This window comes from Zea mays, chromosome 6, assembly GCF_902167145.1.
Source record: "Zea mays cultivar B73 chromosome 6, Zm-B73-REFERENCE-NAM-5.0, whole genome shotgun sequence".
Classification (NCBI taxonomy): domain Eukaryota; kingdom Viridiplantae; phylum Streptophyta; class Magnoliopsida; order Poales; family Poaceae; genus Zea; species Zea mays.
Window position 1 is genome coordinate 40376699 of NC_050101.1, and position 72089 is coordinate 40448787.

General features: G+C 46.4%; 1 pseudogene across 1 annotated transcript; it reads left to right on the forward strand.

Annotated features, from left to right (window-relative positions):
* The first annotated feature begins 20874 nt into the window (after window positions 1-20874).
* On the forward strand, window positions 20875-37200 carry LOC103630979 (alpha mannosidase - lipase pseudogene; annotated as a pseudogene). Its single transcript, NR_156479.1, has 17 exons — window positions 20875-21248; window positions 21522-21586; window positions 21752-21966; window positions 29841-29987; window positions 30292-30410; window positions 30522-30608; window positions 30674-30745; window positions 30916-30962; window positions 31373-31543; window positions 31667-31768; window positions 31863-33216; window positions 34156-34587; window positions 34773-34875; window positions 36048-36209; window positions 36417-36593; window positions 36689-36777; window positions 36850-37200. The product of NR_156479.1 is annotated as an alpha mannosidase - lipase pseudogene (transcript).
* Window positions 37201-72089: the final 34889 nt, after the last annotated feature.

Genomic DNA, 72089 nt, shown 5'->3' on the forward strand with positions numbered 1-72089 from the left:
TTCGTCGTAGTAGTTATCGACGATATTCTTATCTATTCTAAGAGTGAAAGTGATCATGAGGAACACCTGAGATTGGTGCTACAGAAGCTAAGAGATAATCAACTCTACGCCAAGTTTAGCAAATGCGAGTTCTGGATTGACGAGATGCCAGTCCTTGAACATATCATGGAAGGATATCAGTGGATCGTGCTAAAGTCAAGGAGATAGTGGTGTGGAGCATACCCACTACAGTTACAGAGATTCGGAGTTTCTTGGGACTTGCAGGATATTATCCGAAATTTATTGAAGGATTCTATAAGATTACCAAGCCCATGACTTCACTTCTAGAGAAGGGAAGAGAGTTCAAGTGGGACGAGAAGTACCAAGATAGTTTTGATCAATTAAAGAAGAGGTTGATGTCACCACCAGTGTTGGTTATGCCAGATCTACAGAAGAGATTTGACATTTATTGTGATGCATGTGGCTAAGGCTTTGGTTGTGTGCTTATGCAAGAAGGACATATGATTGCCTACGTGTATTGTCAATTGCGGAAATATGAGTTGAACTACCCCACTCGTGACTTAGAACTGGCAGCCGTTGTGCATGCGCTTAAGATTTGGAGACATTATATTATGGGAACCAAGTGCCAAGTGTACATGGATCATAAGAGTTTGAAGTATATATATTCACTCAGAAGGATCTCAACCTTAGGCAACATCGTTGGTTGGAGCTTATTAAGGATTATGATTTGGAGACTCACTATCACCCGGGCAAGGCGAATTTGGTTGCAGATGCCTTGAGTCGAAAGGAGCATGTTCACTCCGCTTTCGTGGTCCAGCTACCCGATGGGTTGGCAAAAGATTTTGAGAGGCTCAACCTGGGAATTGTTACACATACGGAAGGAGTTACCATTGAGCTGGAACCTACCTTGGAGCATGAAATTCGTAAAGGTCAGGTTGGTGATGCTAAGATTTAGGAGATCAAGGATCTGATAACAGAGGGTAGAGGCCCAGAGTTCACAGAGGAGGAGCAAGGCACGATATGGTTCAAGAATCGGATCTGTGTTCCCGATATTGATAGTCTTCGGGAAACCATATTGAAGGAGGCACATGATTCAGTTTATTCTATTCACCCTGGGAGTACTAAGATGTATCAAGATTTGAAGCAAAAAAATATTGGTGGTATGGATTGAAGAGAGATGTGGCTGCACATGTGGCTATGTGCGATGTGTGCCAAAGAGTTAAGGTTGAACACCAGAGGCCAGCCGGACTACTGCACCCACTGAAGATACCTGAGTGGAAATGGGAAGAGATTGACATGGACTTCATTGTTGGATTACCCCGCACGTCTGCTGGATATGATTCTATATGGGTGATTGTGGACAGGCTAACTAAAGTAGCCCACTTTATTCCAGTGAAGACCACGTATTCAGGAGCCAAGTTGGCAGAGTTGTACATGGCACGGATTGTCTGCTTGCATGGTGTGCCAAAGAAGATTGTGTCAGACCGGGGGTCACAGTTTACCTCTCGGTATTGGAATAAGTTGCACAAGTCCTTGGATACAAGATTAAATTTTAGTTCGGCTTACCATCCCCAGACTGATGGACAGACTGAGAGGACCAACCAAGTACTGGAAGATATGTTAAGAGCTTGTGCTCTTAAACATGGTGGAAGTTGGGATAAGAGTTTGCCTTATGCGGAGTTCTCTTATAATAATAGCTATCAGGCCAGTTTGAAGATGTCACCGTTTGAAGCTTTGTATGGCAGAAAGTGCAGGACTCCATTGTATTGGGATCAAACTGGTGAAAGGCAGTTGTTTGGGCCTGAGATTATACAAGAAGCAGAAGATCAAGTCCGTCAAATAAGAGAGAATTTGAGAACTGCACAGTCAAGGCAGAAGAGCTATGCTGATACCTAGAGAAGGCTGCTTGAGTTTAAGGAGGGAGATTATGTCTATTTGAAGGTGTCACCACTCAGGGGTATGAGAAGATTCAAAGTCAAAGGAAAGTTGTCCCCTCGCTTTATTGGACCCTTCTTAATCTTAAAGCGAGTGGGAGAGGTGGCGTATCAATTGGAGTTACCGGATCATCTTGCGGATGTTCATGATGTCTTTCATGTATCTCAGCTGAAGAAATGTCTGAGGGTGCCTGAAGAACAGTTACCAATGGAAGACCTTAGTGTTCAAGGTGATCTGACTTATGCTGAGTACCTCATCAAGATTCTTGATACATTGACTCGAGTTACAAGAAATAAGGTGATAAAAATGTGCAAAGTGCAATGGAGTCACCATGGCGAAGTTGAAGCAACGTGGGAAAGAGAAGAAGAGCTTCACATAGATTTTCCTCACCTTTTCCCTAGAACTTCCTAATCTCGAGGACGAGATTATTTTTAAGGGGGGTAGGATTTGTAATACCCACTTTGTAAGGAAAAAATCTAAAAGGAGGAATTATATATATGTCTGTTGTCTCTAATTATCATTTCATGTGGACACCTCGCTTACACAAATAAATAATTAACAAAACACACTCAAGAAAATCATGCATCATGCTGAGGTTTCATTTTTGTTTGCATTTTGTGACCATATACAAATAATGTAAAAAGAAATATGTTAATCACCGAATTAGAATTTAAATTCTAAAGGAAATTCTAAGAGTTGAGGGAAGAGGATAAAACTACTACACAGAATAGAGAAATAAATTCATGAACACAAGAAGCCCTTTCCATAGTAGTATATTAAATTTGTACATTTAAAATGAGTATCAGTTCACAATTGGAATTGGATTCAAATTTGAATTCTAGAAATAAAAAAAAGAAGAAAACAGAAAAGGAAAAAGAAAAAGAAAAAGAAAAAAGGGAAACTATGCGCCTGGGCCAACTTCGTTCCTTTCGGCCCAGTAACCAAACCCTACTGCGCAGTCCGTCTATCAACTGTGAAATGGTGCCGCCAAGTGGGGCCCTTTCGTCAGTCGGACGGTGCTCATCTGTGATCGCCCTTCACCTCTTCACTGGCGCGTGGGCCCTAGGCGTCAGGCTCGTCTCCCACCCCGGAACAGAACACGCGAAGAAGGCGCGGCGGAAGACCAAATCAGGCGGGGGTTTCGGCGATCGTTCCCTGGGACTCAAGATATATGGATGGGATTGGGTTCTCGCCGAGCCCGCCTTGCGACTCGCCCTGCCACGCCTTCCACGATTTCTTCTTCCCCCAAAGCCACCCAAAGGTCTGCGCCACACCGCCATTGCCGCACAGCTCGGCCTCGCGAAAACGCTGGCCATTCCTGCACTGGGTCGCCGCTGGGAGCTCCGCGCTACCGTGAGGGATCATGCCTGAAGTTGGGAGCGCAGTGGTGTCACCGAGCCGGCGTCAATTCCTCACCGTCGCTGCGGATCCGCAGAGCAGCGTGGCCCGATCTCCTCGGCACCAGAATTGGGGTGAGCAGCACGTCATCGCATTCTCCATCCTTCCCTCTTCGCGTAGTACCTATCGGGATAGCCAATGCGGTCCTAGATCACCAGGGCGCGGTGCACCGGCGAAGTTCCGCCGCAAGAACGGGAGCGGCGCCGCCGTGCGCGGGGGTTGGCAGGAGAAGTGTCACGTGCAGCGTGGGATGGGGGATCGACGGCCGAGATATGATCTCCACTCTCCCCTTTGTGCTAGCTTGATCTGGTCCGTTGAATAGCAATCGGATGGCTCGGTGTGTTGTGAGGATACTTCATTAAACACCTACCGTAGATATGAAATCTGATGGTTACCTGCGGCGCTCTGATTTTGCCCGCACAAATCTAATCTGGGCCGTAGAATTAGATCTGGGCGGCCAGGATTGCTGCGTACCCCTTCGGCCCTGGAACCTTGCATAAGAGCCCCTGCGTTTAGTCGAATTAGAACCCTCTGTCCAGTGGGGAGTTTTCTGAGTCTAGAGTTTTCTTACGCCAGAACCCCCTGACTTTTCCAGAAATTGGCGCCCAGTCCAGAGTAGATTAAAAATAGTGAAATAACATTAGAAATTCGTTTTTAATACAAAAATAAATCTAGAAACTTGTAAAATGCATAGAAAATCCATTTTTATTCCAAATCACTTCATTCCAGTTTCTAAAATTTTGTAATATTGTTCTCTATCATTTAGTGTCTCTGTTTTGACATGAAAGCAGTAAGAAAATTAATTTATCATTTAATCCTATTTCAAGCACATTAAACCTTAGGAAATTCATAACTTGAAATCTATAACTCCAAATTTAGTGATTCCAGTTCCTATTATCTCATTTTAATGTGTAGATTTTTACTGTATATTTTATTTGCATGTTTGATGTGATGTTAATTTATGCTATACTATGTATGTATTGTGTTGATGCGAGTAGACGAGCAAGCCAGTGTGGATTCTCAGGTTCAGCAAGTAGAAGTAGCTGAGCAGGAGCTCATTGAAGGCAAGTTGTGCCCTTGATCACTTACTTTTTCCCAGCCATGTTCTTATTAATTATAATGATCTGCATAGGTTAATTTTGATGGGACCCAATAGGTTACCCTAGTTTTGATATCTTTATACCTTGTTTACCACTAAAATATTTTTTTGGATAGTACTTGCTATTGCTTATTGTGGTTTTGGGTATGAAGATAAACTATTCATGATTACATTTTTATTATCTCTTTATTACTGTTCATGTTAAGATCATTATATTAATGGGAACATGGAGCGACCACCCGGGAAAACAGTGCTACCACAAGGGTATAATGGGATGCCCTTGGCTGATTAACTAGGAAAGCTAGTGGAGGTCTTCCTTACCCGAAAGGGGCAAGGGCAGTAGGGGAGTGGTCAGTGTAGGGAGGTCCTTGGGTTGATTTTGCTGCGATGGCGGTCAGGCGAGGGATTCCTGCACTGGAGCTTTCTATAAACTGTAGCGGGATTTCTGAAGCTAGTGGAACTTTGTAAAGGCCTCGTAGTGTTACCCTGCCTCGCCTCCTCGGTAGAGGTGTATGGGATTGGCCATCTCTTGGCAGATGGGTAACATGACTTGTGGGTAAAGATGTGCAACCTCTGCAGAGTGTAAAACTGGTATACTAGCCGTGCTCACGGTCATGAGCGACTCGGACCCTCACATGATTAATTTATGGAACTTAAATTTAATTTGACATTTGCATCGCATTTGGGATTATTTTACTATTACTTTTCTTTATTATTATTAAGGTTTGGTATTTACTTACACTTAGTAACTGCTAATAAAATTTTGACCAACTTATAAAAGCAATGCTCAGCCTCAGCCCTTACTTTGTTGATCAGCCTTACACTTCACATGAATTCCCACCTTTGGTGAGTTCATGCACATTATTCCCCATGACTTGTTGAGCGATGAACGTATGTGAGCTCACTCTTGCTGTCTCACACCCCCCACAGGAGAAGAACAGGTGGTCGAAGAGGTGTCGCCTAACACTGAGGCATTCGACTTGATCTAGGTGGCGTCTCCCAGTCAGCTTTCTGGCGCCAAGGATAGATTTTAGATCCTGCGATATTTATCTCTTATTTTGTAAGACTCCCGCTATGTAATAAAGTACTCTGATTATTGTGACATTTATCTCTATACACTCTGTTATTATATATGTTGTCTTCTTTGGCGCATGTATGAGATGCACCCGGCTTTATTCTTTAAAACCGGGTGTGACACACCCCATCTGGAGGCCCAGAAGGCGGAAGGGTGCGATGGTAGCAAGAGGAGCGAGGCATGTCTACTGCCCGGGAGATCGACCCCTTTTTAAAGGCAGATCTCCCCACTCGCGCCCCCTGAAAGTCGCCTAGAGGGGGGGGGGAATAGGGCGAAACTGAAATTTACAAATATAAACACAACTACAAGCCGGGTTAGCGTTAGTAATAAAGAAACGAGTCCGCGAGAGAGGGTGCAAAACAAATCGCAAGCGAATAAGCAAGTGAGACACGCGGATTTGTTTTACCGAGGTTCGGTTCTCGCAAACCTACTCCCCGTTGAGGAGGCCACAAAGGCCGGGTCTCTTTCAACCCTTCCCTCTCTCAAACGGTCCCTCGGACCGAGTGAGCTTTTCTTCTTCTCAATCAAACGGGAACAAAACTTCCCCGCAAGGGCCACCACACAATTGGTGCCTCTTGCCTTGGTTACAATTGAGTTTTGATCACAAGAACAAGTGAGAAAGAAAGAAAGCGATCCAAGCGCAAGAGCTCAAAAGAACACGACAAATCTCTCTCGCTAGTCACTAAAGGCTTGAGTGGAATTGGAGAGGATTTGATCTCTTTGGTGTGTCTAGAATTGAATGCTAGAGCTCTTGTAGTAGTTGAGAGGTGGAAAACTTGGATGCAATGAATGGTGGGGTGGTTGGGGTATTTATAGCCCCAACCACCAAATGTGGACGTTGGGAGGCTGTCTGTTCGATGGCGCACCGGACAGTCCGGTGCACACCGGACAGTCCGGTGCCCCTGCCACGTCATCACTGCCGTTGGATTCTGACCGTTGGAGCTTCTGTCTTGTGGGCCCGCCTGGGTGTCCGGTGCACACCGGACAGCTACTGTTCCTTGTCCGGTGTGCCAGAATGGGCGTGCCTGTCACCTGCGCGCGCAGAGCGCGCATTAAATGCGCGGCAGAGAGCCGTTGGCGCGGAGGTAGCCGTTGCTCCGGAGTTGCACCGGACAGTCCGGTGCACACCGGACAGTCCGGTGAATTTTAGCGGACTAGCCGTTGGAGTTTCCCGAAGCTGGCGAGTTCCTGAGGCCGTTCTCCTTTGGCGCACCGGACACTGTCCGGTGTACACCGGACAGTCCGGTGAATTATAGCGCGAGGCCTCTGGAAATTCCCGAAGGTGACAAGTTTGAGCTGGAGTCCTCTGGTGCACCGAACACTGTCCGGTGGTGCACCGGACACTGTCCGGTGTACACCGGACAGTCCGTGATCCCAGACCAGAGGGCCTTCGGTTCCCACTTTGCTCTTTTGTTGAATCCAAAACTTGGTCTTTTTATTGGCTGAGTGTGAACCTTTTACACCTGTGTAATCTATACACTCGGGCAGACTTAGTTAGTCCAAATGTTTGTGTTGGGCAATTCAACCACCAAAATTAATTAGAGACTAGGTGTAAGCCTAATTCCCTTTCAATCTCCCCCTTTTTGGTGATTGATGCCAACACAAACCAAAGCAAATATAGAAGTGCATAATTGAACTAGTTTGCATAATGTAAGTGTAAAGGTTGCTTAGAATTGAGCCAATATTAATACTTACAAGATATGCATGGATTGTTTCTTTCTTATATAATATTTTGGACCACATTTGCACCACATGTTTTGTTTTTGCAAATTCTTTTGTAAATCCTTTTCAAAGTTCTTTTGCAAATAGTCAAGGGTAAATGAATAAGAGTTTGCAAAGCATTTTCAAGATTTGAAATTTTCTCCCCCTGTTTCAAATGCTTTTCCTTTGACTAAACAAAACTCCCCCTAAAAGAGATCCACCTCTTAGTGTTCAAGAGGTTTTTGATATACCATTTTTGAAATACTTCTTTCTCCCCCTTTTGAACACAATAAGATACCAATTGAAAATATTCAACACTCAAGTTTTTGAAAATAGGTGGCGGTGCGGTCCTTTTGCTTTGGGCTCATTCTCCCCCTTTTTGGCATGAATCGCCAAAAACGGAATCATTAGAGCCCTCGAAGTGCTTTCTTCCCCTTTGGTCATGAAATAAATGAGTTAAGATTATACCAAAGACGAAGTCCGGACCTTTTGCCTTGGGCTCCTACTCTCTCCCCCAAAGACAAAGTCCTTTTCTTGGTGCTCGTGTTTTCTCCCCCATGAATGGAGAGTTGCTTGGAGTGACGGCGAAGTATGAGTTACGTAGTGGAAGCCTTTGTCTTCGTCGAAGACTCCAATTCCCTTTCAATATACCTATGACTTGGTTTGAAATAGACTTGAAAGCACATTAGTCATAGCATATGAAAGAGATATGATCAAAGGTATATAAATGAGCTATGAGTGCAAGTTAACAAAAGAAATTCCTAGAATCAAGAATATTTAGCTCATGCCTAAGTTTGTTAAAAGATTGTTCATCAAGAGGCTTGGTAAAGATATCGGCTAATTGATCTTTAGTATTAATGTAAGAAATCTCGATATCTCCCTTTTGTTGGTGATCTCTAAGAAAGTGATACCGAATGGCTATGTGCTTAGTGCGGCTGTGCTCGACGGGATTGTCGGCCATTTTGATTGCACTCTCATTATCACATAGCAAAGGGACTTTGGTTAATTTGTAACCGTAGTCCCGCAGGGTTTGCCTCATCCAAAGCAATTGCGCGCAACAATGGCCTGCGGCAATATACTCGGCTTCGGCGGTGGAAAGAGCGACCGAATTTTGCTTCTTTGAAGCCCAAGACACCAAAGATCTTCCCAAGAACTGGCAAGTCCCCGATGTGCTCTTTCTATTAATCTTACACCCCGCCCAATCGGCATCCGAATAACCAATCAAATCAAATGTGGATCCCCGAGGGTACCAAAGCCCAAACTTAGGAGTATAAGCCAAATATCTCAAGATTCGTTTTACGGCCGTAAGGTGAGCTTCCTTAGGGTCGGCTTGGAATCTTGCACACATGCATACGGAAAGCATAATATCCGGTCGAGATGCACATAAATAGAGTAAAGAACCTATCATCGACCGGTATACCTTTTGATCCACGGACTTACCTCCCGTGTCGAGGTCGAGATGCCCATTAGTTCCCATGGGTGTCTTGATGGGTTTGGCATCCTTCATTCCAAACTTGCTTAGAATATCTTGAGTGTACTTCGTTTGGCTTAGGAAGGTGCCCTCTTGGAGTTGCTTGACTTGAAATCCTAGAAAATACTTCAACTCCCCCATCATAGACATCTCGAATTTCTGTGTCATGATCCTACTAAATTCCTCACAAGTAGATTCGTTAGTAGACCCAAATATAATATCATCAACATAAATTTGGCATACAAACAAATCATTCTTAAGTGTTTTAGTAAAGAGTGTAGGATCGGCCTTTTCGACTTTGAATCCATTTGCAATAAGAAAATCTCTAAGGCATTCATACCATGTTCTTGGGGCTTGCTTGAGCCCATAAAGCGCCTTAGAGAGCTTATAGACATGGTTAGGATACTCACTGTCTTCAAAGCCGGGAGGTTGCTCAACATAGACCTCTTCCTTGATTGGTCCATTGAGGAAGGCACTTTTCACGTCCATTTGATAAAGCTTAAAGCCATGGTAAGTAGCATAGGCTAATAATATGCGAATTGACTCAAGCCTAGCTACGGGTGCATAGGTTTCACCGAAATCCAAACCTTCAACTTGGGAGTATCCCTTGGCCACAAGTTGAGCTTTGTTCCTTGTCACCACACCATGCTCATCTTGTTTGTTGCGGAAGACCCATTTGGTTCCTACAACATTTTGGTTAGGACGTGGAACTAAATGCCATACCTCATTCCGCGTGAAGTTGTTGAGCTCCTCTTGCATCGCCACCACCCAATCCGAATCTTGAAGTGCTTCCTCTACCCTGTATGGCTCAATAGAGGAAACAAAAGAGTAATGTTCACAAAAATGAGCAACACGAGATCTAGTGGTTACCCCCTTATGAATATCGCCGAGGATGGTGTCGACGGGGTGATCTCGTTGGATTGCTTGGTGGACTCTTGGGTGTGGCGGCCTTTGCTCTTGCTCATCCTCCTTTTCTTGGACATTTGCATCTCCCCCTTGATCAATGCCATCATCTTGAGGTGTCTCATTTGCTTGATCTTCTACTTCATCAACTTGAGCTTCATCCTCATTTTGAGTCGGTGGAGATACTTGCGTGGAGGAGGACAGTTGATCTTGTGCATTTGGAGGCTCTTCGGATTCCTTAGGACACACATCCCCAATGGACATGTTCCTTAGAGCGATGCATGGAGCCTCTTCATCACCTATCTCATCAAGATCAACTTGCTCTACTTGAGAGCCGTTAGTTTCGTCAAACACAACGTCACATGAGACTTCAACTAGTCCAGTGGACTTGTTAAAGACCCTATATGCCCTTGTGTTTGAGTCATAACCAAGTAAAAAGCCTTCTACAGTTTTAGGAGCAAATTTAGATTTTCTACCTCTTTTAACAAGAATAAAGCATTTGCTACCAAAGACTCTAAAATATGAAATGTTGGGCTTTTTACCGGTGAGGAGTTCATATGATGTCTTCTTGAGGATTCGGTGAAGATATAACCGGTTGATGGCGTAGCAGGCAGTGTTGACCGCCTCGGCCCAAAACCGATCCGAAGTCTTGTATTCATCAAGCATGGTCCTTGCCATGTCCAATAGAGTTCTATTCTTCCTCTCCACTACACCATTTTGTTGTGGCGTGTAGGGAGAAGAGAACTCATGCTTGATGCCCTCCTCCTCAAGGAAGCTTTCGATTTGAGAGTTCTTGAACTCCGTTCCGTTGTCGCTTCTTATTTTCTTGATCCTTAAGCCGAACTCATTTTGAGCCCTTCTTAAGAATCCCTTTAAGATCTCTTGGGTTTGAGATTTTTCCTGCAAAAAGAATACCCAAGTGAAGCGAGAATAATCATCCACAATAACTAGACAGTACTTACTCCCGCCGATGCTTATGTAAGCAATCGGGCCGAATAGGTCCATGTGTAGGAGTTCCAGTGGCCTGTCGGTCGTCATTATGTTCTTATGCGGATGATGAGAGCCAACTTGCTTCCCTGCTTGACATGCGCTACAAATCCTGTCTTTCTCAAAATGAACATTTGTTAATCCTAAAATGTGTTCTCCCTTTAGAAGCTTGTGAAGATTCTTCATCCCAACATGGGCTAGTCGGCGATGCCAGAGCCAACCCATGTTAGTCTTAGCAATTAAGCAAGTGTCGAGTTCAGCTCTATCAAAATCTACCAAGTATAGCTGACCCTCTAACACTCCCTTAAATGCTATTGAATCATCACTTCTTCTAAAGACAGTGACACCTACATCAGTGAATAGACAGTTGTAGCCCATTTGACATAATTGAGATACGGAAAGCAAATTGTAATCTAAAGAATCAACAAGAAAAACATTGGAAATGGAATGGTCAGCAGATATAGCAATTTTTCCCAAACCTTTGACCAAACCTTGATTTCCATCCCCGAATGTGATCGCTCGTTGGGGATCTTGGTTTTTCTCATATGAGGAGAACATCCTTTTCTCCCCAGTCATGTGGTTTGTGCACCCGCTGTCGAGTATCCAACTTGAGCCCCCGGATGCATAAACCTACAAAACAAGTTTAGTTCTTGACTTTTGGTACCCAAATGGTTTTGGGTCCTTTGGCATTAGACACAAGAACTTTGGGTACCCAAACACAAGTCTTGGAGCCCTTGTGCTTGCCCCCAACATACTTGGCAACTATCTTGCCGGATTTGTTAGTTAAAACATAAGATGCATCAAAAGTTTTAAATGAAATGTCATGATCATTTGATGCACTAGGAGTTTTCTTTCTAGGCAACTTAGCACGGGTTGGTTGCCTAGAACTAGATGTCTCACCCTTATACATAAAAGCATGGTTAGGGCCAGAGTGAGACTTCCTAGAGTGAATTCTCCTAATTTTGCTCTCAGGATAACCGGCAGGGTATAAAATGTAACCCTCGTTATCCTGAGGCATGGTAGCCTTGCCCTTAACAAAGTTGGACAATCTCTTAGGAGGGGCACTAATTTTGACATTGTCTCCCCTTTGGAAGCCAATGCCATCCTTAATGCCCGGGCGTCTCCCATTATAAAGCATGCTACGAGCAAATTTAAATTTCTCATTTTCTAAGTTGTGCTCGGCAATTTTAGCATCTAATTTTGTTATATGATCATTTTGTTGTTTAATTAAAGCCATATGATCATGAATAGCATTAACATCAACATCTCTACATCTAGTACAAATAGATACATGCTCAACAATAGATGTAGAGGGTTTGCAAGAATTCAGTTCAACAATCTTAGCATGAAGAATATCATTTTTATCTCTAAGATCGGAAATTGTAACTTTGCAAACATCAAAATCTTTAGCCTTAGCAATTAAATTTTCATTTTCTATTCTAAGGCTAGCAAGAGAAATGTTTAATTCTTCAATCCTAGTAAGCAGATCATCATTATTATCTCTAGGATTGGGAATTGAAACATTACAAATATGTGAATCAACCTTAGCATTTAAACTAGTATTTTCATGTCTAAGGTTGTCAATCATCTCACGGCAAGTGCTTAGCTCACTAGATAATTTTTCACATTTCTCAATTTCTAGAGCATAAGCCTTTTTAACCTTAACATGTTTCTTGTTTTCTTTAATTAGACAATCCTCTTGGGAATCCAAAAGGTCATCCTTTTCATGAATAGCACTGACTAATTCATTTAATTTTTCCTTTTGAGCTATGTTAAGGTTGGCAAAAAGGGAATGCAAACTATCCTCCTCATCACTAGCATTATCATCACTAGAAGATTCATATTTAGTGGAGGAGTTAGATTTAACCTTTTTCTTTTTGCCGTCCTTTGCCATGAGGCACTTGTGGCCGACGTTGGGGAAAAGAAGTCCCTTGGTGACGGCGATGTTGGCGGCGTCCTCATCGTCGGAGGAGTCACTTGAGCTTTCGTCGGAGTCCCACTCCCGACAAACGTGGGCATCGCCGCCCTTCTTCTTGTAGTATCTCTTCTTCTCCTTTCTTCTCCCCTTCTTGTCGTCGCCTCGGTCACTGTCACTAGACACAGGACATTTAGCAATAAAATGACCGGGCTTACCACACTTGTAGCAAACCTTCTTGGAGCGGGATTTGTAGTCTTTCCCCCTCCTTTGCTTTAGGATTTGGCGGAAGCTCTTGATGACGAGCGCCATTTCCTCATTGTCGAGCTTGGAGGCGTCTATTGGTTGTCGACTTGGTGTAGCCTCCTCCTTCTTTTCTTCCGTCGCCTTAAATGCGACGGGTTGAGCTTCGGATGTGGTGGGTTCGTCAAGCTCGTTGATCTTTCTTGAGCCTTCGATCATGCACTCAAAACTTACAAAATGCCCGATAACTTCCTCGGGGGTCATTTTAGTATATCTAGAATTACCACGAATTAATTGAACTTGAGTAGGGTTAAGGAAAATAAGAGATCTTAAAATAACCTTAACCACTTCGTGGTCATCCCATTTTACGCTCCCGAGGTTGCGCACTTGGTTCACCAGGGTCTTGAGCCGGTTGTACATGTGTTGTGGCTCCTCCCCTTTGCGAAGCCGGAACCGACCGAGCTCTCCCTCGATCGTTTCCCGCTTGGTGATCTTGGTGAGCTCATCTCCCTCGTGCGCGGTTTTGAGCACATCCCAAACCTCCTTGGCGCTTTTCAACCCTTGCACTTTGTTATACTCCTCTCTACTTAAAGAGGCGAGGAGTATCGTTGTCGCTTGAGAGTTGAAGTGCTCGATTTGGGCCACCTCATCCTCATCATAGTCCTTATCCCCTACTGATGGTACCTGTGCACCAAACTCAACAACATCCCATATACTTTTGTGGAGTGAGGTTAGATGAAATCGCATTAAATCACTCCACCTAGCATAATCTTCACCATCAAAAGTTGGTGGTTTGCCTAATGGGACGGAAAGTAAAGGTGCATGTTTAGAAATGCGAGGGTAGTGTAGGGGGATCTTACTAAACTTCTTACGCTCTTGGCGTTTAGAAGTTACGGAGGGCGCGTCGGAGCCGGAGGTTGATGTTGATGAAGTGTCGGTCTCGTAGTAGACCACTTTCCTCATCCTCTTTTGTTTGTCCCCACTCCGATGCGGCTTGTGGGAAGAAGATTTTTCCTTCTTCTCTTTGTGGTGAGAAGAAGATTTCTTCTCTTTCCCTTTGTTGGAGGAGTTTTTCTTCTTTTCCCTCCGTTTGGTGCGGGACTCTTCCGATGAAGTGCTCCCGTTGCTTGTAGTGGGCTTTTCGCCGGTCTCCATCTCCTTCTTGGCGTGATCTCCCGACATCACTTCGAGCGGTTAGGCTCTAATGAAGCACCGGGCTCTGATACCAATTGAAAGTCGCCTAGAGGGGGGGGAATAGGGCGAAACTGAAATTTACAAATATAAACACAACTACAAGCCGGGTTAGCGTTAGTAATAAAGAAACGAGTCCGCGAGAGAGGGTGCAAAACAAATCGCAAGCGAATAAGCAAGTGAGACACGCGGATTTGTTTTACCGAGGTTCGGTTCTCACAAACCTACTCCCCGTTGAGGAGGCCACAAAGGCCGGGTCTCTTTCAACCCTTCCCTCTCTCAAACGGTCCCTCGGACCGAGTGAGCTTTTCTTCTTCTCAATCAAACGGGAACAAAACTTCCCCGCAAGGGCCACCACACAATTGGTGCCTCTTGCCTTGGTTACAATTGAGTTTTGATCACAAGAACAAGTGAGAAAGAAAGAAAGCGATCCAAGCGCAAGAGCTCAAAAGAACACGGCAAATCTCTCTCGCTAGTCACTAAAGGCTTGAGTGGAATTGGAGAGGATTTGATCTCTTTGGTGTGTCTAGAATTGAATGCTAGAGCTCTTGTAGTAGTTGAGAGGTGGAAAACTTGGATGCAATGAATGGTGGGGTGGTTGGGGTATTTATAGCCCCAACCACCAAATGTGGCCGTTGGGAGGCTGTCTGTTCGATGGCGCACCGGACAGTCCGGTGCACACCGGACAGTCCGGTGCCCCTGCCACGTCATCACTGCCGTTGGATTCTGACCGTTGGAGCTTCTGTCTTGTGGGCCCGCCTGGGTGTCCGGTGCACACCGGACAGCTACTGTTCCTTGTCTGGTGTGCCGGAATGGGCGCGCCTGACACCTGCGCGCGCAGAGCGCGCATTAAATGCGCGGCAGAGAGCCGTTGGCGCGGAGGTAGCCGTTGCTCCGGAGTTGCACCGGACAGTCCGGTGCACACCGGACAGTCCGGTGAATTTTAGCGGACTAGCCGTTGGAGTTTCCCGAAGCTGGCGAGTTCCTGAGGCCGTTCTCCTTTGGCGCACCGGACACTGTCCGGTGTACACCGGACAGTCCGGTGAATTATAGCGCGAGGCCTCTGGAAATTCCCGAAGGTGACAAGTTTGAGCTGGAGTCCTCTGGTGCACCGGACACTGTCCGGTGTACACCGGACAGTCCGGTGATCCCAGACCAGAGGGCCTTCGGTTCCCACTTTGCTCTTTTGTTGAATCCAAAACTTGGTCTTTTTATTGGCTGAGTGTGAACCTTTTACACCTGTGTAATCTATACACTCGGGCAGACTTAGTTAGTCCAAATGTTTGTGTTGGGCAATTCAACCACCAAAATTAATTAGAGACTAGGTGTAAGCCTAATTCCCTTTCACCCCCGAAGCGTCACGGGCGAAGTCTCCCCCGACGTGCACCAAGGTTCCCACCTTATGACACGGGGGCCAGGCCCCACATGTCATACAGACTGACCCGAAGAAGGAGCGTGCAACTACCCCACGGTTATGCGCCCCTCCATTTTTTGGGGCAACCAGCGGTCAGGAAGGCGAACCGCCGCACAAGGGGCATGCAACCACCCCACGGTTAAGCGCCCCTTCATCTTCGCCGTAACCAGCGGTCAAAAAGGCGAACCGCCATGCAAGAAGCATACAACCGCCCCGCGGTTGAGCGCCCCCTCAGCTTCGCTGCAACCGGCGGTCCAACATGGGGCCCAGGCCCACATGTCATGCAACCGGCGCGCCGGTTACCGGGTGCGGAAAAATTGAACTGTCGCTTGCGCCAATGCCACGTCTTCTCGGGGCCGTCGCGGAAGTCTGAAAAGATAAGTTTTTCAGAACCAGTGCAGCGACTCGAGGCACCCCGCGCATGGCCCAATAGTGACATTAAGTACGTAGGTCACGGGCCAGTCAGCCGTGGGAATAGGCGTGGCAGACGACATGACCATAGGCGGGCCGGTAGTAATTACATCAACAGGCGCGCAGGTGCAGCAGGCCAACCACCAATTAGACTCTGGCCCCACCTGCAGACTCACATCCTCCTCTGAGGCGGGCCCGGGGGCCACTGTCGGTACCCTAAATCAGGGGTACCCTCTTCTACAGTATGAAGGCGCTGCACCCGTACGACACCTCCAGGTCACGCGGAGAGCGGCACCCGACCCCACCACATGGGCAGGCCTAAGGGCACCACGTGGAGAGGAAGGATAATACGTCCTAGGAAGCACCGTTGGGCCCGGACCTCCGCAGAGGAACACCAGACCCCTGTGAGTACGAGCCTGGAGCTCCCGAGGAGACATGCCGGGTCCCCCTGAGTGAGGTCCGGGCCTTGGCAGGGTCCCGGGACAGAGAGGACCCCGACACAAGCAAGAGTCCGGTGCCGACACGTGTCCAGGCCTTGCCCTACGCTCCCCGCTCAGGCGGAAACCCGCCGCGGCCGCATGGCTTGTGGCCCGTAACGTAAGCCAACGAGCCAAGCCTGACGTAAGGCCCATACGGCTGTGCAGCCTTTGCATTTATTGCGGAGGGGACGCGCCGCCTGCCACCATGCTGACGGGCGACGCGCCCTCTCAGCATTTAATGTGTCCTGTCCAATCCGCCGGCAGACGGCGTCAGGGTCACCCAGCAGACGGCGCGCCTGACCAGTCTATTGGTGAACAGTGCGCCCGTGCCGAGCGGCGCATAGTACCCATCATCCCTTCTACAAGAAGCTTCCCCTGCACGCCGAGGATACGGAGATCTCGGGCGTCACGGCACAAGAAGAATGCCCCAACAGCAAACATTGGTGGCCCCAAGCGCTATATTCTTTATGTCTCTGGGCCCACATGTCGGGGCCTAGCACCTTTATGCATGCCCCCCTTCAGCTATAAAAGGGGAGGCATGCGCCGTTACACACAGGCTCGGGCCCAGTGGGGACATCCAATCTTAGGCTCACTCAGACACTCACAAGTTCATACAAGCTCTCAAGCAATACATCACACAGTGGAGTAGGGTGTTACGCTCCGGCGGCCCGAACCACTATAGATCCTTGTGTGTTCTTGTGTTCTTCCCATTTTCCAACTAACAAGCAAAACACTTAGGCCCCTCCTCATCTTAGGATTTAGGGCGGGTGCACTCCGCCACCCGGCCGGAGATTTGCTCTCCGACAACCAAAAACCTAGTTTTTCAGTTTGTTTTTATGAAAATCACATTAGTCAAAACAATCCAAATCAACGTGAATATAGAATCGACTGAGTCGATGCGATAGTAAGAAACCATCACTTTCGACATCCTAAACCCCATGAACTCTTTTATCTTCCTCCGCATGAAATCTCCATGATATTTAGACTCTCTCCACAGCCATATTCTCCCCACAACCATATTCTCGGAAAAAACTCTTAAAAAAGTTGAACCAAACAGGCCCAATAGATGGTGTAACGCGGGTGCCGATGTTTCGAACCTAGCTCCGACAAGTAAATTTGTGTGCGTGTTCTGGGCTCCGGACGGTGAGCGCGGTGAGTGCAAGATTTATACTAGTTCGGGCAGAACGTCCATACGTCTAGTCTTTGGTGGCTTGCGCTACCGGCACCTTTGCTAATCAATGCTCGTAGTAGAGGTTACAAGCAGGCGAGAGAGGGAAGAGAGGCGCCCAAGTCTCTTGTGTGGAGGAGGTGGAGCTAAGGGCTACACATCTAGAGTACTAACTAAGTCTTGTCTTGGCGGCGGGGCTCCGGCCTCTAGGTCCTTATCGATGAGTCCTCCTACCTTTCGTCGGTCCATTGTCTTTGTGTTCGTCTCTCCATCCTTGTCCTCCTTTCTTTAGGGGTCGACCACCTCCTTTTATAGTCCAAGGAGGGGGTCGGCCAGCGGTGACTTCCTCAATAAAGAGTCATCGGTCGATGGTAAAACCGAGCGTTCTACCCTGGTGAAGCCCCGTGCATCTGTGAGGCTTGGGGTCGCTTGGTTGTCTCGTATTCTTTATGGCAGACGACGCGGGCAGCGAGGGCTTCCCAAAAACGGCACCCTATCGGGAGGGCAGCACCGCCTAGAACCCTTTAGGGACCTCTCGGCTGACTATAACACCTCGTCCACTCCCGGACTAGCAGTACTTACTCTTGACTACTCTCTAGGATCATATATTGTCCCCCCAGACCAACACGAGCCTTTTATGCGCACTTTGTCCTCACTCATGTGCACCCGAGAAAACTTCTCGGTCGATCACCCATCCTAAATTGCTCTAAGCCAAGCACACTTAACTTAGAGGTTCTTACGAGATAAGCTTCTGAAAAAGAAGATGCACCTTGTTGGTATGGATACTCTATTAATTTTATTAAACCTTTGGCCAGGATATCACAATCCACCCCACTTAGAAGACCGGCGTCCTCGTCGGTCAACCCCAATCCAGGAACCTCCCCTCTTGGCCACGTCTGTATGTCTAGTGTCGTCATATACCATGCCATGTAACCACTCCAGTCCCACATGCGCCATGCGCCATATACCCCCCCTAACCCACACACGCCTGTAAAACCACGAGGGTCGGCTCTGATACCACTTCTATCACACCCGGATTTAAGGGACAAACCCGGGAGTGAATCAAATGTGTGCTAGGATCAAGTCTCACACATATGATGGATCATGGTACATAAAAAAATGTCACATCTTTAATAAATAATGGAGTTATGTACAAAATAGTTAAAAAAATTATAGCATACGAAAACAACGATCCAACAACCATAGTTGACTGGGAGACGACGTCCTAGACCTCTCACGAATCTCATCGCGACATACTTCATGCTCCTCATCTTGTGGTACCTCCTTGACCTAGGGGGATGTGAGTACAGCAAGGGTGAGCTCACATACGTTCATCGCTCAACAAGTTGTGGGCAACAATGTGCATGAGCTCACTTACAGTGGGGCTCATGTGAAGTGTAAGGCTTACCAAAGGAGATGGTTAAAGTTGAGCATTGTTTTTAAAGTTGGTCAAAGTTTTAGCAGCAGAGAACATTTTTAGGTAAAAAGAGTGATCAAGGGCACAACTTGCCTTATACTTGAGATTCCCAGGCACTTCACCAAATTGGTCTTCGGGTGACTCGTAAACTCGCTGCTACTCGTAGCAATACATACAAATAGACAAGGAGTACATAAAAATAACAGTACACCAAACATAAGAACAAACAACGTAAGAATATTCTGCGCGATACTACGAGAGCGTAGGTTCGAGAACCAATAGAATTGGAGCTACGGTTGAAAAGATATAGTTTTATGAAGTTTTAGGTGGTTAAAAGGTGAAAATATACTCTATATAAATCATGTGAGAAAAATATTATAAAGTAATAATTAATTCAACTTTAATTCTAAATTATAACTTACTTATATATTTTATTTTAGGCAGTTCATAATTATGGACAGATTTATCTTTGATTAGCAGAATTAACCAGCTAAATATAAGTTAACAATCTCTTATGAAAGTATGTTATATATTCCAAATAATAGTGTTATCATGTATACAGTATTAATACGAACCTAACGCAACTGGAATGTATCAAATCAGAGTTAAAACGATCAAAATATAAATTATCTAATTTTCTAGGATTATATTTATACTTCAAATCATTTTCTATATCAATTCACATAATTTAAATATCCTTTAGACTGCGGGTACTATTTTTCTAAATGCCAGGGTTGGTTTTATAATAAGGGTCTCTTTGTAACGATCTTATAACAGCACGGGATTGTAGGTTAGTTTAGGGAAGGGTCTCTTATGCGAAAGTGCCACGACCAAGGGATACGGGCTCATCGAGCCATTGGATCACCAATCAAGTGCCCAGATTAGATCATTAATCCCACCATCGCCCGAGCCATTGAATCCAATCGGTGCTAACGATGCGCAGCTAAAGGCGAACAACTGGGGAATCTTCTTACGAGAGATCGAGTCGGCGGTGAAGCTGATCACGGCACACGACGGCTCTGTGGCAGTGCTGGTACCCCAGTGACGAATTAACGGGACACAGGTGACCCCCGCGCTCAAGGGATCGATCGACCGTGATCTTCTCACGCTATAGAACCCCTGCGAACCTCCCCTGAGCCCTGAACAACGACGATTACGGAGATCGGGCGCAGCGACTTGCTCTCCTTGTTCTCTCGTTCTCTGCTGCCGGCGGCTTTCTTTCCTCGGTAGCTTAAATGGATGGACGAGAAGGCGCGGTCGGGGCTTATATCACAGCGAGGTGGTGGCCAGTAGCTGGCGCGCAATCCCCGATTGGGTTAGCTGAGCCCGCGCGGATTCCGCGCCGCCGGTAGTGGGGTTGACGAAGACCTGTACAACCGGGCCCACACGATAGTGGCAAAGTGGGTGCGGTGGTAGGGAGGCTGACGCGCGGGACCAGACAGTCGGCGCGGTGCATTGGCTGACGGGCGGGGCCCACGTGTCGGCGCCCATTGCAGTATTGGGCCGTGCGGGAGATGTGTATGGGCCCGGTTTGGGGATTTTGGCCCAAGCGGTTGTTTTGTTTTGTTATTTTTTCCTTTTCTTTTCCTGATTTTATTTTCCTATTTAACTTCTCAAATTCAAATTTCAAATTTAACCAAATTCAAACTCCAAGGTTAAACTTTCCAATTAAGTTCACAAACAAAGAAAACCCTAGCATGATGCAAATATATTTTATGTGTATCTATTCCTTTGTTTTACTTTGCTCATGTAGTTATTTGCATTTATGACATCCAATAAGCGAGAAATTCATATCTCTGCTACTTATTAAGTTAGCAAAGGTAGCCTGCCGTTCTGCCATCCATCGATCTGCACCGTCGGTCCGTTCTATTGGCAACACCTTCCGTCGGATGTCGCCCTCCGCAATCAGCCAATCACCGCAGACCCTCCGCACCCTCTCCCCTGCGAACAACTTTCGCTCACGCCGTCGGATGTCGCGCCAGCCATCAGCCGCGTCCCTTCGCACAACTACCAGATCCATTTGTGCGTTCACATCTTCTCTCCTCCCTGGCAACTGCTTCCATCATCTCCATCACCGTCCCCACGTTCTCCTCCCTCCGCCTCTCGCTCTGCGCACATCCCCATGCCCACGCCGAGCGCTTGCGCCTCACCACCCCCGTCGCAGCCGCGGCCGTGGCGGCGTCGACGACCTCCCCCGACTTTCCCGCCGTGGGCGCCGTCCTGGGGAAGCCCACAGTGCTCGTGGGTAGTGGCCGAGAAGATCGGAGCCGCGGGGTTCATGCTGAAGGAGGTGGTGCGATGTCCAGCTCCCAGGTCGTCGTCCTCACGCTCCTGGAGTTTTGGTCAGTGAGATGTTCGTCTTCGTGCTCAGCCTCGTCCTCGAGTCGTCGCGCAAACAGCGAGAGCAGCGTGGGTCTCATCATCAGGATCACACCAACAGGGTAAGCCTGTCATTGGTCACGACTGCCATCCGCGACGAGCCGGATCTCAAAGAGGCGGTAATACTCAGGCCCTTGGGCCACACCTCACACCTCCGATTGAGGTGTTCCCGAAACCATCGACTTCAACATTTTTTTCAGATCCAACAAAAAACAGATCCAAAACGAATCAAGCAAATAATGTTTCAGTTTCATTCGCGAGTTTAGTACATGATTAATGTATTTTCTCGTTGGACTCCAATCCGCTAATTGATTTTTAGCATTATTTGCACAAAGGACGGAGATCTGTCGTCGAAGACCACCTGACTGTTTCTCATGGCAGGCTTGCTTGCACTAGCTTGGTTCGTTGACAAATTACCACTTATTACCACTTCCTCAGTTCCTCAGTTCTGTCATGTCTGGTGTAGTTTTCCTCTATGAGAGGAAACCTGCAACCACACATACACGCACATGCATGCCACTCACTGTTTGGTTCATTTATTTATCATTTACTTTTGGCATAACAGGCACAATAAGCCACTTCAGGCTTCAGTCGGTTATGTGATCACCGGAACATTATGGGCTCTAGAGTAGGACTTTTGAGGTATTTTGATGCCAAAATTTTTAGACATGCCATCATTGAAGTTGCTCCGGTCTTTACAAGATTTACAGAGCTTCAACTAAGTCAACTTGTTGAGTCGCTTGTTACATATCTTTTGCATATGGGAAAATAGTAGATAAGGTACTTGGAGCTGGAAAACAATTGCTTGATATACCCTTTTCATATGCTCTTATTTTTTGGATACCAACCTGCTAGCTAATAACAAGTTTTCACTCATGTTGGGAACTTGTCCTTAAATGCTATGAATTAAGAGCAAGGCAACACAGAAATCGTTAAACGTTAAAGTCCTTCGTCCTTCGAAGCATTATTTCCCTTAGGATATAATGAGTTTTGGACGAAGGTTGTGAAGGACATACCTTCATCAGTATAACAAATAATGAAAAAGGGATTCACATAAAGTATGAGAAACAACATAAATACTTAAATATTAATATTAGCTCATTTATATTTTTATTATTATAGAAATGATAACAAATTACAAATGTACCTTCGGCTTGAAGGAAAGCAAAAGTACAAGCGTGACACAAAAGCGAATGCCAAGTCAGCGTGAACAGTACGAGAGTATTGTTCACCTATTTATAGGCACGGGTCGCAGCCCATGTAAAATTACATCCAGGCCCTTTGCTTTTGATAATAACTCTATAGTAATTTATCGGGGTCTAGATAGTCTTTTCCTCTTTAAGTTGGTTTCCTCTTTTCTGCCATCATGCCGAAGCTTCCTTGCGCACAGCTTCGGCTCTGTTCCATCCTTCGTTCTCCTTGTGTTTCTTCATACAACGACTTTGACTTGTCCGAAGGGTCCATGTCCGAAGGTAACTATTCATGTATTACACTCCAGAAACATTGTCAAATCACGTTTTTTAGGACCTTCGGAAGCCGAAGGCCCCCAACAGTAGCCCTCGCAATATTAATTTGTTAGGATAATAAATTTAGATTGCGATATGGACGAAGGCCCTAAGCCAAAGGTCCGAAAAAACACCTTCCTCTTGCTAGAATAGCAACAATCAATGGCAAGCGGGACCCTCCCACTTGCAATGCCCTGGGTGTATAAATATGTTACTACCGCGAGCTCACTTGGCACGCCTTCTTGCCATTTGCTTTGCCTGCTCAAACAGCTCTTTGCCCACAAATACTTGACCAACTTTCTAGATTTTTAGCTTCGGACCTAAGAGCACATTTTTAGCATTTCCGAAGGGATGTCTCAGGAAAAGAAAGTTGTTGCCGAAATGAAACTGAGCCTTTCTAAGGAGAAGAACCTGGGCTTTATTGAATCGATAGCGAAGACAAATACAGAGAAGATTACTAGGAAGATTTTAGAAGGTTTATCTGAAGACACTGGTGATAGTGACAGTTATGATGTGGAAAGTGGTGGGGAAGACTCCGAAGATCGACCCTGGCGACCAAGTCATGCAGTTTTTGGAAAATCAACTATTAAACAGAGTCATCTTGATAATATGAGGGGAAGATATTTTCGGGACATGTCTATTGTAAGGGCTGATGACGGAGAGAGGACTGTGCCTACTCCCGAAGAGAATGAAGTTGTGATCTTCCGAAGCTTTTTTAAAGCTGGGCTTCAGTTTCCATTAAGAAAATTTGTGGTTGAGGTTTTAAAGATTTATCAAGTCTACCTTCATCAAATTACGCCCGAAGCAATCATAAGAATGGGAATCTTTGTCTGGGTCGTGAAGAGCCAGGGTTTGGAGCCGAATGCAAAAAGTTTTTGCAATATACACGAGCTAGTATATGAGACGAAACCCTGGGGTAAAGAGCAATATCACAACAATTTTGGCTGTTATAGCTTCGGCGCTCGCTTTGGGTCAAGCTGTCCCGTGCTGACTTTTCGGAAGAGGTGGCCCGGAGACTGGATGAAGGAATGGTTCTATGTGAAAAACGACTTGAAAGCACGAGAAGATATTAAAGATATTATCATGCGCCCTATCTGGCAGCGCTTCGGCCTCCGAAAACCGAAGGTGGGAATTGACAAGGCAGTCGAAGAATGCTAGAGGGCCTTCGGCGTAGTTTGCTCTTTCATTGGGACAAGGGATTTAGTCCAAGAGCATATAGCCTTCAGAGTATGGCCACTTGTAGAAAAGTGGGAAATGCCAAAAGAGACTATCACCAAGCCTGACGAAGGTGGGCTGGTTAGAATGAAGTTCACTTTCAGATATGAGGGTAAATTTGTCGAACCAAATGATGAGTGGCTGAAATGTATTGAAGCTACAAGCGATGAATTGCTTGGGGCATACTCAAAGGCAGAAGATACTACGTTATCTGCGGCCTTCGGAGGCCGAAAGAAGAAAAGATTCAACCGAGTTTTTGATGCTATTGGGTTTGTCTATCCTGACTACCGCTACCCGTTACGGGGTCAGAAAAGAAAAGGTACAGTTTCTGTGAAGGAAGTTTTGGCCGCTCCTAGTGAGCCAACGCCGAAGATAAAAAGGTGAAGGTTCTTACCCACCGGCCACGCTATATTGAGCCGGCCACAGTGCCCGAATTTGTCGGCGAGGCTGCTTCGGCCACTGAAGCCAAAAAACCTATACCTGCGTAGAAAGATGAAGAGCTATCTGCAATATCGAAGGCTGAAAGAATTGAAGAGCCGAAAACTGAAGGGGCAAAAATATCAGAAATTTTAAGCCCTTCAGCAGAAGTTGGAGTGCCACAAACTCAAAAAGGTCCAACTGTGACCCCCAAAAGGAAAAGGATGGTTAATGTTTTGGATGTACTGAAGATAATAAAGTCTTCCAGCTCTACTCCTAAAAAAGTTGCCGAAGCTCAAAAAGCACAAATTGAAACAACATCCTCTGGAGCCGAAACTACAAAGCACCAGGCTGAAAGCGAAACTGGACCTTCAGAGACTGCCAAGGAGAAATCCTTGGAAACCGAAGGAGAAAATACAAAGGAAACTTTGAAGCAAATTTTGTCTGAAAAAACTCTTTCTTCAACTCCCGAAGCATCTTCCAAATTGCCTGATTATATTGTACGACATGCTTCGGGCAAAATGCTATCTGAAGAGGAAAAGCAAGAAGCTCATCATTATGCCCAGAAATTAAAATATCCGAAAGGGGCGTTGATATTTAATGGCAGCGGAGAAGAAGACTTCTTGTATTGTCTCCCAGACAGCAAGGAGATCTCTGTCTACCGGGAGATGGCAAGAAGCTTCGGATTCCCAACTCTAGAAGATGGGCTCTCAGTTTTGTCAAAAGATGAATTGGCCGACAGCTTAGCGTACAACAGCTTAAAGGTGAGAAAATAACCTTTTTGCGTGGCTAAAAATTCGTGTGTTTATTTCTTAATACCATATTTCTTTTGCAGGGCCTTATTCTTAGCAACGCCCTCAGAGCGCAGAAAAGCGCTGAAGACGAGGGATGTACCATAGCATTGAATAACCTTCGTTCCGAAGTGATTGAGCTAAGGAATGAAGGTCTTGAGAAAGATAAAATATTAAATTCATTGCTTAACAAAATAAAAGAAGACGAAGCTACTTCCAAGGCCCAAGCTGAAGCCCAGAAATGCGAAACTGAAAATCTTTAGAAACAGCTGGCTGAAGCGAAATTAAAGTGTGCAACTGCCGAAGCTGACCGAGACGCCAGCAATTACTGGAAGAATCATTGGGAGAAAACAACTGCAGAACTTCGGTCTTCAAAAGAAAGATGTTATGAAAAATCCATGAAATGTGTGGAAACAATTAAGACTAGTTTCGCCAGCGTCGGCGCATTTTCGAGTGAAAGCAACTTCGTACTGGGAGATCCCGAAGGTCCAATCGACTGGATCAACGGCGAGGCCGAAGCTTTTGAAGAAATTTTGAGTGGCCGTGGGGACATATGCGCCTTCTCGGGTGCTAGGGGGATAGCCGCTATCTTGGAAAGGAGAGGTTGCGAACATGTGAAATCCTTGGCGCAGACCGAGGCTGTCTTATGCATTGAAGATATAAAAGACCCCTCAGCCGAAGCAAGCTTGGTTGGTGGAAAATTTTTCACCGACATCTGGGAGAATGGCGGTCGGGAGATGGCTCAAGAAATTATAAGGAAAAGTGAAAAAGGTATTCACGATGCTAGAGAAGTAGCAAAGGCCGCCGAGAAAAGTGTGGATCTTGAAAGGCGAATAGGTATTAATTAATGGCTTTTGACTTTATGTTCTAATTTTATAACTTCGAACTTATTTACGGTTTGCAACACAGCCGCACTGTCTCCTCCCCCAGAGCCCGCCGAGCCATTGGCGGACCCCAAAGCAAAGGAGGATGATGAATTTAGAAAAATGGCCGAAGCTATTATGGATAAAGTTGTTGATCAACTATTTAACGAAGCTGCAGAAGTAGTTTTAAGAGAAGATTAGCTGTTATTGCAAAGACATTTGAAATGTAATATTTGCTGGACAATGTGTGTAACATTTTATAATTTTGAATGTAATATATAAGCTGTTTATAATTCAAATCTTTACGATGCATGAAACTTTACGTACATACCGTTTTTGAGCCTTCGGCGAAAAAAAACACCTTCCCTTCTTTTCATGCTTCGTGAAGAATGTCCATATTCCGTAAAAATATACAATTCCGAAAAAATATTATGCTTTGTGAACAATGGATCTCCTTTTCATATCAAAGTGATGAAGTTGTATTTCTTGAAAACTTATTTTGTGCCTTGGCACTTCTTCGAAACAATCTCCGAAGCTCAATATTGTAGGTCAACATTGTTTACTTTTCCGAAGGTCAACATTGCATCCCCTTCTTGTGCCATTGAGGCAATATGATGTATGATGCTATGCTATGCACATGATGTAATGATGTAATTACATGCAAAATGATATTTGCGCCGAAGGCCTACACACATCCCCCAGTGGAGCATACAATCTTTTTGCCGTTTTTCGGTATATCAGCGTTGACTTTTCGCTGTAAGCCTCCCTTAGGAGCTTCTTCGCCTTCTATTTCGGCAGTATCAGCATTTATTTTTTGCTGTAAGCCTCCCTTAGGAGCTTCTTCGCCTTCTATTTCGGCGGTATCAGCGTTTATTTTTTGCTATAAGCTCTGCATTCCCTTTGGAACGACTTTTGAGCAGAAAACTTACACTGCGTTCCCTTAAGAACTTTTTTGTTGCTTCGGCAATAGCTTGCAATGCATTCCTTCGTGAAGACCTTTAGAACTTCGTCGACGTTTGAAGAAGATATATTCATTATGATAATGACGAAGCTATTACAAGAAATTGAAAATAACAAAGGAACTAAGTTTTCAATGATTTATCTTTATTGAAAAGGTAAATGATAACAAATGTAAAAACTGTTTCAGAAGTAGGATATATCTTAGTAGATGTGCTTTGATTCTGGCACAGTACTGTTGACTGTGCGAGCTTCGGACTGCTCCCTGAAATCTCTCTGTTGATGATTGTGCTGGCTCCCTTCTGGCTGCTGGCCTTGGGGATAAGCGAGTTGCATTGGTGGTGGAGGTGGGGGCTGTTGCCAAGATGCCTGAGGTTGGCTTGCCAAAACAACGAAAACTGCAGGATGGTTACCCACATACTCTGGAATGTATGGTGAGTGGTACGAAGCAGTATGCATAACCTGCTTCGGCTGGCTCTGTTGAGCTGTAGCTTCTGCTATCTCTTTCTATATTTGAATGGTGACATGGCACATCCTGGTAGTATGGCCCTTGTCCTCACCACAAAATAGGCAGTAAATTTTTCTGGGCTGATCCCCAAACCTTCCTCCGAAGCCCCTTGCGCCTCTGCCCCTTGGAGCTAGGGGCCGAGGATAATTCTGTTGCTGCCCCGAAGCCTGGGAGGAATACTGCGGCCTTTGTTGCTGACTTCCCCTATCGTCAGTCTGAGTAGAATGGATAGATCTGACGTGCCTAGGGTGGATTCTCCCTCCGAAGCCCCTGGTCATTTCGGAGAACCTGTAAGCTTCCTCCCTTCTTTGCCGAAAGTCATTATCTGCTCGGATGTATTCATCCATCTTCTGAAGCAGTTTCTCCAGGGTCTGTGGGGGTTTCCTGGCGAAGTATTGGGTTGTAGGTCCTGGCCGAAGCCCCTTAATCATGGCCTCAATAACAATTTCATTAGGCACTGTTGGCGCCTGCGCCCTCAGTCGTAAGAACCTTCGGACATACGCCTGAAGGTATTCTTCATGATCCTGAGTGCACTGGAACAAAGCTTGAGCGGTGACCGGCTTCATCTGAAACCCTTGAAAGCTAGTGATGAGCATGTCCTTCAGCTTTTGCCACGATGTGATTGTTCCTGGCCGAAGAGAAGAGTACCAGGTCTATGCAACATTTTGACTGCCATGACGAAGGATTTAGCCATGACTGCAGTGTTGCCACCATATGAAGATATGGTTGCTTCGTAGCTCATCAGAAATTGCTTAGGATCTGAGTGTCTGTCATACATTGGGAGCTGGGGTAGTTTATAAGACGGGGGCCAAGGTGTAGCCTGCAGTTCTGCTGACAGAGGAGAAGCATCATCAAAAGCAAAATTTCCATGATGGAAATCCTCATACTAGTCATCCTCGTTGACGAAGCCTTCTTGGTGAAGCTCTCTGTACTGGGGCCTCCGGTTCTGCTCATCTTGCGTAAGATGACGAACTTCTTCAGAGGCTTCGTCTATCTGCCTTTGAAGATCAGCTAGCCGGGCCATCTTTTCTTTCTTCCTTTGCACTTGTTGATGCAGCATCTCCATGTTCCTGATTTCTTGGTCCAAATCGTCCTCCTGAGGCGTTGGACTGGTGGCCTTCCTCTTCTGACTTCGGGCTTCCCGAAGAGAAAGGGTCTCCTGGTTCGGGTCCAGCGGCTGCAGAGCGGCAACCCCTGTTGCTGAAGCTTTCTTTGGCGGCATGACGAAGGTCGATGCTTGCCGAAGGTGGTCAAAAAGGGTTCACCAGAGGTGGGCGCCAATGTTGGGGACTTGTCCTTAAATGCTATGAATTAAGAACAAGGCAACACAGAAATCGTTAAAGTCCTTCGTCCTTCGAAGCATTATTTCCCTTAGGATATAATGAGTTTCGGACGAAGGTTGTGAAGGACATACCTTCATCAGTATAACAAATAATGAAAAAGGGATTCACATAAAGTATGAGAAACAACATAAATACTTAAATATTAATATTAGCTCATTTCTATTTTTATTATTATAGAAATGATAACAAATTACAAATGTACCTTCGGCTTGAAGGAAAGCAAAAGTACAAGCGTGACGCAAAAGCGAATGCCAAGTCAGCGTGAACAGTACGGGAGTACTGTTCACCTATTTATAGGCACGGGTCGCAGCCCATGTAAAATTACATCCAGGCCCTTTGCTTTTGATAATAACTCTATAGTAATTTATCAGGGTCTAGATAGTCTTTTCCTCTTTAAGCCGGTTTCCTCTTTTCTGCCATCATGCCGAAGCTTCCTTGCGCACAGCTTTGGCTCTGTTCCATCCTTCGTTCTCCTTGTGTTTCTTCATACAGCGACTTTGACTTGTCCGAAGGGTCCATGTTCGAAGGTACCTGTTCATGTATTACACTCCAGAAACATTGTCAAATCACGTTTTTGAGGACCTTCGGAAGCCGAAGGCCCCCAACAACTCATCTCTACCATTTTTCGGAATGGCGACATCTCTTCGCTATATGTCAATCAAAGAGGTAGTGTGAGACACATATTGGCAACTAAGCAAATGACTTCAGATATTTGGGGTCTCATCGACATACTTTCCTTTTTGGTGTTTCGAAACAGCTGGACCGCGGGCTGTAACGGTTAGGCGTGAAACTAGAGCATTTTGAGAGTGCGGTAACTGCACCTTGTAACAATGTTTTGCTGTTCTTCGACAGCTCCAAACCTGAAGTTCGTCCCCTTAGTTTTTCTTCTCTTTTTTTTTAAAAAATCAAATAGTTCCCCACTGCTATATAGGTTCCATGTATCAACATTCGGGTCAGCTAGAGTTCATGTATGGAATGTGATTTTCCTTATTCTATTTTGCTTTGTCTCGATATTGTTTTCCTCTACAAAATTAATGGTGGGTATTATGATTCAGAAATGCTAGGCGATGGTGCATGCATGATGAAGCTGCTGTCCATTATATTGACATGATTGATCAGACCACGCTTGGTCACCGGATGATCAAGAAACAATTCAACAAGACTCCAAGAGCTGGCTGGCAAATCGATTGCTTGGAACAGAGGTAACTACTATTAACATTATATTTGCGATGAAGCCATTTTTTTACCAAAACCAGTATGATAAGCTCCTACATTTTTCTAAATAGAAAATACAATTCTTATAATTATCATTTTTCAGTCTGGCATTGCAGGCACATGATATACTAATTAAAGTTACTAAATAATTATTATATTTGTACGGTGGATGCAAATGTTAAGCCTTAGTGATTTTCCTGGGTTTAATTCTCAATACATTTTTTTTCTTGACAATCAACATGCGACTGTGCAAAGCATATGGATATAACATTTTTTTATTGCAAATTGTAGCTTGGCTTCGATTCTTTGCATTTTGCAAGAATCGATTACCAAGATAAGAAAAGGCGTAAAGCTGGCAAAGGCTTGAGGTTATATGGCGTGGCTCAAGAACTTTCGGTTCATCTTCACAGGTTCTTATTCTTCTTACCCCACAATTAGTTCTGCCTATTCCATTCATTAGCACAATGGATCGAATTTTGTTTTTTTGAAGGGAATTTGACTCTGTGGTGGTTAAATTGCAGATATTTACAAATGTATTTCGTGTCGATTATAGCCCTCCAGATGGCTTTGGCTTTGAAGTTTTAGATGAAAATATCTTGCCTGTCCAGGTACATTTACACAACCATTTCCATGCTCCTCGAACCTTACATGCATCTTAGATTGAAATTTGTAGGATGACATGCCGATGTTTGACTATAATGTTGAAGAACAAGTTAATGATTTTGTTGCTGCAGCCATAGAACAGGTAAACTTTCAATATTGTTGCCACAGGCTGTAGTTCACTAGAGCAATTAATTATGCTTCGTTCAAAGTAAGAAAATTGGATTTAATTAACTTGTGATGATCAAGCAAACTTTACGCGTACAAATCACATAATGTGGACCATGGGAGATAATTTTAGTTATCAATATGCAGAATCTTGGTTCCGGAATATGGACAAACTTATCTATCGCGTGAACAAGGTATTGCTGATTTTAAACTGAAGCTCTCAAGTTTTGATACACAATTTTCTTGTTCAGCTGTCATTTTAATTTACCTTTCTGCAATGGTACTACTACGTACAAAGTCTTTTTTCTGTGAGATGCTGCCTAAGCACATTAGTCATGTGCAATATGCCACGGTTAATTGATGTCGTGGAACCGATGAATTAGAAAATAATGCCCGAATTGCTGCAGGATGGCCGAGTGCATGCGCTGTATTCTACCCCATCCATTTACATAGATGCAAAACATTTGTCAAATGTATCTTGGTCAGTAAAATATGATGATTATTTCCCGTGAGTCCTTGAAATGATTTAATTTGAGTAGCATGAAAAATTCTATGCTCAAAAAACATGAAAAAAAGTCATTTGGGAACCTGTATTTGTTTGCAGGATGCACGTAAAATAGAATTTTTAGTAGGTAGGAGGAGTTCCTTAGGGCTGTTCACGACCAGCTTGGAAGACCCAATGGCAATTGCCCAGCATCATGATGCGGTCTCAGGTATAGCAAAACAACACACGACAGATGACTACTCGAAATGCCTTGCTCTTGGAGCATCTAAGGTATCGAAATTTGTAATGTCTTGGTATAAAAGTTTTTTTGGTTGCCAATTTATGGCCTTCATCTAATTTCTAGATGTGTGTATGGTTGATTCATTCGATTCTTTTATGCATTTCTTCTTGCAGAATGAAAGCATTAATGGTATATAGTTGGATATTTCATTCAGAGAGGCTCAAGTGATAGCTGCAAGTAGTTCTACCTTGTGCCCAGTTTTCTTGTTCTTTTAGGTGAGTTGATCTTAATTTAAAGGTAGTTGGCCTCTTTCATTCAATTCCATGTTCTTGAACTTGAATTATTGAGTCCAAAATTATGGTCTAGCAGGTCAATGAAAGTTCCCATTTTTGTGGCGTTGCTTAGATGGTTGGTCCTTTCCTCAAAAAAAAAAGATGGTTGGTCCTGTTGACTACCAAAATGACTTGAACTTTTGGTGCATGGACAAATGGACTAGAAGCTTTCCTGTAACGTGGCACATCATAAGATGTTGGTTGATTCTCCTGAAAGCAGATTTTATTTTACTTTAACCAAAGGAGAACCAAGTTGGCTGTCGTCTCCCACTGTGGCACTATTTTTTGGGTTAAAAGTATAACACCATCGTGAGTTGAAACTCTTGAGACATAGAGATAAAAACCAATAAAACTCACATCCGACGTGATTAGCATGACCATTACTCATCAAAAATAGTTGAAATAAATTCTTCACTCCAATCTAATCCAAATACCAGATCTTCATAAGAAGAGCATGCCAATGACATTGTTTTGGCAATCAGTTCATGGTTACACGACACTACTATGACAGACTTATTTTGAAACATAGAACAATGCTTATTCAACATTATTATACAATCAAGATCCTAACTTTTTGGGGGGGTTGCAACAATGGAGAGTGGAGACAACATGGAGACCTGAGCTGAGCTTAACCCGCAAAAGATCATACACCATTCTGTGATGCTTCACAAGGTTCCGCACCTCAAATTTTGGTGAAACTGCCTTGTTGTTGTCTTCATATCTAGCGCACTGGCATCCCATGTAGACTGCAGTTTTTGTCAAAAATGATTTTTTTTGAATAAGTAGACATTATATCCTTCAAGATTTTTATATGGAAATCCTAAATTGTGGGCATATTGATTTTTACTCTATTTCTTAAATGTAAAGTTGTAAACTTGAATCACCTAGAAGGAACCGTGTTAAGAAGAAATAAGCAACTATGTCTTTTCTTCTGGAAAGATAAAATGTGTTTATATTTGAAAGCTAGAAACATAGCTTTCTATTATGTCACATCAGTCTAAACCAGAATTTAATCATTTTTTATAATGCACGTGCAATGAGATAAAACCAAAACACCTTATAATTTGGAATAGAGACTTAACATTTTGTTGGCTGGGACATTGGGCTATATTTTGCAGCCTCCTCACTTGGCACAGATAACTTCATTTGTTTTCCAGAGACTGTATTAATACTTTGCAGGAATAAACATTGTGTCTTGTTATCCATTGCAATATACAACACTTAAGCCCTTGGCTGATAGAGTGATTGTAAAGATTAACTCTTCCGAGGAGAAGACAACTGGTGGAATTTTGCTTCCAACGACTGCTCAGTCTAGACCTCAGGGTGGCAAGGTAGTTGCTATTGGAAAAGGAATGATAATTGGGGACAATAAAGTTGATGTCAACATTTAGGTATATTCTTTGCCAACATGTAAGATCTTAGCCATTTTTAATACAAATTTATATGTGGGTACATATTCCCATGTGAGGATGGGTGTTCTGTGATGATTGCCAAAAGTGGCGGCACATGCTTGTTGAACTGATGTGATTGGAGAAACAAATTGCAGCTCGTATTAAATTGCCTCCTTATTATTTTAGTTGTCAGTTTAAATTATTGCACCATCATGCTTGTCCAATTGAGATATAGTGTACTGCTATGCTCTTCACTAGGTCTGCATGGTCTGTCTTAGATACTCTCATGTTCCTCGTTAAACATAACTTCATATAGCTACATGGGTCACTACAGTTTAATGAGTTTTCTCTGTTCACTTTGTGTTATTTTGTACAGATTAAAGTGTAACTTGGGTCCTTGAACTTTAGGTCCTCTTTTTAAATGATTCACTCTAGAGCAACCAATTTAAATGTATAAGGACCCAGATCCTCATTGAATTTGGACTTAAATGAGAACCTGGAGAAAAATTAAGGACCGAGTGCATTTTACTCTAATATTTCTGGTGCGCATGAAATAAATCAATCTTGATATTTCTTTGGTCAGGCAAATGTGAATCTGCATGTTAATGGTTATCTTCTCGCTAGATTAGTATCATGTTCCAGTTTTGTTAGTCATTTTCACATGTTCATATATTTATGTCATATAAACAAGTCGACCCTATTACTTTGCTTGTTACCTAATTGTAGGTACCATAAACGGATTATGGTGCCCTTATGGTTCTTTTGCACTGAAGCATCTACATTGATCATTCTAGAGAGTTCAATTTTCATTTTTTTCCTTAGCTAATCTAATATGCATTTTGGTATTGGTTATGCTTCCTTTTGATGTATTATAAACTGCTATTTTTTGTTGCAATTTCTCATTTAACTAGAGTTTTGTTGAATGCTTTTTGAAAGCAGTAATAACTATAAGCTCTCTGTGAGCCAATTCTTGAGATGATGTCCAACATGCTCATTTAAGTTGTGCCTAAGTTGGTGTCAGAAATACGTCAAGGAAAAATGTCGAACAACTCAGAAGATAAATTCAAGAACTGGTTGCTTCAACAAGAGTCTGTCCATGAGGATGGCATGCAACATTACTTGCCCTTCGATTGAGATAGGTGGCTACGGTGATGCTTTGTTGAACCTGATATACGCATCTCCATCAAGCCAGTTCGAAGAGCTCAGTTTAGAATGTGAGCTAGATGCTACAGGCAATCATTCTAGAGTGAAGGATGCTCAAGTTCATGGCTCACCTATACCTGAGAGTAATGGAAGATTATCGACAACTGCTCAGACTAAAATGATGTCCACAGTCTCAGAAGATGCAATTCTTGTTGGCTCATCTTTCAGGTGGAAGCGCAAGCTGACTTATTTTATTACCATGAAGCCTGAAGATGTGTATGATATGGTTTTAATTACAAAGATGCATACTACTAAAATTAAGAAACTTCTAATTTAAATTGTTATACCTCCACATTTGTTCCACTTGGTACCTATTGTAAATTTTAAGGCTAATTCAAAAGTTTTTTTTGCAGATACCAAAGTAGCCTAGGTAACAACAATAAGAGGGTTGGGCTTTTTGATATGGGTGATGGAAGTAGTGAGCCTGCTGCTGAGGACAACAATCAAATGCATCAGGTGAAATTAGTTTCTAACTTCATCACAAGCTCACGATTGATAATCTTGTATTGGTCTATAAAACTTCAAGCATGTCAAAGCTAATATCCTTGACATTAACTTATGATATTTTAAAACATTAGAGCTGCTACTGCTAGGCTACACTAATTTCCTTCTGCCTTGCTCCTTGCCTTGAGTTGATAAGCCATGATATATCACACAAAAGTAGTTGTAGAAGATCAACACAAAGTAATATAAAAGCAAAATAAGACAATAAATTGGGCCACGTATGCTATTATTGTTGCTCCTTCTGCCTTGTGAGTTCTTTGTGTAATGTTACTATCATTTTATCTTATGAAGGAAAATATATTTTTTGCCTTGAAAGCTAAAGTTATATGGGATGTTTTGGTACCGAGAGGCCCTCCTTGCTCTAGAGAGGATTGTAAGGAAGTACACGATTGTGGTTAGGAAACCCTGAACATTGGAAGGCTCAATTCTATCGTAGTATCATTCAAAATGGTCCAGATAACAGAGCAATAGACACCCTCCTCGAGGCTTCACTGCTTCAGAGTTTGAGTCTGCCATCCGTAGTTCTTCTAAACCAAGACAAATACTCTCTCCGTCCCAAAATATTAGTCGTTGTAGCTATTGATTTTTATGTCTATATTCAAAAGGACGATGATGAATCTAGACACATATATGAAACACATACATTAATTATTGTATTAATCCATTTAAAGGTAAAACAAATTTTAATTTGAGACAGAGGCAGTATAACCATTTTGCCCAGTAGAGGTGAATGGGGATCATGTTTCTGTCTATGTGCATGAGTGGCTACTAACCTTGACTGGACTCATAACAAAATTTAACACATTTAGGCCTATCAATTTGTCAAGTATTTCACTCTTTAGTCCTGATGCCAACTCCTGGTAATAGACGATGTGATGTGCAGATTTCACGATGCTGATATGTGCTAAGCATGGAAACAGAATTGTTCTCACATGTATAGTTGGTCTAAGTGATGGCAAAAGATTGACACTTGTGGAGTTTTTTCTGTGCCAGACATGGAGTCCCTTGGAAAAACCGAATGGTTTGGGATAGCATATATGCATCTTTGAATATTTCACTCTTTACTATCATTTTTCCTGTGCCAGACTTGTGTTTGCCTGTTGCTTGTCTGTCTAATGTTGCAGGTCTATCATGGGTTTTATTCTGCATACGATAATACAACTCTACTATATGAGATCCTGAAGTCTATTAAATGGGCAAGAAAAACATATGTAAATCGACCTGTAAATGTTGTTGGACACTCCATTGGAGGGGATCTAGCTTCATTTTGTGCCCTTGATCTATTTGTAAGTATTTTTAATGTACTTGATTTATTATACCAAATTTCAATATATGCTCTACAAATAACCTGTACTTGTTTTGTGATACCATCACATGTATTGTTAATATATCAGATGGTTGGCTTCATTGATATCTCTACATTTTTTACATATATCAGATGGTTGGCTTCATTGATATCTCTACATTTTTTACATGTTAAATTCGGATCATAGGACGTTGAGCTCATGACTTTTGGACAGCCTCGGTTAGGCAATCCTGCATTTGTTGTATGCCTTGGCTAACAAGTCCCAAGAACAATCCATGTGACCCATAAAAACGATATTGTGCCGCAATTACCACCGTATTATTATTACTTAAGTAAATGGACATACCACCACTTCGCTAGAGAGGTATGTATTTGATTATAGTCAAAAAGAATTTATAGAGATGCGTACTTTTCCTAGATTAGCATCCATCCATTTCTTCTGTATTTATTTATCTTCAGGTTTGACTTCATGAGAGCATAGATGGAAATGTAGTTGCCAGAAATGAGATTGTATGTGATGATTCTGGTGAGGACCCGACCTATAGCAGGTACATATCAGTCTATCTATTTTGTACATTTATTTCCTATGTGTGTTTCATATTATTTGTGTTTTCTTGAAGAAGTGGGTCATGGGATGAGCGTAGCAGATAATCTTGAGTACTACAGTGTCACACTACATGTTGACTCAAGGGGAACCTGTCAGTTCGTGATTGGTACAGCCAACCAAGTATACAACTACATTCGTGAAGTTGATGGATCCATCATCTTGTTAAGATATATATGCAAGAACCATGAGCTCTAGAATCAATGTGACTTTGTATGCCACGAAATGCACCCTTGTACAATATTTTTATTTTCAATTTGTGTACAGCTCATGAAATACTGTTGTGTACAACTCATGAAATACTGGGCTCTCCAGAGGGTAAGGACTAAGGAGAGACTCACCTTTTTAAATGCACCCCTTTGACCAAGTGACATTCGATACATTGTAAGCTCCATAAGATTGCCGCACAATTCAATTTGTGTATATCAATAACACTATGTATTACCAAGTTATGCAAGTATTAGGTGGCACTCCTTGTTTGGCCATTCCATCATTTTGTTGCTACATGAGGCATTTCAAGATTTTTTACAGAATTTCACCTTAGCTTTACCTTCATTTGATGTATGCGTTTGCTTTTTCACATCAAAGAATGCAACCCTTGCAAACCTTCATTCATGCTATTCTAAACCTGAAGATCATGATTCAACAGAGCCTAATCCCTCCAATACAGAGTGCCTGCTCTTAGCCGGAGGAATCAGATCCTGCTGTCATAGTGTCATGCGACGAAGCGACGCCGTGTTGTTGTCGACACTTTTGCTTTCTGTATGGACTCGTGTATTTACAATCGAAGTCAAAGGTCTCAACTCTCAATTTACATACATGGACAACATTCAACTCTACTCATTTAACTTTAAATTTTGCGTCGTGTGTATATCTGATCCCTCCGCCGCCGCAAGGCGAGCGACTCGGTGACTGTGCGCCACCACTCCACCACTGGCCCTCGGAGATTGCTCCCTCCTCGAGACTGTCCCCTCCACCTCACGCGGCACCTAGACGAGCGACCTCACGCCATAGGGCCAGCGCACTCGACCGTGACCCGAGTTTCGCTTCAATGCCATCCCGGACGGCTACCGGATGTCGTCCTCCATCTCATAGTAGTATAACACTCATTTGTATATAAGTTATTATGATATTATATGTTCTCATTGCAACACACGAGCCTCATCTATTAACACATTGATTATTAAATTAAATTTGTTACCTCTCATATTATGCTTAGATTACTTACATATCTTTTAGCAATTTCAAATGGGATGTTATACAGAATATTGGAAATCCTTCATTAAAACGAGCTTCCTACTCATGTATCTTTATATATTTTTCCAGCATGCTCTTATCATATTAATACGAGGTAGTGATGTTCGTTTTAAACTCTTGCATCTTGCAATATTACTCCTGCAGAAATGATGTCACTAACTCATTGTATAATTTCTCTGATAGATATATGATTAAAGAATGGAGTTGCTCTGGATATCACTAAGACTGCACCTGTTTTTCTCTACTACTTATTAAGGCTGCAAGGGTAGCCTGCCTCTCTGGTTCTGTCGTTCTGCCTTCGATCAATCTGGACCGTCCGATCACATGGGCCCACAGCTGACTGCCGCCCAGTAACCTCCAAGCTCTGAATCTATCATGCGCAATCCTTTCTCCGCCAGCCACAACCACCTCCGCTCGTGGCCCACCGCATCGCTAGGGACGCTCAGAGTCTTCTCCCAACCGATGATGTCGATCTCTGGTAGCGGTTTCGTGTGTCGCCCTCTCCATGTTCGTGTGTTCGCCATTCCCATTCCATTCCCCTCGCGATTTAACATTTCTGGAAATATACAAGAGTACCTCAACCTATTATGAAAAAAATAGATTAAATAAACAATTATGCTTATGCTTATTTTATATTTATTGATTTGAATATCTAAACTATGATGTTCTATGAAAGATCATTCTTGAATTTTTGCCTTTAAATTTTCTTGTTAAATCTTGTATACTACACTACTACCCGAGTTTCTCTTCAACGTCATCCCAGACGACTCGTAGATGTCGTCCTCCATCTCATAACAGTATAACACACATTTGTATATATAAGTTATCGAGGTATTATATGATCCTGTTGCAACGCACGGGCACTGACCTAGTGAACAAATAAGAGCTAGATGAACTCATGAAATTTATTGTTTTCGTGTAAGAGCTACCACGATACGCTGCAGGTTTCAATCATGTTTTCTCCTTCCAGGAATTCAGTATTTGCAGGTTTCAATTATGTTTTCTCCTTCCAGGAATTCAGTATTTTAATACTTCAGACTACTAACATTTGAATGTCTTCATTTTAAAAGGCAAATTTAATATCAGCAATGTTGAATATTTAGATAAATTAAAATAAAGCGGACCAAAATAAGATAGTTCTAAGAGATTGTTGGGGCGAAGGCGAAGACGCTACCCTTCGCGCGAAGCCTTCGTCGCGTCGCCACATCAACGAACGCGTGACGGTAGGCGCGGTCACCCTTCGTCCTCTCCATCGCAAGACGAAGGCTAGACCCCGACGAAGTCCACCGGTCCCGCGTCCCTCATCTCGCCCGGAGGCCCACGTGGAATTTGGCCCACTGTAACGGGCCCCACGTGGACAGGCGAGTTACGTGCCTCATTTGTAATAGCTTTTTCTGTAATGATGGTCTGTAACCCTCTTTTATGGGAATATTCTGGGATAATCCGGGTACCCGAGGGCATAACTGTCACACCCGGGTTTCGGGGCACCAAGACCCGAGCGCGAACATAATCACCAGGTGTGCTGGGACCAAGTCTCACACATATGATGATTCATGGCACAGGATCGAATGTCACATCTTTACTACAAAAAAGGAGTTCTATACAAAATAAATAAATAATTACATTATAAGGAGACAACGGTCCAGCAACCCAAAGTTGACTGGGAGACAACGACCTAGATCTCTCACGAACTCATCGCAGCATCCTCCTTGCGCCTCATCCTGCGGTACCTGTTCTTGACCTGTGGGGGGTGTGAGACAGCAAGAGTGAGCTCACATACGTTCATCGCTCAACAAGTTGTGGGGAATAATGTGAATGAACTCGCCAAAGGTGGGAGTTCATGTGAAGTGTAAGGCTTACCAAAGAGGATGGTTAGAGCTGAGCATCGCTTTTAAAGTTGGTCAAAATTTTAAAAGCAATTACTAAGTATAAGTAAATACCAACCCAATTAAGCAGTAGAACAAAAGTAACAACATCACCTGCGATGCAATGCATATGACAAATTGAATTTAGTTCCATAAATTAATCATGTGAGGGTCCAAGCTGCTCAAGACCGTGAGCATGGCTAGTATACCAGTTTTACACTCTGCAGAGGTTGCACATCTTTACCCACAAGTCATGTTACCCATCTGCCAAGGGATCGCGACTTCCCATACACCTCTACCGAGGAGGCGAGGCAGGGTAACACTACGAGGCCTTTACAAAGTTCCACTAGCTTCAGAAAACCCGCTACAGTTTATAGGAAGCTCCAATGCAGGGTTCTTGACTGACCGCCATCGCAGCAAAATCAACCAAGGACCTCCCTACACTGACCTCTCCCCTACTGCCCTTGCCCCTTTCGGGTAAGGTAGTCCTCCACTAGCTTTCCTAATTAATCAGCCAAGGGCGTCCATAAACCCTTGTGGTAGCACTGTTTTCCCGGGTGGTCGCTCCATGTTCCAATTAACATAATGATCTTATCATGAACAGTGATATAAACAGATAATAAAAGTGTGATCATGAATAATGTATCTTCATACCCAAAACCACATAAAGCACTAGCAAGTACTACCCAAAAAGTTCAGTGGTAAGCAAGGTATAAAGATAGACAAACTAGGGTAACCTATTGGGTCCCATCAAAATTAACCTATGCAGATCATTATGATTAATCAGAACATGGCTGGGTAAAAAGAAGTGATCAAGGGCACAACTTGCCTGGGACTTGAGATTCCAGGTACCAACTTGCTCTTCGGATGGCTCGTAACCTCTTGCTAGTCGTAGCAATACAAACAAACACGGCATAGGCAAAATTAGCATTACACCAAACATAAGAATAAATTGTGTAATAATAATCTACGTGTCGCTACGAGATCGTGGGATCAAGAACCACTAAATTCGGAGCTACAGTTCAAAAGATACAGTTTTATGAGGTTTTAGGTGTTTTAGCACAAAATTAATTAGGATATCAATTTTAATATGGCTTTCATGTCAAAACAGTGACACAAAATGATAAACAATAGTACTACAACATTATAGGAACTGGAATGGATCAATTTGAACTCAATATAAATTTTCTATGAATTATACAAGTTTCTAGCATTTATTTTCTCATTAAAAATCATTTTCTAAATTACTTTCTCCTATTTTCCTGAGTTCTGGGCTGCGCACACAATAACAATGAACCCGAGGTCTAACTCATAAAATTTCTTAAGACTCATTTTCCCCCGCACTGGATGGCGGGTTGATTCATATATTTCACAGGGTCTCTTGTGCAAAACGCCACAGCGAAGGGGTATCAATGAATTCTATCCGTTGGATGCAATTCTAAGGGCCACGATTAGATCCAAACCAGCCAACTCACCCGAGCCACTGGATCAATAACTGACGCCTCAGATTTTAAAATGCGTAGATGGATCCGCAAGCGTCCGATTATGATCGAACGACCCGCAATGGATCAGGCCGAACCGGTACACTTAACAAGATCTGAGCCATCCATAGGAATATCTACGGTCCCAGTGTGTACACGCGAAGGGGTTACTCTGACCAAATCAGAGCCGCCCATTCATAGATCGAGGGTTCGCACATCATCTTCTCCCTCGAGTTACAGAGCGTGATGGCTAGGGAGACGGCTCCAGCGGCGGTACTTCGCCAGAGAGCGGCGCCCCGGTGTTCTGGTGCTCCTAGCGCGAGGCAGAGATATGCGATCCACATAGAGGATGGTGGTGAATGACATGGGAGGGGATTTACCGGTTTCTGTGCTGCGCATAAGTCTGCCCATGGTACAGGCGGCTCCACGACGGTGCACGCGCGCGACGAGTACACCTGGAAACACCAGCCCCCAAAATCCTTGGGCGAGGGCATTACAACCTCCCTGGGACGCGTTGAAGCTCCGACCATTGTAGCATGTGGTGGCTCTACTCTCTCTAACCTTTTCTCTTCCTCTCCGCGGCGGCGGTGGTAAGGCTCTGCACGCTCGGTGATACGGCCTCGAATTGGTGGATGGAGGGAAGGGGGTCGCGGAGCTTCGGCTTTTATGCACCACGGTGAAGTCCGAGCGGAGGGAACCGAACGACGAACATCACGGCGAGGGAGTGCTGACCATGCGAGCATGGTGGGTTCTGTTGAGATGCGCATGGAGCAAGGAATAGGTGATGACAGGGCGGCCCCACTAGTAAGCCACATACGTGAACAACAGTGAGCGCCATGGGCTGAGCGGGGAGAGAAGCTGAGTTGGGCCGGCCGAAGAGGTAAGTAGATAATGGTTGTCCAGTTCTATCTAGGTTTCGTCCTACAGTCAACATTCCTCTGATACCACTTCTGTCACACCCGGGTTTCGGGGCACCAGGACCCGGGCGCGAACATAATCACCAGGTGTGCTGGGACCAAGTCTCACACATATGATGATTCATGGCACAGGATCGAATGTCACATCTTTACTACATAACAGGAGTTCTATACAAAATAAATAAATAATTACATTATAAGGAGACAACGGTCCAGCAACCCAAAGTTGACTGGGAGACAACGACCTAGATCTCTCACGAACTCATCGCAGCATCCTCCTTGCGCCTCATCCTGCGGTACCTGTTCTTGACCTGTGGGGGGTGTGAGACAGCAAGAGTGAGCTCACATACGTTCATCGCTCAACAAGTTGTGGGGAATAATGTGAATGAACTCGCCAAAGGTGGGAGTTCATGTGAAGTGTAAGGCTTACCAAAGAGGATGGTTAGAGCTGAGCATCGCTTTTAAAGTTGGTCAAAATTTTAAAAGCAATTACTAAGTATAAGTAAATACCAACCCAATTAAGCAGTAGAACAAAAGTAACAACATCACCTGCGATGCAATGCATATGACAAATTGAATTTAGTTCCATAAATTAATCATGTGAGGGTCCGAGCTGCTCATGACCGTGAGCACAGCTAGTATACCAGTTTTACACTCTGCAGAGGTTGCACATCTTTACCCACAAGTCATGTTACCCATCTTCCAAGGGATCGCGACTTCCCATACACCTCTACCGAGGAGGCGAGGCAGGGTAACACTACGAGGCCTTTACAAAGTTCCACTAGCTTCAGAAAACCCGCTACAGTTTATAGGAAGCTCCAATGCAGGGTTCTTGCCTGACCGCCATCGCAGCAAAATCAACCAAGGACCTCCCTACACTGACCACTCTCCTACTGCCCTTGCCCCTTTCGGGTAAGGTAGTCCTCCACTAGCTTTCCTAATTAATCAGTCAAGGGCGTCCATAAACCCTTGTGGTAGCACTGTTTTCCCGGGTGGTCGCTCCATGTTCCAATTAACATAATGATCTTATCATGAACAATGATAATAAACAGATAATAAAAGTGTGATCATGAATAATGTATCTTCATACCCAAAACCACATAAAGCACTAGCAAGTACTACCCAAAAAGTTCAGTAGTAAACAAGGTATAAAGATAGACAAACTAGGGTAACCTATTGGGTCCCATCAAAATTAACCTATGCAGATCATTATGATTAATCAGAACATGACTGGGTAAAAAGAAGTGATCAAGGGCACAACTTGCCTGGGACTTGAGATTCCAGGTACCAACTTGCTCTTCGGATGGCTCGTAACCTCTAGCTAGTCGTAGCAATACAAACAAACACGGCATAGGCAAAACTAACATTACACCAAACATAAGAATAAACTGCGTAATAATAATCTACGTGTCGCTACGAGATCGTGGGACCAAGAACCACTAAATTTGGAGCTACAGTTCAAAAGATACAGTTTTATGAGGTTTTAGGTGTTTTAGCACAAAATTAATTAGGATATCAATTTTAATATGGCTTTCATGTCAAAACAGTGACACAAAATGATAAACAATAGTACTACAAAATTATAGGAACTGGAATGGATCAATTTGAACTTAATATAAATTTTCTATGAATTATACAAGTTTCTAGCATTTATTTTCTCATTAAAAATCATTTTCTAAATTAATTTCTCCTATTTTCCTGAGTTCTGGGCTGCACACACAATAACAATGAACCCGGGGTCTAACTCATAAAATTTCTTAAGACTCATTTCCCCCCGCACTGGACGGCGGGTTGATTCATCTATTTCACAGGGTCTCTTGTGCAAAACGCCACAACGAAGGGGTATCAATGAATTCTATCCGTTGGATGCAATTCTAACGATTAGATCCAAACCAGCCAACTCACCCGAGCCACTGGATCAATAACTGACGCCTCGGATTTTAAAATGCGTAGATTGATCCGCAAGCGTCCGATTATGATCAAACGACCCGCAATGGATTAGGCCGAACCGGTACACTTAACAAGATCTGAGCCATCCAATGGAATATCTACGGTCCCAGTGTGTACACGCGAAGGGGTTACTCTGACCAAATCAGAGCCGCCCATTCATAGATCGAGGGTTCGCACATCATCTTCTCCCTCGAGTCACAGAGCGCGGTGGCTAGGGAGACGGCTCCAGCGGCGGTACTTTGCCGGAGAGCGGCGCCCCGGTGTTCTGGTGCTCCTAGCGCGAGGCAGAGATATGCGATCCACATAGAGGATGGTGGTGAATGACATGGGAGGGGATTTACCGGTTTCTGTGCTGCGCATAAGTCTGCCCATGGTACAGGCGGCTCCACGACGGAGCACGCGCGCGACGAGTACACCTGGAAACACCAGCCCCCAAAATCCTTGGGCGAGGGCATTACAACCTCCCTCGGACGCGTTGAAGCTCCGACCATTGTAGCATGTGGCGGCTCTACTCTCTCTAACCTTCTCTCTTCCTTTCCGCGGCGGCGGTGGTAAGGCTCTTCACGCTCGGTGATACGGCCTCGAATTGGTGGATGGAGGGAAGGGGTCGCGGAGCTTCGACTTTTATGCACCACGGTGAAGTCCGAGCGGAGGGAACCGAACGACGAACATCGTGGCGAGGGAGTGCTGACCATGCGAGCATGGCGGGTTCTGTTGAGATGCGCATGGAGCAAGGAATAGGTGATGACAGGGCGGCCCCACTAGTAAGCCACATACGTGAACAATAGTGAGCGCCATGGGCTGAGCGGGGAGAGAAGCTGAGTTGGGTCGGCCGAAGAGGAAAACGACCCAGCCGGGATTTCTATATTTTCTCTTTTTCCTTTCTATATTCTTCTCCCATTTATAATCCCTCCCTTTAAATTCAATTCAACTCATGTTATGAACTCCCAAGTTTTCAAATATCAAACACACCCTGGAAGAAAATATAACATCTATTATTTCCAATATTTTATTTATTGTTTTCCTTGTCATTTATTTAGGGGGAAATAAATGATTTCCTTTAAATTTCCATCCTTTTCTTTTCTGTTCCCTTTTTATTTCCAAATTCTAATTTTTTTAAACTCAAACTTGTTTCACAAATTTGAATACAAATACAAGAATTTCATTATGAGGTGCCCATTTTTTGTATTTATTTATTTTGTTATTCGACTAATATAATCCTATTACTTGAACTTGTTAAACTAAAAGGGATCAATTAATCGCCTTAGGTTTCATAATCCCAAAGCATTATCATATAGATATATTTATTCATTATTTTTATTATAGTTTTTTTTATATAAGTTTTGGGCCTTACAATAACCATCCTTGTCCTGGGGTGTTCGGCGCTCGGGTACCTATAAATACCCCCGTACAGTGCCCTTAAGAGGCTAGATTAACAAAGCTATTGCCATCTCGCGAGTAAACTATGTTTGCATTCTCCTCACTCCCTCGTTGGATCCACTTGCCCTGGAGAGCGAGTTCCAACATTTGGCGCCCACCGTTCGTGCTACGAACCACCCGTGATGGCACCCAAGAGAGCTAGTTTGAAGGCAGCCCCATCCGTCGACGAAGCAGCGAAGGCAGTGCTGCTAGCTGAGAAAAAAGGCAAGGCCCTCACGGACAACACCCCCAAGAAGCCTGCGAAGACGAAGCTCTCAGCACAAGACAGCGCCACGAACACCCCACTCTCGAAGGCACCCTACGCACCTGCAGCTCTGGAGGACTACCACAAGCGCCACCCCCAGGCTTCGCTCCACCAGAGGGTGAAGACGCAACAGAGGACGACGAGGTCATCGGAGTCTCAGCCGAAGAACAGCTACAGCTGCGGGCCCTGCGCATCAAGAACCGCAACCTCCAAAAACAGAAGGATATCCTCGAAGCCAAGCGCCGACGTGTCACCGCGCAAGACAAGGTGCGCCAGATGATACAAGACGAGGAGCAGAAAGCCCGGGAACTCGAGCAAGAGATTGCACTCATGCAGTGCGAAGGCCAGCATGATCTGCAGCACGACCCGCCCCTCCAACAGCGCGCGCCAGCCGGAGACTTATTCGCTCCCCAGCGTAGACCCTTCATCCCGCACGCCGCAGCTTTCCAAGGCATCAACTACCTTGATGAGCGAAGCCCCTGGCTCCGCAACTCCAAGTGTCACCATGGCCCGCCAATTTCAGGGCAGGGGCCTACCCCAAGTACAACGGCAGCACCGACCCAGCACAATACATCATGAGCTATCAAGTCGTCGTCGCATCATCTGGAGGGGACGACGCCACAATGGCCAAGTCTTTCATCATCGCTCTTGAGGGTCCGGCCCTAACTTGGTACACCAGGTTGCCCCCATTGTCCATCGATTCCTGGAAAAGTCTCCGAGACATGTTTCTGCTCAACTTCCAAGGGTACCGACCTGACACCGACGCATTGGCCGAGCTATCACTCTGCAAACAGCAAGAGAAGGAAACCCTATGGGAGTACTACCGCAAGTTCCTGACTCTCAAGTCACAACTGCCTTCGGTCGACGACCACATCGCCATACACTACGCCATCAGTGGCCTTCGGGCTGGCGTGCTATACAGTCACTGCATCAGGGATCCACCCAAAAATCTCCAAGAGCTCTATCAGCTGTTCGAGAAGTATGCCAGATCCGAAGAACTCCATCAGCGCAAGGTTGAGTCTCAGAGAAAGCCCAAGGACCCTCCGCAGCCCAGCTAAACCTGGACAAGGCCTTCGCAGTCAAACTCCAGGCAGGACAACCGCAGTCAGCAGCAGGTGCACAACATAGCCAACCAGCACCCTGCCGGTGAGGTCGCTTGCCGTCAAGATTATCCCCCCAGGGGCTGCGGCAATGGCACGCGTGGCTGGGCCAGGGTCGGGCGCAACAACCGCACAGATATTACTGCCTGTTTCACGACGAAGACTGTGTGCACCCAACGAGGGATTGCCTGGAAACAAAGGCCACCAGGGACAGGATGTCTCGGGCACAACCAGTCGACAACCAAAGAGTTGTCGCGCACACATATCAACACCACCACCCACAACCATACAACCACGACCACGCCCAGCATCTACCCAACCACGCATATCAGCACCACCAGGAGGTACAAGTCGTACCACCCCCCACTTCCGCCTCCGCATAAACCAAACCCACACCACCAAAATCACCCCAAACACCAAAACAAGAAGATTTCACCGATCAGCCGTATCGCGGAGTCATTCACATGATCACCGGAGGGTCCAGCGTTGACTTCTAAACAAAGCGGCAAAAGAGGGATCACTACCGAAGCGTCAACCATGTCGCCCTCACCGGCCCAGTTGTGCAAACGAAGAGGTCACATGTGCCACTAACCTTCGATGCCAGAGATGTTGATCTGCGTAGCGCACCCCACATCGACGCCATGGTAATCAACTGCAGCGTGGCAGGCTGGGACCTGCACAAAGTCCTAGTTGACAACGGCAGCCAAGCGGACATCATCTTCCTGCACGCCTTCGACCGCATGGGCATCAGCCACAGCTTACTCAAGCCTTCGGACAACCCCCTATATGGCTTCTGCAGCAAGGGCACTTTTCCTGTGGGCAAGATAGGGCTACGCCTATCATTCGGCGTAGCACCCAATGCGCGAAGCGAACAGGTCACTTTTGACATCGTCGACATGGTCTACCCCTACAACGCCATAATGGGTCGGGGCTCCATCAACAAATTTGAAGCGGCCATTCACGGCTTGTACCTCTGCATGAAAATCCTGGGCCCGCAAGGGGTGATAACGGTTTACGGTAACCAGCAGACTGCGCGCAACATCGAGAGAGACTTCATTCTAGGTCAACGGAATGTGCACTGCCTTACAACACAACGCGAAGTCTCCGAGGCGACCCGCCCAACCACCAACGAAAAAGTAAAAGTATAGCTGCAGAGCAATGACGGTACGAAGACAGTTCCCCTCGACCCGGCAACGCCCAAGCAGACGGTTGTAATAAGCGAAGATCTGACTTCGTAGGATGAGGAGAAACTCATCTCCTGTCTCTCCAGAAACAAGGACGTCTTCGCCTGGTCCGCCCTCGACCTGGTCGGAGTCAGCCGCCTCGTCATCGAGCACAGTCTGGGCATTGACCCTTCGGTGCGCCCAAAAAAGCAGCGGCTGTGCAAAATGTACGATGAAAAGACAGAAGCCGCAAAGCCGAAGTGCACCGCCTGCTGGAGGCCAATTTCATTGAACCAGTCGCCTACCCCACGTGGCTCGCCAACGTAGTCATGGTACAAAAGAAAAGCGGCAAGTGGCGCATGTGCATTGACTTCACCAGCCTCAATAAGGCCTGTCCCAAGGACAATTTCCCGCTTCCACGGATCGACAAGATAGTCGATAGTGCAGCCGGATGCGAAGTCATGTCACTTCTCGACTGTTTCTCCGGCTACCACCAAATATATATGAATGAGGAAGACAAGGCCAGCACCAGTTTCATCACACCCTTCGGCATGTACTGCTTCATCAGGATGTCGGAGGGACTCAAGAACGCTGGCTCAACCTTCTCTCGCCTCACCAAGACGGTGCTCGAGAGCCAAGTGGGCCGCAACATTTTCACGTACGTGGACGACATCATCGTCGCAAGCAGAAATAAAGAAGACCACCTGGCTGACCTCGCAGAGATGTTCACAAACATGCGGGACGCTCGACTTCGCCTCAACCCCGAGAAGTGCGTCTTCGGTGTACGCCAGGGGAAGATACTAGACTACCTAGTGTCACACCGCGGGATCGAGGCCAACCCGACCAAGATTCAAGCAATCATCAACATGACACCTCCGCAGTCAACCAGAGACGTCCAGCGTCTGACAGGCAGATTAGCCGCCCTTAACAGATTCATTTCCAAGTCCGCAGAGCGGAGTCTACCTTTCCTCAAGACACTGCGCGATGCAAAAGACTTCGCATGGGGACCAGAACAAGTGGCAGCCTTCACATCACTCAAGCAACACCTGTCAGAATTGGCAATTCTTACCAGTCCCGACTCCTCGCTGCCTCTGCTGCTCTACGTCGTAGCCTCGCCACATGCAGTCAGCGCAGCGTTAGTCCAAGAGCAAGATAGGGAGGGCACGACCCGGCAGTGTGCAGTCTACTACGTCTCCGAAGTCCTCACGACTTCCAAGTGCAACATGACGGAATTAGAAAAAATTTCCTACGCAGTCGTCATGGCATCGCGCAAGTTGCGCCACTATTTCGAGGCGTTTAAGGTGCGGGTCACCTCGGACAGGGGATTGGGCGAACTGTTCAGAAACCCAGAGGCATCCATCCAAATCGCTAAATGGGCAGCCGAACTCTTCGGGTACCATATCACCTTCGAGCCCAGGACAACAATCAAGTCGCAAGTCCTGACAGACTTCATCGTCGACTAGACAGGGCTGACACGGCAGCAAGAAGATCCCTCAGAGAAGTTGTGGACCATCCACTGTGACGGCGCATGGTGCCATGAGGGGGCAGGCGCGGCTACAATTATCACATCACCCACAGGCATCAAGCACAGATACGCAGCACACCTTAGCTTCGCTCTGGTGTCCAACAGATGCACCAACAACATAGCAGAGTACGAAGCCGTCATCCTGGGCCTTCGCAAGCTGAGGGCACTCGGTGTCACCACCTGCATAGTCAAGACAGACTCCAAAGTCGTTGCCTGTCAGGTCGAAAAAGAATATTCAGCAAAAGACCCCACACTCATGCAGTACCTCAAGGCTGTTCGCAGTCTCGAGAGACAATTCAAGGGCTTCACCTTACAACATGTGGACCGCACCAGGAACGATGAGGCCGACGCGTTGGCTAAGGCAGCGGCCAGAGGCGAGACCTTGCCCTCCGATATGTTCTACCACATCATTGGCACCCCGGCCATCCGCAACCCAGAGGGATTACAAGTAACCAACAACGCCAAAGGCCATCACATCGTCAACCTCATTATGACTGAAGATTGGCGGGCCGCAATAACAATGTTTCTGCAAGGATACTACCACCCGAGTGACGTCAATGAGGCCAAGCGCCTCAAGCACCGAAGCAGAGACTTCGTACTAGTCAGGGACCAGCTATACAAGAAGGGGATCAGTCAACCCATGCTAAAATGTGTCACCGAAACCGAAGGCATTCAGATCCTACGCGAAGTCCACAGCGGAACTTGTGGCTCCCACTCAAGGCCCAGGGCCCTCGCTGCCAAGGTGATCCATTAAGGATTTTACTGGCCCGCTATAATATGTGCCGTGAATCGAGTCACGAGGTCGTGCGAAGCTTGCCAGAAGTTTTCTCCCCGCTCGGGCAACCCTTCGTAGTTCACCAAGCTGATTGCCCAAACATGGCCACTTCAACGCTGGGGCTGGATATTATCGGGCCACTACCTACGGCTCAAGGGAACCTCAAGTTCACCTTCGTCGCCGTCAAATACTTTACTAAGTGGATCGAGGCCAGGGCCGTATCCATGATAACGTCGAAAACTGCCCAGAAGTTCTTCTGGCAAAACATTGTTTGCCGGTTCGTAGTCCCGTCCGAGCTCATAGTCGACAACGGCAAGCAGTTTGACAGCCAGGACTTCAGGGACTTCTGCCTATCCATCGGCACCAAGCTCGCCTTTGCCTCGGTGTACCACCCACAATCCAACGACGTCGTCGAGCGCGCCAACGGCAAGATTTTCACCGCTATCAAGAAAAGACTTCTTGACGACAAGAAGGGTAAATGGGCCGACCAACTACCTGAGGTAGTCTGGGCCCTAAACACGACCAAATGCCGGGCAACCAGATTCACACCTTTTCGTCTGTTACATGGATCGGAGCCAATGACGCCACAAGAAATAAAGCATGGATCGCCCCGAACAAACACATCAGCAATCCCCGACGTCGACGAACCAACGTCTAAAGACCTCATCGACGAAGACCGCGTCTTCGCCCTGCAGGCCCTCAACAAATACCAAGCTCAAACCAAGGCCTGGCGCGACAACGCGGTTGTCCCAAGAGAGTTCAACACAGGAGACCTCGTACTCGTCTGGACCACCCGGACAGAGTCACGGGGTAAGCTGGAGCCAAAATGGGAGGGTCCATTCATCGTCAAGTCGAAGGCATCCCCCAGCGCGTACAAGCTATCAACGCCCACCGGCAAAGACTTAGAGCACTCCTGGAACATCGACAATCTACGCAATTTTTTTGTTTAAACCTCAAGGCCTACGCGCCCTTGTAATCCACCAAACAATACTATTCTCGGCCCACACTCTTTTCCTCTCAGGGGGTGAGGTTTTTAACGAGGCGGAGCCATGTAATATACCTGCAAAAGCCCCCGCAAAAAACAAAAACTCAGATACATGTCGAAAAAGACCGCATCGACGGTCTTCGGCATTTGACCACTCCGAAGTCACTGCGAGAGGCAACGTAGACTACCCTCGCGTGCGACAATACGCGCAAAAGTCGCCTAAGGGTGCAGCCGGAATAGCACAACAAGTGCGATAATCAAAGTCTTTTATTTAAAAGACGCTTCGCGCAAAAGTCGCCTAAGGGTGCAGCCGGAATAGCACAACAAGTGCATCAATCGAAGTCTTTTATTTAAAAGACGCTCCGCGCAAAAGTCGCCTAAGGGTGCAACCGGAATAGCACAAGTGCATCAACTGAAGTCTTTTTAAAAGACACTCCGCGCAAAAGTCGCCTAAGGGTGCAGCTGGAATAGTACAATAAGTGCGTTAAGCGAAGTCTCTCATTAAAAAGACACTCAGTGCAAAGTCGCCCATGGGCGCAGCCGGACCAACACAGGCGTACGAATATGGCCAACAGGCCACATTACCATACAAATTACTGTTACATACACACGGCGAGGGCATCACATATTACATCGGCTCAACCTTTGGGATGATACCCATCTCCCTGTAATTGAACAACATTATCCTCAATTCCTCACCCTAAAAAAGATTTCGAAGATCCCCCTCGCCTATGCTCACCCCAACCGGCGAGGACAACAATTCTCGTTTACCAACCCGGTCTACTCGGAGACGACCACGCTCCATACCCATACGACGGTGCCTACCACTTCGCGAAAATTCACCCACACTATGTTTTCCCACCACCCTTCGCCGCCTATACCCAGTGCTCACACTAGGAAGATCCCCGGCACCCTCCACACGCGGCGAAGTCTCCACCGCAGCCACATCCAACGCAACAAAATAATCCAAGTCTTCATCTGAGGACTCCTTTGTCCAAGGAAACGAACTCCCAGATTCACCATCAGACACAAAACACTCAGACACAGAACCAAACAAACTATCATCGGCAGGCACTACGGTTGAGGCCGCCACAAAATCAGTAGTGTCAGCAGTGGTTGCTTGCGCAGGCCCAAACGTCGAAACCTGCGCGGCAACCAAGGTTCAGTATCACATAGACAAAACTTTACACTTAAAATCCCTAACCCCTATTCTGCCACCTGCGAAGGCCCGGCCGCCGCCGTGGGGTCGTCTGCAGCTGGTTCGCCCACCGCCTTCGAGGCGTCCTCACCCGCTAGCACGGGGGCTGGCGCGGGGTCCTCGCCAGCTCCAGTCGGCGCGGGGGTCGCCGAGGGGCCCTTGCCCGCATCGGATGGCGGCGCCAGCTCCACCCACGATGCCTCGGGCAGCGTGCTATTAGGCAGCGTGCTGTCCAGATCGCCAAGGTCCTCAACCTCTTCGTCATGCGCCATCTACAGCAATAGCCCATTCATTCAGCAAAACCACACATACCCAAACATACCCACACATAACCACACAAATGAGCCTTTACCTGATCTATTGCCCGGTCGGACCTCTCCCGGACCGTCTCTCGGCCGTGAGGGCCCCACATCCTGTCAAAGAGCGCCCCCACCGACCGCTTCAGCACCGGGTCCTCGACCTGGAAGATTTCGCGTTCAAAGCCTTCGTCCGACTGGTCGAAGACCTCGAAGTGCCCGCACCCCTCGTGGGACAAAGCATTCACGGCCCCCTCGCAGGTGACGAGGGAGGCAAAGGACATGAGGCCCGTCACCATTGTCAGGAGCACCCCAGCTCCTCCTGTAACCACTCAAGGAAGCGGAGGCCCACCCCTTGGCCAGGCGCTTCGAAGGTGGCGGTCCGTGCACCCAGCTCCCGGTACGCGTCCACGAACTGCGCATGCGTCCGCTCGACCTCCGCGCGCGTCGAGACCTTGGTTTTGTCCACGCGGTTGCGCAGGCTATTGAGCCTCGCCTCCAGCTCCTCGGCACATTGGCAGGCGAGACTGGCCTCCGCCCGCGCAAGTTTGGCCTCGGCTTGTTCAGCCTGCGCATCAGCAATGGATTGGTTCGCGTCCCTCCTCTCCTTTGCCAACTGACGCCGAAGATCCCCCTTCTCGGCCTCCGCAGCAGCCAACCTCTCCGTCAGCCTGCGGCTTTTGTTTTCTACAGCCGACTTCTCCCAAACAACATCCGTATGCTGCGCCTGGAGACGCTCGATTTCGGCAGCAAACTCCAAAGTCAGAGCACCCGACATGACATGGTCGGCGAAGTCGGCCGCCTGCGACAAAAACCCATGAGATTCACAACCACATAAAAACAATGAACTATCGAAGTCCAACACGACTTACATGCTTCAGCTACTGCGACGCATGCCTCAGCTGCTGGGACACAGAGCCTGCCACATCTTTAGCGGCGGCAGCCGACGAAATCTCGCCGCTCACGCAGAAGTTGGACCACGGGTTCTGCGAAGCACCCTTCGCCCCAACCGCTGCCGTTGGCAAAGTGGCCGCCACCGGAGTCGCGACAACAGCCAGCTGCCCCGCATCTGACCCTGCACCATGATCTTGTTTAAGACCTAGTCACCGTTAAAAAAAACAAAAACCCTTACCAACGAGATAATCCCCCACGCAGATGTCCGTGTCAAAGTTGGCAACACGCGCCGCCGCCACATTAGTGCGCACCCGCGACGGCGGCCTTCGCTCCTTCGTGGGCTCGACCAAGGGCAGCTTGCCCGCGCCAGAAGTAGCAGCCCTTGCACCCGCCGAAGACTTGCTGGGACCGGGGGCGGCCGGCTTCGCAGCCGGCGGTGGTTTGCTACCGCCAGGGGCGGCAGACTTCGCGCCTCCCCGCGCCTTCTTCGCCTCGCGGAAAGGGTCCCTGACCCTAGTGACCGCCCGACGCTTCCACGCCGCATCTTGACGATCCTTCTCCATCACTGCCGATACAACAGCAGCAATATTCCGTCCATAAGGAAAAATCTTCAACTCACGAGCCATACGAGACGTAAATATGTTTTCGCCGGCCGCACGGGGGATTGGAACGTTCGTTGGCCATCGACCCCCGGTAACCTTCAGCATTCGCGCCGAAGACTCCCGGAGCTCGGGCAAAGACATCCTTCCCCCGAGGGCCACTCAAGTTCCCATCAACTCCAAAGCAAAATGGTCAGAGACCCCAACCCCCCACTGTAGTACCTATTTTTCTCTTCTTAGTGGCTGGGGCAGCCTCCCGCGAAGGGCCTTCCTCAGCCACGGCCACTGGTTTTTTCCCGCGGCGGTCAGCAGCCGCAGCAGCGTCGTCTCCAAGATAGCCACCGTATTTCAAACGGTTTAATTCGAAGACCCGATTCAAGCGAACATTGGACCCTCGGATATCCCAACTCCGCAGACCCTCTGTCCTCGGCGCATACCGCCCCACAATCCTCACCGCCCCGTCCTCCACTTCACGAACAAACGCGGCCGGGTCTCGGCCGCGTAGATCCAAAGAGAAGGCCGGACTTCACACTAGCTACTGGCCCAAAGTAGGCATCTGGCGAGGGCATACTTTTCCCAACACCCAGCCATGCGCCATGGGCCACACTCCATAACCAATAAACTCTTCAACCAAATCACGCCTACTGCTCATGCGGGCAGCGCACCGGAGGGCCCCTTCGTCCTCATCATCCTCCGCCACCTCAAATTGTGGGAATGCCACATAACAATGGGAGCACATTACGGCCGTGAGGAGCCCTGGGAGGTCTTTGACTTATCCCCCGAAACATAAAACCAATAATCCCACCAGTTGCCCCACTTATTGCGAGCACAGGGAACTAACTCCACGACTTCCACCGAAGTCTTTCTGGTCCTCGGCGTGAACATGCACGATCCAAACTGTGCAATCTTGTTTCCAATCTTTCTTTTTTGCCAATGCAGATAGTAATTCTTGGTGAAGACCTCTATGGAAGGCTGACCGCCGTACGAAGTCGCTGCCCAGACATACTTCGCTAGGGCCACCATGGCGTTAGGTGTTAACTGGTGGACCTGGACCTCAAATCTCTGCAGGACCTCCGCCACAAAACGATGTGCAGGCAGACGAAGGCCGGCGGTGAGGAATGCCTCAAACACAACTAACTTGCCCTCGGGCTCGAGAACCTCTTCCGCCCCGGGACATGCCCAACGTCATTCCCAAAATACCCCAACTGTTGCATATCCTACACGCGAACCGAGGAAATCCTCAAAACGCTGAACTCAACCATATGGCCCGGCTGTAACTCCGCCGCCGCCAAATCACTCAAGGTATCTCCGGATCACAAATCGGCCGGCGGCGTGTTTGCAGCAGACGAGGAAGAACACGACATCGCTACGTACCGTCGGCGGCGGCGTGCGGTTTGTTTGACACGGGCTAGATCTCCGATGCAGAAGGAGGGCAGGCGAGCGAGCGAGCGGTTTCAAAAAGATTAGGGTTTTCCGGCGCAAGCAAGGGTGAGAGTCAGCCCACACCGCACCGCCCCTTTTTATACACACGGTGCGACGCTTCGGGAAACCCGCAGTCCAACAGTGCCATATCCCATCAACGGTCACCTCAAAAACCCCCGCGGGACCACTTCGAGCGAGGGCAGCGTCTCCACCATCTAGCGACGTCTTTGGCACCAGTTGACTCAGTCGAACTGGTCCCTCGGAGGGCAAATGTTGGGGCAAAGGCGAAGACGCTACCCTTCGCGCGAAGCCTTCGTCGCGTCGCCACATCAACGAACGCGTGACGGCAGGCGCGGTCGCCCTTCGTCCTCTCCATCGCAAGACGAAGGCCAGACCCCGACGAAGTCCACCGGTCCCGCGTCCCTCATCTCACCCGGAGGCCCACGTGGAATTCGGCCCACTATAACGGGCCCCGCGTGGACAGGCGAGTTACGGGCCTCATTTGTAATAGCTTTTCTGTAATGACGGTCTGTAACCCTTCTTTATGGGAATATTCTAGGATAATCCGGGTACCTGAGGGCATAAACGTCCTTGTCCTGGGGCGTTCGACGGTCGGGTACCTATAAATACCCCCGTACAGTGCCCTTAAGAGGCCAGATTAACAGAGCTATTGCCATCTCGCGAGTAAACTTTGTTTGCATTCTCCTCACTCCCCCATTGGATCAACTTGCCCCGAAGAGCGAGTTCCAACAGAGATCTTGAGATTTTTTTATTTTTGGAGATCAAGTACATGACGTAAAATAATACAAAAATGTAGATGAACTGGTTTCATTCATAGAAAGAAGTGTGTACTCAGAAGAGAACAATAGCCCTTCTGCTAATACGACATCAAAACACCTCATAAGCATCAGAACAAAAAGAACACTTCCTAAGCAACTACCTGTCTTTCTAGTTATTATATAACCCAATAGGTATAATTATGGTGAAATAATTCACCATCCTATTTATTTAAAAGCAACACACCTCAACACTAAGACACATACTAAAAATAACTCTAATACTATTTCTTGATTAACTAAAGTCTTATAGATCCTTACTATTATTCTTATAAAATAATAAAGAACTAGCTAAAATTCCTTAAAGCATTATTCAGGGTTTACACTGACCTTGGGCTGTGGCAAGCGTCCTGTTGTGGAGTGTCCTCACCAATGTTGGCCCAAGAGTCGCCTGTCATGGGAAAGGTGGGTGGTTCCTAAAAACTTGCTCATTTCTTGCTCCTCTATCGTCCTAATGACGGGCTCTCCTTGTAGGGTGGTGGGCTCGAGCATTGGTGGAGAAGTTATATCGATTTTGTCCTCGCCCACGACCTCTCAAAACGAAGAGTCAAGGGTCGGCCCGCACTGTCCTCTCCACAGGCCGATGTCACCGATGCTTCGACTATCGTTGGCCACCCCATGGTGGCCATAAGGCTAGTTAGTGATGGCCCCCACCCCAATCGTGTCATCTAGTGCAGGACGGTTGTTGCTTCTCCCTCCCTCGCCTATCATGTGCCAGCACGTGGATCCAGGTCCTCGACCCTTCCGCTGCTGGCGATGGCCGAGTTGAGGGGTCGATTGGAGGCGTCTCGCTCAATTATGAGAACGTCCGACGCTCGCATCGCGGGCCTCCAAGCGCGCCTAGCCATCGTGGAGGCTTAGGCGTCGAGTATGCCACTCGCCCTACTCTTCATCCGTCCCTGTTCCCCAGGGATGTTCAGACCTCCATATTTTTTGTTTCTGAGCAGGGCGGGAGGCAGAGCCCATGGGGCTTTGTTAGGAGATCGACATGGTACTTGGAGTGTTCGTGCTCACGGTGTGACTCGCATGCAGCGCTTGCTTGACATCCCAAATTGTGTCCGGAACGTCGTGGACCACGTCATTCACCGTGGGCCGCCGTCGCTTTTGTCATCGCCCAGCTTCGCACTAGGGTCGATCTTTGCTTTCTGATAGCGCTCCCTTAGGGTGCTTTGTCCGTAGCTTTCGAGAACCTAATCTAGGGATATGACGAAGCCACCGGCGTCGTGTCCTTAGAGGACTTGATACGATGGGCTCCTTAGGGCCCTCTTTTGGTGTCTATCTTTTTGTTCCTTGTCGCGGGCTTTTGCCCTCATAGCCGCGCCAGACATTACCATGGGAAGAGGAACAATGAGCTTCCCACCTTGCCTTTGTCGTAGGTCTCCCTTCTTCTCTTTCGAATGTATGGCCCGGTGCCTAGCCATCGAGCCTAGAATCGCGATGACAGGAGACTCGGGGCCCCTTTATGTAAAGGATGGTGTATCCCGAGGAACCCTGTCCTAATGCATAGTTTCACTCTTGTGTCTCTCCTTTTTATTGTGCCTGAGGAAATAACTTGCTCGTGCCTCTACACGAGAGGAGGTGGCGCAACTAGCGGTCTGACACGTCAGTGGGTCAGGCTTGTTTCCTCGTTAGGCAGGTCACCTCTACTAGCATTGAGTAGTAGGGCGTCGTAGGGCTGTTTTTATTTAATCATGCTGCTCTCCCTGTCTTTTCCACCTTTCTTTCAGTTCCCTTGTCCATCGTCTTCCTCGCTCGGTGTAACACTATAAAATCATTAAATAAAAAAATATTACATTTAGTTATTAATGGTATTTATGGTAATAAATTTTCTTTTAAGTGTTTGTTATTTATTTGCAGTTGCAATGATTTTTGATTGCTCATGATTGATTTTGATGTTGAATAGCATTTCCTCTTAAATGAAAATTCACATAATTAATAGTCCAAAAATAAATATTTTATTTATAAATAATTTTGGTATAATTATTATATATTTTAGGGTTATTTAAAAATATATTTTGAATTTAGAAAAGGAAATAGAAAAAAGGAAAAAGAAAATAAAGAAAATCCTAACCTAACCCTAAAACCCACTAGGGGCCCAACAAGCAAGTCGCGCGCCCTGCTCCCTAACCTAGCCGCCGCGCGCCCCCTTGCCTCCCTGCACAACCACCGCCGCCTGTGATCTCTCCCCTTCCTCCTCTTACGCGCGGGCCCCACCCGACCTTTCCCTCTCCCCTCCCCTTCCCAGCTGCGCAGCCGCCAGCCCAGGCCGACCACGCCCCGCAACCGCGCCCGCTCCAGCCGCACTTGGCCGGCCGACGCCACCCAGCGCCCCTGCCTAGAGCTGCCCGACCGGCCGAGCAGAGCCCCGCCTCACACCCGCGCCACCCACATCCATGAAGACGACCGCGGCCGAAGACCGACTACGCCCAAGCAAGCCAAGGACGCCGACCCCGCGACCGTTCCTTTCCTGTGGGGGACAGATATCCCCCGGGTCCAATAGAAGGATAAAAGACCTCACGAAAGGCCCAAAGGCCCCATAATTCGTAAGGTAATCCCCCTCGTGGCCCTGGGAGGAACGACCAGTGAGACAGATCAGCACAAGGCCGGGTCGGTGCAAGCCCAGACGGCCCAACAACATCCGAGCAGTAATCATAGCAGTGACCCGACCTTCCCGCACAGGAGCCCCGTACATCGGAACTGGGCGAGGATGAGTCGGCTGAATTATAGGGAGACAGACTCAGTTAGTTCACTATTATTCTGGCTCACGTTGTTATCATATCCACATGTAATGCCCTACGGTCGAGTATATAAGGCCTAGGGGGCACCCCTTCAAGACGATGGAGAGAGACATCATTCATCACTTAGCCATCCACCTCGCTCTCTACGTTTTCCAGCACTAGAGAGCTCCCTTGTAACCCATCGCATAAAGCATTCCGGCCAGGACGTAGAGTGTTACGTATCTCAAGGCGGCCCAAACCTGTACATCATTGTCTACTATTTCTCATGCGCCCAGCACGAACCATCGAGCTACAGTCGGTAACACCGTCCTACTCCTAAAAAGCACCTTGGGGGGTAACCCTGGGTGCGTGGTCGGACCCGAAACACCAACGGCTGGCGCGCCAGGTAGGGGGTGTGTCATCGATCCAAGCTAGCTCAATGGCCGTCACCTTCCAGCACAATATCATCCTCCGCCTCGGATCCATATTCTGCTTCGGTACTATCTCATCTGTAGTGGATGAGGAGGGAACTCTGCATCGCCTCGCGGATCCGCCTGAGAGAAAGCCTTCCTCAGAAATCTCCGAGAAAATTGGGGTGAGGCAGGAAAAAGCGCAACCTCCGTTGCTCCTAAAAAAGATCACCTCCGGCAAGATAGGGGTTGAGGGTCCCTCAGCCCGGAGAACTCCGCTGTCCACCTCTCCGATGAGAGAATGGACACAAATCACAAGGAGAAAGGAAGCAGAGGATCATCAAGCTGATCTTTCTGCGCCTCCGCCCTCAAAGGAAAACAGAAAGAAGATCGCCGTGACAACTACTCAATTCTACCCCGACGCCCTCTTCATCGGGAGAGTGGAGTCGCATCCCATCTCCGACGACGAGCCGACTGCACCCGGAGAGGAACCTCCTCAGCGGGAATCCCGCCGACAAAGGAACCGACGCCAAAATATCCGGCGACATCACAAGGCCGGAGAGCGGGACCCGGCACAGCCTGTATCGCGAGACAAGGTCTCAGAGATAGGAGAAACTCCGGAGGAACGTGTCTTCAGGGAACGAAGGAATTCCCAACGGCGTGATCGTCGACGAGCTCAAGAACAGGCCGAGCAGGAGACAAGGCAACGTCGGGAAAATCCACTCTTTGGGTGCAACCTGAACCCCGACTTCGCCCGAGCCATGAACACACTGAGTGAAGTTGGAGGGGTGCTGGCTTGGATAGCTGATGGCCTCCCTCGGACTCCCGACGGCGAGGGCTATCGGCGGCTGTTCACTCAAGCAGCCAATCACCTTCTACCCCTCGCTCACCCGCCGAACGATCTACGACACGTCATCAACAGTCGCCGGGATGCGCGGAGCTCCATCAATGCTTTGCGTGAACGACGACACGAGAACGAGATCCGTCGCCGGGAAGAGTACGATCGAGACCATGGCATCCCAGCACGGAGTCAGGCTACCAGGACCGAGTCGGCCACGGCTTCAACTGGAGGCACCGCCCGAGGACGGTCGAGGCACCACGATGATCACTCCCCTCCCCGGGACAGACAACATCATCGACGGCAGGAGGACACGTGTGGAGTATCGGCACTTACTCTGTGCCTCAGGGCCATTCAATGGCCCCCTAACTTCAAGGTATCCAACATCGACAAATATGAACCTAAGCATGATCTAGGAGGCTGGCTGGCCATCTACACCACCGCTGCCCAAGCTCCTGGGGCGACCGAGGACGTAATGACCGTGTACTTACCTATTGTCCTTGGGCAAGACGCGCTGCAATGGCTGCGACACCTACCCCGACACTGCATCGACGACTAGATCGACTTCAGTCGGCGCTTCACCGCTAACTTTCAGTCCCTCTCTAACAAACTGGCACAGCCATGGGACCTTAAATCCATCAAGCGCCGGGGGGACGAAACTCTTCGGTCATACCTCAAAAGGTTCCAGACCATGAGAAATCGTATCCCTGAGGTCGCGGAGGCGGCAGTGATCGAGGACTTCTACAGGGGATCCAATGACTCGATCTTCGTCCGAACCATATTACAGAAGGCGCCGACTACCTCCGAGCAACTGTTCCGGGAAGCCGACCTCTACATCACCACCGATGAGCGAGCTCAGGACCTCATCGAAGGAGTGAAGCCAGCACCAGCGGTACCGCGACGTGACACGAATCAACAGCCCGACAAGCGTTGGGAGAAGAGACCTCGCGAAGAAGTCCACGCCGCCAGACCACCTGCCTCTCGTGCCCGGGGAGGACCTCGTGGAGGCGAATGCACGCTGGACGACATCCTCGACGCCCAGTGCCCGTATCACAAGGACATGCGCCACACCCTTCAGAACTGCAGAGACTTCAAGCACTCCATCGGGCACGACCGACCCTTCCAACCTCTACCTCCTCCTCCGCCGCGGAGAGGACCAGGAGAACCGCGACAACCCTAGCAGCAGGAGGAGGGAGGAGGTAGAGCCTTCCTGCGTGTCGACAGAGAGGTCAATGTCATCTTCGTCGGACATGGATCGCAGGAGAACAAGAGATAACAAAAGCTCAACGATCGCCAAATACTGGTGGCAACTACCGGCCCTCCCGCCCCATACCGATGGTCGGAGCACCCGATCACCTTCACTTGGGCGGATCAGTGGGTCAACTTCGACCACCCAAGCAACTACCCGCTCCTCGTCGATCCGGTGATTTGAGAGAGCAGGGTGAAGAAGGTATTGGTGGACGGGGGAGCAGCATCAACGTCACCTTCCCCCGGACACTCCAAGGCTTGGGAGTTCACCTCAAAGAACTCCACGAGTCAGACACTCCTTTCTTCGGCATCGTGCCGACTGAAGGAGAATACCCGCTGGGCCACATCTACATGCCGGTCACCTTCGGAACTCCGGAGAACTACAGAACCGAGTTCCTAAGGCTCGAAGTGGCGAACTTTGACTGCGGGTACAACGCCATCATCGAGAGGCCTGGATTGGCAAAATTCATTGCCATTCCGCATTATACATACATGATAATGAAGATGCCAGGGCCGCAAGGGATCATAACTGTGCGCGCTAACTTCCAAGGCGCCGGAGAATGTTTCCGAGTGGCCATTCAGGCAGCTCTCACCACCAAACCATCGACGACTTCTTCTACGCAGGCGAACACAAAGCCTGAGGAAGACCTCGCGGTGCCCGCGAACGAGGCTCAAGCCATGACCTCTATGCGACCGACTAAAGAAACCAAAAGAATCAACCTTGGGTTCACTGACAAACGCAAAACTGCCATCATCAGCTCCAGCCTGGATGACAAATAGGAAGGCGCGCTCGTCCAGTTTCTGCAAGATAACCGAGATGTATTCGCATGGCAACCTGCGGATATGCCGGGAGTCCCGAGAGAACTGGCCGAGCACAAATTGAAGGTCTACCCCCAGGCGAGGCCGATTCGGCAAAAATTACGTCGTTTCACGCCCGACAAGAGAGAGGCCATTCGCGCTGAGCTGGCTCGCTTGGTCGCGGTTGGATTTATTAGAGAGGTGTTACATCCCGAGTGGTTAGCCAACCCTGTTCTTGTACTCAAAAAGAATAAAGTGGATTGGCGCATGTGCGTCGACTATACAGATCTCAACAAACACTGTCCAAAGGACCCCTTCGGGCTTCCTAGGATAGATCAGGTGGTAGATTCCACCGCTGGATGTTCTGTGTTATCCTTCTTGGATTGCTACTCTGGGTATCATCAGATTAGCCTGGCGAAAGAAGACGAGGAAAAAGCAGCATTCATCACTCCATTCGGTGCTTTCTGCTATACCTCCATGCCGTTCGGCCTCAAAAACGCTGGAGCGACTTATCAGAGAGCTATTCAAACATGCTTAGCCGATCACTAGGGCAAGCGTGTGGAAGCTTATGTGGACGATGTAGTGATCAAAACAGAAAATTCGGAAAATTTCATTGAAGATTTACAACTGGTTTTCAACAATCTACGACGATATCGATGGAAGCTTAATCCCGAAAATGTGTTTTTGGGGTACCAGCAGAAAAGTTACTCGGGTTTATTGTCAGCCACTGGGGAATTAAAGCTAATTCAGAAAAGATCGAAGCTATCATGAGGATGGAGGCACCGCGATCACAGAAGAAAGTTCAAAGACTTACCGGATTTACCTCATTTTTATATTTTCCCTTATAGCACATATCTCAAGTACTTAGGGGAAAATAAGGTTGCTTACTGTTTTCTACTTTTGGTCCCTCTTTTTATTTTCTAGAAGTATTTAGCGAAATCCTAGTTTTTTTGTTTAACCCACTTACTTTGATATTCTGGGGTGGTTACTGTTTTTTAGTGGTACAATAGTGGTCAAGGGGCTGCTAATTTTTTCTTAGCATTATTGCATTTGTCCTATTATTTTTAATCATTATCTTACTTAAATACTCAATACCTAAATTAAATCATAAATTTAAGAACAGTACTGGACTAGGGTTCCTTATATTTTTCCCTTGAACATTATCACTTAGTCATCCTAGGAAAAATAACATTGCTCTCTGGTTTCTATTTTTAGTGTCCTTTTCTATTTTGCTTAATATTGGGTACTAGGGAGCTTAACATTTTAAACCTTGTAACTACTGGTCAAGTATCTCCACAAATTTTCCCAACCCCAGTTTAAAAGTTTTTCTACCATTTTTCTTATTTTCAAGGTTTAAGTGGTTTTCTTATTTAAATCAAAACCTTAAAAAGTAATACAAGAAATATGGGGTCTACTATTTTGACTTGGTAGATTATATTTTGTAGAGTCTAGCAAAATTGGTTTGACCATATTTGGATGAATATTATTTAAGTTATGCTTTTCTAAGTCTTCTGGCTATTAAAAAGAATTAGAATTCCAAAATGGAAAAGAAAATCCATCTTGCGCTCGGGTCCCTGGCTTATCTTTTCTCTGGTGCCTTACAAATGAGTCCCTAGGCTACTATTCATGCGAGTCGCTGACTTTGCGAAAACCCCCCTAAGTTTGTGAACCATCCAACCCGTGATCCTAACCCCGTCGCAATAGTAGCCGAGGCAGAGATAAGGGCAGTGGGGTTTACCGGTGGTGGTCTAGCTCCGGCGAAGTGGTCACGGAGATCGGGGAGGCGAACTTGTCAATGGTCGGATGGCGATCAGTGGTGTTGGGGGCCTTCGGCTTCCGAAGGTCCTCAAAAACGTGATTTAACAATGTTTTTGGAGTATAATACATGAGCAGGTACCTTCGGATTTGGACCTTTCGAACTTGAGTCAAAATCACAGTATGAAGAAACACAAGGGAAACGAAGGATGGAACAGAGCCGAAGCTGTGCGCAAGGGAGCTTCGGCATGATGACAGGAAAAAGGAAACTGACTTAAAGAGGAAAAGGCTGTCTAGACCCCGATGAATTACTATAGAGTTATTAGCAAATGCAAAGGGCCTAGATGTAATTTTACATGGGCTGCGACCCGTGCCTATAAATAGATGAACAGTACTCCCATATTATTCACGCAATCTTGTAATCACTGGCACATTACACTTGAATTACTGCTTTCCGCTAAGGCGAAGGTATAAATATGATCAAATACGATGTTTTAATGTTTATGTTCATATAATAAAATATGTGAATAATATTATTTGTTTTTGGTACATTCTCTCCTAATGTTTTACACTTAATATTTCATTTTTCATTGTTTTATAAGTCTGATCACGAAGGTGAGACCTTCGTGATATTTTGCTCATGGCCTTCGTCCGAAGTTCATTAAATCCTTGGGGAGATAATGCTTCAGTGGACGAAGGGCATTAATATTTAACATTTTATGTTGCCTTGTTCTTAATTCATAGCATTTGAGAACAAGTCACCAACATTGGCGCCCACATCCGGTGAACCCTTTTTGACCACCTTCGGCAAGCATCGACCTTCGTCATGCCACCAAAGAAAGCTTCAGCAACAGGGCTGCTGCTTTGCAGCCGCTGGACCCAAACCAGGAAACCCTTTCTCTTTGGGAGGCCTGAAGCCAGAAGAGAAAGGCCACCAGTCCAACGTCTCAGGAGGACGACTTGGACCAAGAAATCAGGAATATGGAGATGCTGCATCAGCAAGTGCAAAGGAAAAAGGAAAAGATGGCTCGGCTAGCTGACCTACAAAGGCAGATAGATGAAGCCTCTGAAGAAGTTCGTCATCTTACTCAAGATGAGCAGAACCGAAGGCCCCAGTACAGAGAGCTTCACCAAGAGGGCTTCGTCAACGAGGATGACTCGTATGAGGATTTCCATCATGGAAATTTTGCTTTTGATGATGCTTCTCCTCTGTCAGCAAAACTGCAGGCTACACCTTGGCCCCCGTCTTACAAACCACCTCAGCTCCCAATGTATGATGGAAACTCAGATCCGAAGCAATTTCTGATGAGCTACGAAGCAACCATATCTTCATATGGTGGCAATACTGCAGTCATGGCGAAATCCTTCGTCATGGCAGTCAAAAATGTTGCACAAACCTGGTACTCTTCTCTTCGGCCAGAAACAATTACATCATGGCAAAAGCTGAAGGACATGCTCATCACCAGCTTCCAAGGGTTTCAGACGAAGCCGGTCACTACTCAAGCTTTGTTCTAGTGCATTCAAGATCACGAAGAATACCTTCAGGCGTATGTCCGAAGGTTCTTACGACTGAGGGCACATGCGCCAACGGTGCCCAATGAAATTGTTATTGAGGCCATGATTAAGGGGCTTCGGCCAGGACCTACAGCCCAATACTTCGCCAGGAAACCCCCTCAGACCCTGGAGAAACTGCTTCAGAAGATGGATGAATATATCCGCACAGATAATGACTTTCGACAAAGAAGGGAGGAAGCTTACATGTTCTCTGAAATGACCAGGGGCTTCGGAGGGAGAGTCCACCCTAGGCACGTCAGATCAATCCACTCTACTCAGAATGACAACAGGGGAAGTCAGCAACAGAGGCCGCAATATTCCTCCCAGGCTTTGGGGCAGCAACAGAGTTATCCTCGGCCCCCAGCTCCAAGGGGTAGAGGCGCCAGGCGTTTCAGATGAAGGTTTGGGGATCAGCCCAGAAAAATTTATTGCCTATTCTGCGGTGAGGACAAGGGTCATACTACCAGGATGTGCCATGTCACCATCCAGAAACAGAAAGAGATAGCAGAAGCTGCAGCCCAATAGAGCCAGCCGAAGCAGGTTATGCATACTGCTTCGTACCACTCACCGTACATTCCAGAGTATGTGGGTAACCATCCTGCAGTTTCTGTTGCTTCGGCAAGCCAACCTCAGGCATCTTGGCAACAGCCTTCACCTCCACCACCAATGCAACCCGCTTATCCCCAAGGCCAGCAGCCAGAAGGGAGCCAGCACACTCACCAGCAGCGAGACTTCAGGGAGCAGTCCGAAGCTCGCACAGTCAACGGCACTGTGCCAGAATCGAAGCACATCTACTAAGATATATCCTACCTCTGAAACAGTTTTTACATTTGTTATCATTTACCTTTTTCAATAAAGAGCAATCATTGAAAACTAAGTTCTTTTGTTGTTTTCAATTTCTTGTAATAGCTTCGTCATTATCATAATGTAATATACCTTCTTCAAAAATCGATGAAGTTCTAAAAGTTTTGACGAAGCAACAAAAAGTCGTTTCAAGGAACGCATTGCAAGTTTTGACGAAGCAACAAAAGGTCGTTTTAAGGAATGCATTGCAAGTTTTGTCGAAGCAACAAAAGTCGTTCTTAAGGGAACGCAGCGTAAGTTTTCTGCTCAAAAGTCGTTCCAAAGGGAATGCAGAGCTTACAACAAAAAATAAACGCTGATACCGCCGAAATAAAAGGCGAAGAAGCTCCTAAGGGAGGCTTACAGCGAAAAATAAACGCTGATACCACCGAAATAAAAGGCGAAGAAGCTCCTAAGGGAGGCTTACAGCGAAAAGTCAACGCTGATACACCAAAAAATAAGCGGTGAAGCCGAAAAATAAACAGCAAAGAGACTGTGTCCTGCTGTGGGAACGTATGTGTATCTTCGACACAAATATCATTTTGCATATCATAGCATCATCACATCATTTGCATAACATGACATCATACATCACATTGCATCATTGGCACAAGAAGGGAATACAATGATAATCTTCGGAAATTGTTTCAAAGAAATTGTGCCAAGGCACAAAATAAAGTTTGAAGAAGTACAGTTTCGTCAACTTTAGTATCAGAGGAGATCTATTGTTTACGAAGCATAATATTGTCACGAATACGGATATTCTTCACGAAGCATGAAAATAAGGGAAGGTGTTTTTTCGCCAAAGGCTCAAAACGGTATGTATGTAAAGTTTCATGCATCGTAAAGAACTGAATTACATACAGCTTATATATTACTTTCAAAACTATAGAATATTACACACTTTGTTCAGCAAATATTACATCAATATTCCAAATGTTTTTACAACAATAGCTATTCTTCTTTTAAAACAACTTCCGCAGCTTCGTTTAGTAGTTGAAAAACAACTTTGTCCATAATAGCTTCGGCCATCTTAGTAATTTCATCTTCCTTTTTTGCTTCGGGGTCGGCCTGTGACTCGAAGGGCTCCAGGGGAGGAGATAATTCGTCTGCGATATAAAACATGAATAAGTTCGAAGTCACAAGAATAAAACATAAAGTCAAAAGCAATTAGACAATACCTATCCACCTTTCGAGTTCTGCAGTTTTTTCAGCCGCCTTTACTGCTTCTCTAGCATCATGGGTATCTTTTTCACTTTTCTTTATAATTTCGTGAGCCATCCCTCGGCCACCATTATCCCAGATGTCGGTAAAACACTTTCCGCCAACAAGGCTTGCTTCGGCCGAGGGGTCCTTTGTATCTTCAATAGAGAACACGGCTTCGACTTGGGCCAGAATCTTCACATGCTCGCAACCTGCCTTCTCCAAAATAGCCGCAATTCCCCTAGCACCGGAGAAGGCACAAACATCTCCATGACCACACAAAACTTCCTCAAAGGCTCCGGCTTCGCCCTTGATCCATTCGATTGGACCTTCGGGATCGCCTACTACGAAGTTGTCCTCATTCGAGTATGCGCCAATATTGGCGAAGCTGGTTTTTATTTTTTGTACACATGCCATAGATTCTTCATAGCATCTTTCTTTTGAAGAACGAAGCTCCACAACTGTTTTTTCCCAGTAATTTTTCCACTATTCACTGGCGTCTCGGTCAGCTTCGGCAACTGCACATTTTAACTTTTCTTCTGCCAGCTGTTTCTGAAGATCTTCAATTTCGCACTGCTAGGTCTCAGCTTGGGCTTTCGAAGTAGCCTCGTCTTCTTTTATCTTGCTTATCAATGAGTTTAATATTTTGTCTTTTTCAAGACCTTCGTTCCTTAGCTCAATTACTTCAGAATGAAGGTTATTCAAGGCCATGGTATATCCCTCGTCTTCAGCGCTTTTTTGCGCCCTGAGGGTGTTGCTAAGAATAAGGCCTTGCAAACGAAGTATGGTGCTAAATATAAGCAAATAGAAAAATCTTGTTTTTAAGCACTAAAATTTCATTCTCTCACCATTATGCTGTTGTACGCTAAGCTGTCGGCCAATTCATCTTTTGATAACACTGAGAGCCCGTCTTCTAGTGTCGGGAATCCGAAGCTTCTTCCCATCTCCCGGCAGACAGAGATCTCCTTGCTGTCTGGGAGACAATATAAGAAGTCTTCTTCTCCGCTGCCATTGAAAATCAATGCCCCCTTCGGATATTTCAATTTTTGGGCATAGAACTGAGCCTCTTGTTTTTCTTTTTAGTCAACTTTTTCCCCGAAGCATGTCGTAAAATATAATTGAGGGCTTCGGAAAATGCTTCGAGGGTGGCAGTGGCAGTTTCTTCAGCCAAAATTTGTTCTGTCGCTTCTGTTTCTTTATCTATGGTTTCCAAGGATTTCATCTTGGCAGGCTCTGAGGGCCCAGCTTCAGTCTCAGCTTGGTGCTTTGTAGCTTCGGCCTCAGAGGCTGTTGTCTCAATTTGCACTTTGGGAATTTCGGCAATTTTTTTCGGAGTAGTGCTTGAAGACTTTATTGTCTCCAATACATCCAAAACATTAACCATCCTTTTTCTTTTGGGGGTCATTGCTAGACCTTTTTGGGTTTTTGGTACTTCAACTCCTGCCGAAGGACTTAAAATTTCTAATGTCTTTGTCCCTTCAGCTATCGGCTCTTCAATTTTTTCAGCCTTCGGTGTTGCAGTCAACTCGTCAATTTTCTGCGCAGGTGTAGGCTCTTTGGCTTCAGCAGCCGAAGAGGTCTCACTAACAAACTCGGGCACTATGGCCGGTTCAATGAAGCGCGGTCAGTGAGTAAGGACCTTCACCTTTTTTCTCTTCGGCGCAGGCTCGCTTGGAACAGCTGAAGCAGCATCTTTCCCGGAAGTTGCATCTTTTCTCTTTCGCCCCCGTAGCGGGTAGCGGTAGTCAGGGTACATGAACCCAATAGCATCAAAAACTCGGTTGAGGCTTTTCTTCTTCTGGCCTCCGATGGCCGCAGATAACGCAGTATCTTCTGCCTTCGAGTATGGCCCAAGCAGTTCATCGCTTGTAGCTTCAATGCATTTCAACCAATCATCATCTGGCTCAACAAACTTACCTTCATATCTGAAAGTGAACTTCATCCTAATCAACCCACCTTCGTCAGACTTGGTGATAGTCTCCTTTGGCATTTCCCACTTTTCTACAAGTGGCCATACTCTGAAGGCTATGTGCTCCTGGATTAAATCCCTTGTCCTGATGAAAGAGCAAACTACGCCGAAGGCCCTCTGGCATTCTTCGGCTGCCTCGTCAATATCCACCTTCGATTTCCGGAGGCCGAAGCGCTGCCAGATAGGGCGCATGATGATATCTTTAATATCTTCTCGGGTCTTCAAATCATTTTTCACATAGAACCATTCCTTCATCCAATCTCCGGGCCATCTCTTTCGAAAAGTTGGCACGGGACAACTTGACCCAGAGCGAGCACCGAAGCTATAACAGCCAAAATTGTTATGATATTGCTCTTTACCCTAGGGTTTCGTCTCATATAATAGCTCGTGCATATTGCAGAAACTTTTTGCATTTGGCTCCAAACCCTGGCTCTTCACAGCCCATACGAAGATTCCCATTCTTATGATTGCTTCGGGAGTAAGTTGATGAAGGTAGACCTGATATATCTTCAGAACTTCAACCACAAGTCTGTTTAAGGGGAACCGAAGCCCAGCTTTAAAAAAGCTTCGGAAGATCATTACTTCATTCTCTTCGGGAGTAGGCACAGTCCTCTCACCGTCATCTGCCCTCACGGTAGACATGTCTCGAAAATATCTCCCCCTCATGTTATCAAGATGACTCTGTTTAATACTTGATTTTCCGAAGCCTATGTGACTTGGTCGCCACGGTCGATCTTCGGAGTCTTCACCCCACTTTCTACATCATAACTGTCACTCTCACCGGTATCTTCAGATAAGCCTTCTAAAATTTCTCTAGTAATCTTCTCTGTATTTGTTCTCGCTATCGATTCAAGGAAACCCAGATTCTTCTCCTCAGAAAGGCTCAGTTTCATTTCAGCAACAGCTTTCTTTTCCTGAGACATCTCTTCGAAAATGCTGAAAATGTGCTCTTAGGGCCGAAGCTAAAAAAACTAAAAAGCTGGTCAAGCGTTTGTAGGCAAAGAGCTATTTGAGCAGGCAAAGTAGATGGCAAGAAAGCGTGCCAAATGAGCTCGCGGTCGCCTAGGGCGTTGCAAGTGGGAGGGTCCCGCTTGTCATTAACTGTTGCTATTCTAGCAAAGGGAAGGTGTTTTTTCGAACCTTCGGCTTAGGGCCTTCGTCCATATCGCAATCTGAATTTATCGTCCTAACAAATTAATATTGCGAGGGGCTACTGTTGGGGGCCTTCGGCTTCCGAAGGTCCTCAAAAACGTGATTTAACAATGTTTTTGGAGTATAATACATGAGCAGGTACCTTCGGATTTGGACCTTTCGGACTTGAGTCAAAATCACAGTATGAAGAAACACAAGGGAAACGAAGGATGAAACAGAGCCGAAGCTGTGCGCAAGGGAGCTTCGGCATGATGACAGGAAAAAGGAAACCGACTTAAAGAGGAAAAGGCTATCTAGACCCCGATGAATTACTGTAGAGTTATTAGCAAATACAAAGGGCCTGGATGTAATTTTACATGGGCTGCGACCCGTGCCTATAAATAGATGAACAGTACTCCCGTACTATTCATGCAATCTTGTAATCACTGGCACATTACGCTTGAATTACTGCTTTCTGCTAAGGCGAAGGTATAAATATGATCAAATACTATGTTTTAATGTTTATGTTCATATAATAAAATATGTGAATAATATTATTTGTTTTTGGTACATTCTCTCCTAAAGTTTTGCACTTTATATTTCATTTTTCATTGTTTTATAAGTCTGATCACGAAGGTGAGACCTTCGTGATATTTTGCTCATGGCCTTCGTCCGAAGTTCATTAAATCCTTGGGGAGATAATGCTTTAGTGAACAAAGGGCATTAATATTTAACATTTTATGCTGCCTTGTTCTTAATTCATAGCATTTGAGAACAAGTCACCAACAGCGGTGAGGAGCCCGGCCTACACAGGGCGGTCTATCTCAATTGGATGGCTCGAGG